The sequence below is a fragment of the Micromys minutus genome, assembly GCF_963924665.1.
Source record: "Micromys minutus genome assembly, chromosome: 33".
Taxonomy (NCBI): Eukaryota; Metazoa; Chordata; class Mammalia; order Rodentia; family Muridae; genus Micromys; species Micromys minutus.
Genome location: NC_137968.1, coordinates 4,814,343 through 4,875,290, shown reverse-complemented (window position 1 = coordinate 4,875,290; position 60,948 = coordinate 4,814,343). Strand labels below are relative to the sequence as shown.

General features: G+C 46.7%; 1 pseudogene across 1 annotated transcript; it reads right to left on the bottom strand.

The window, feature by feature from the left end:
• Positions 1 to 305: 305 nt before the first annotated feature.
• LOC308414208 (LIM domain kinase 1-like) lies at positions 306 to 7,118 on the bottom strand (annotated as a pseudogene). Its single transcript has 2 exons — positions 5,926 to 7,118; positions 306 to 413 (listed from the first exon to the last, which is right to left on the bottom strand). The product of its transcript is annotated as an LIM domain kinase 1-like (transcript).
• Positions 7,119 to 60,948: the final 53,830 nt, after the last annotated feature.

The window sequence follows — 60,948 nt, the reverse complement described above, 5'->3', positions numbered from 1 at the left end:
AGAGAAAACCTTTAACCCGAAGAGATGAAATGCAGGACTAGAGGGATGGCTCTAAGGTTAAGAGCACTGACTGTTCTTCCAGATGTCCTGGGTTCAATTCCCAGAAACCACATGGTGGCTCACAACCATTTGTAATGAGATCTGATGCCCTCTTCTGGTGTGTCTGAACACAGCTAAAGTGTATTCACATAAATAAAATTAAATAAATAAATAAATCTTTAGAGAGAGAGAGAGAGAGATGAAATGCAGATACCTGTGGATATCTCCAGTTGTTTAACTCTTCAGACTCTGAGCTTCCTAAGCCATCAGTTGTGCCCATGGCGTGACAGTCGCAGAGACACAGAAAGACAGTCTTCTTCTTGCATCATAGCATAGGCTGGGACATTGCACCGCTGTCTTTTTCTCCCTCGTTTCTGGGGAGGGTGAATAAGCAAATGGCATTCTAAAACTAAAGCTGGATAAACTATAGGAATCCATTGGATTTCCCCGGCCAGACACCTTGCCAATGGCTTTATTGGCATTTGGATCTATCCCTGCTAGAAATCACAAGCTCAACGTCTGTACCATTCATGGCAGAATCTCACTGTTTTCTAGGTTGCTACTCTACTCTCTATGACTTGGTGATGCCACACCTTGATTTATTAAGTCAAAGCATAGCTCTAGCGTGAGAGGTATCTTCTGTGTTCCATAGGTGGTGATCAAATCTTTCATTACCCAGAGGACTGGTTCATTTGGAAAAGGTACCAAAGAAAGACCATCCCTGGGCTGGACTGGAAGAACTCCATCAAGTTCTCATTCACACTTCAGCCAAGTCTCAGGTCCTTAAGTCTCAGAGCCATGTCCATCAGCTCAAGAGCCCCTCCTAGCTCTCTGAGCTGGGTACCAGTTGTGGACCTCACAGTAAAGTGGTAGATGCTACTGTGAATGTAAACAGTTTCCAGGGATCACATATCAAGAACCCTTTCTTGCTATCATGTAGCTCCTACCAATTTGTCTCTCCTGTTCGTATTCTGCCTTTGTACTGAGCTACAGCAGAGTACAGAATTCTTGCATAACTAAAGATCCTTTGGTCTGTCTTCTAACAATTTATCAGACTTTCAGATTTCAGACTGTTGTAGAATTAAACTTCCAGAGACCCATTTATCCTCCCCCACCCCACTTTGAGACAGGGTTTTCTTTTCTTTCTTTCTTTCTTTTTTTTTTAAGATTCATTTATTTCATATATATGAGTACACTGTAGCTGTCTTCAGACACACCAGAAGAGGGCATCAGATCCCATTACAGATGGTTGTGAGCCACCATGTGGTTGCTGGGAATTTAACTCAGGACCTCTGGGTGAACAGTCAGTGCTCTTGACCGCTGAGCCATCTCTCCAACCCAAGACAGGACTTCCATGTGTAGCCTTGGCTGTTCTGGAACTTGCTCTGTAGACCAGGCTGGCCTTCTGCCTCCCCAGTGCTGAGATTAAAGGCATGTGCTGTCACCGCCCTGTGAGACCCATTTATTTTTATTCTAATTTAATTTAACAGATGCCCAGGTCTGCTGACTATACTATGTAGCAGAACATGTGAAGCCAAAATAGGACCCACATTGTTGTTAAAGAGCTACATTGTTATACATTGTTATAAAGCCTTCACATTGTTGTTAAGGAGCTACATTGTTATACATTGTTATAAAGCCTTCACATTGTTGTTAAGGAGCTACATTGTTATACATTATTACTAACTCTCTATACTTATACTACAAGTCTTATGCTACACCTGTAAACCCATGTTTTTAACCTATGTTGAACTTGTAACCCCATGATGTATACTCACCTGTTTGCCTTGCTAAACTCCTGAACACCTATGGTAACTCTTTTTCTATAAGCCATATCCTTCCCCCCACCCCTGGGGTTATCTACCCTACAGGTGACCCCAAGTCCCAAGTCCCCCATTCTTCTAAGCAGGTGCTAACAACCAATTATCTCTGCTGTTTTTATCAGCCCTAACCCTTTCCCATAAAAAAAAAAGATCTCAAAAGCCAGTGAGGGGCTGCTCTCTGAAACCCCAATTTAGGCGGAGGCAATCATCTGGCCAGTCCTTTGTGAACTCTTAAATAAATTCGAGTTGCTTTAATCACAGGTATGGAAATGATTTTTGCTCAGGTCTAACAACCCAAGAGCAGTTTGCAAAAATGTCAATCTACCTGCACATTTGGCAGCCTTATGATGTGCAAAATTTGGCTTCAGTCTCCCAATTATAAAGCGCCTTATGTCCAACGAATGGCTCAGAAGTGGAGTCACCCAGCTCTGTGTGCATCCCAGAGTACATCTTTATCTTTGGAAGATTTAACCATAGGCTTTGGTTCATTCTGTTTCTTGCTGAAAAGCCAGTGAAGGACTAAGAGCATTGACAGTTCCACGGTTACCTCATATAACATGGACAAAAGTTAAACATTAACCCAGCCCTCTAATCCGTGTGATGGTTAATTTTTATCTTCAAGTTCACTAGGTTGGGAGTCGCATAGGACACATACCTCTGATCATGACTGTTGGGTATTTCCACACAGGGCTTCACTGAGGAAGGAACACCCACCCGAATGTGGGTGACATCATACAGTAAGCTGAGATGCCAGGCTGAATGAGAAAGCAGAAAAGGAGAACGCCCATCTCTCTGTATTTTCTGACTGTTGATGGAATGTGACCACCTGCCCCTTCGAGAACTGTTCTTTCAACATCGCCTTCCCTTCCAAGATGACCGTATCTTCATACTGTGAGCTGACATTAAACCCTTACTTTCTTAGGTTGCTTTTTTCTGGCATGCTGCCGAAACAAAGAGAAAAATAATATTACAACCCGTATGATAGCAGGAAATGATATCAACCCTACTAAATGGGCATCATGTATTAGATCTCTTTTCCTGGAGTTTGGGAGGAATGAATACAAACACATGATACAGTGAGACCCTGCTTCAAATAGACAGACAAGCCAGTTTGAATTCCTGGGGTGGTTTGAATGAAACTGTCTGACATTAGCTCATAGGGAGCCACCCTGCCAGGAAATGTGGCCCTATTGGAGACAATGTGTCACTGGGGGTTGGAGAGTGGGCTTTGAGGTTTCAAATATTCAAGCCACACCTGCTGAAGTCCCTGCTGCCTTGAAACCCTTCAACTCCTCCAGCACCATGTCTATCTGGATGCTGCCATGCTTCCCACCATGATGAGAGTGGACTGAACCTCTGCAACTGCAAGCCAGCCCCAATAAATGTTTTCCTTGGGCTGGAGAGATGGCTTGGTGTTTAAGAGCACTGACTGCTCTTCCAGAGGTTCTGAGTTCAAATCCTAGCAACCACATGGTGACTCACAACCATCTGTAATGAGATCCGATGCCCTCTTCTGGTGTGTCTGAAGACAGCTACAGTGTACTTACATATAATAAATAAATCTTTTTAAAACAATGTTTTCCTTTAAAAGAGGTGTCTCTTTACAACAACAGAACCCACAACTAAGACAGTTTCCTTTTGGTCCATTGGACTTTTTTTTTTTTACTACTACTATTATTAATTAGTAGTAGTAATAGTTGTTGTTTTAAAAGGTTTTTTTTTCTTCTTCTAGATTTGTATATGTATATGAGTATTTTGCCTGCATGTGTGGGGCAAGTGGAGCCATGCCCACAGACAGAAAAACTGGAAAAGTTAAGCATATTAAAAAACTCCAGCAAATCTCAATTATTGAGAATGGCAGGCTTGTGAATCTGCTCCTGATTCTCTTCCTGTTGGGATTCTGTAAACCCCACCCCACAGTTACCTGGCAACAGCCAGGAATGCCCCGCCCCAGTTACCTGGCAATCTTCCCTGAGATCTTACGTGATTGCTTTCTGTTTCTCATTCCAAAGCATGGCAAAGGCCCTCTCCCTGCATCTTCCTTTTCCTCCTGGGACCCCCGTCCCAAAGTCCCACCTGTTCCGTCTTCCCAGCAATTGGCTTCCGGCCTTCTTTATTGACAAAATCAAGAACCAATTAGGGAACCAGACCTTAGAATCAGCTCCTCCCCCTACACATCCTAAGTTGGGCTGGTCACTGGACCTCCTGTCCCTCTGTCTCTTCTCCATTTTTGTCCCTGTGGTCCTTTTACACAGGAACAATTCTGGGTCAGAAATTTCAACTGTGGATTGGCAACCCCATCCCTTTCTGCTGGAGGTGGCTTCTTTGGGTTCCCTCTCCCCGTTGTTGAGAATTTCATCTAAGGTCTCTCCCTTTGAGTCTTTTTTTTTTTAAAGACTTATTTATTTTATGCATGTGAGCACACTGTTGCTGTCATCAGACACAACAGAAGACATCAGATCCCATTACAGATGGTTGTGAGCCACCATGTGGTTGCTGGGAATTGAACTCAGGACCTCTGGAAGAGCAGTCAGTGCTCTTAACCGCTGAGCCATCTCTCCAGCCCCTCCCTTTGAGTCTTGAGAGTCTCTCACCTCCCAGGTCTTCGGATTTTCTAGAGGGTCCCCCAACCTCCCACCCTTGACAAGGCTGCAACTTTCCATTCATTCTGCTGGCCCTCTGAGCTTCTCTCCTGTCCCACCCAATACCTGCCCTTGCCACTCTTTTTCCCTCCCCAACTCTCTCCCGTCTTCCACACAGGTCTCTACCTCCCTGTGCCTCCTGTGACTATTTTCTTCCCCCTTTCAAGTGGGACTGAAGCATCCTCACTTGGGCCCTTCTGCTTGTTAAAATTCTTCAGTTTTGTGGACTGTATTCTAGGTATTCTATATTTTCTTGGCTAATATCCATGTATGTAGTGAGTACATATCATGTATGTCCTCTTGTGTCTGGGTTACCTCAGTCAAGATGATATTTTCTTTTCTTTCCTTTTTTTGGGGGGGAGGGGGGACAGAATAGATTTTATTGTTCCGGGTTTGGGTTCATTCCTATCATGGTCATTGGGCTGAGGCAAGTAGACTTTGCCTTTTCTCAGTCTTGGTTCTGTGGGGGTCTGCTCAGATTCTTTCACGTTTGAAGTTCACTGAGAAAGCTTCACCATTTTAATATGTCCCTAGATGTTCAGCTGAAGCAGAGGGAAGAGATGGCCCTCCCACCCCCACCCACCTACAACAAAACAAAACCATCCCTCCAAACCCCCAGAGCTGCTACGGCCGTTATGAAAAAATAATACAAACTCTTGTTTAAAAAAAAAAATAGATCACACAGAAAGAACTCAGAGGGCAGATGCACCCAGGGAGGGGGCGGGGCTGCTCCTGCCATGGGGAGAGGCCGGGGAAGGATGCTGAGATGAACCTGGAGGGCTGGGTGCCGGTGGATGGCTGCCTCATTCCCTCTGGCAGCCTCTGTAGTGTGGGCTGGACCCTCCTTGTCAGCTGGATCCCAGGCATCCTCTGCCCTCTCCCCTGAGGGATCCTGGCTCATCCTGAGGACTGGTACCTATTTCTCACTAAAGTGGCTTTGATCAAGAAATAAGATGGACATGAAGCAAGAGCGAGGACCACTGCCTGGACACATGGGAATGTCTCTCTCTCTCTCTCTCTCTCTGCTTTGGGATTTTGATCCCTGTCAATACCTGATACTACCTAGATTTCCCCCAAGGGGATCCTGGGCTCCCCTTGGGTTCTAGGGCATATGGCCTCTCCCTTGGAATTACAGGGGCTCAGTTCCAATGCTGCCTTCTAGCCCAGCCTTGCTGGGAAGGGCTGCCAGCAGGAGCAGACGGCTGCAGGGAAGGCACCCGGCCCAGCTTCCCCAACCAGCTCATGCAAAGACAAGTGAGGGGCGGCTCCACAGAATGAGAGGTAAGACAGGACAATGTGACCCACCATGTGTGTGTGCAGCCTTGTGACTTGGGGGCCAGAGGTAGAGAGAAGATGGGGGCACCCTGTATGAGGGGAAAAGGCAGGTCAGCGCCTGGGTCTGGGGGTATGAACAAGGGTACCACTGTCCTGGCTGATGGCTCCATGCTTAGGCCACCCCCTGCTGAGGAATCTGGCGAGGGTATGTTCTCCAGAGGCGGGGATTCAGATGGTGGGCCCCCCTGGGCCCAGTCGGGGACCTCGGGGTGGGCAGGCAATGAGCTTTCGCCCCGTCGGTAGGTCTCCCAGAAGCCCCGCTCCAGTTTTTCCAGTTGTTGGCCCCGTGGCAGGTGACCAGCATGCGAAGTGTCTCTAGCCACTCTTCCAGCTTTACGAAAGAGGGCCACTTCTCAGAATCCAGGTCACAGCAGCGCACAGTGATGGGGAAGAAACTTGGTGGACAGTCTGGTGGACAGTAGCGGTCCAGGAAACCCCTTACATTGAAGCCATAGTGCGGGGCAGATAGTCGGGGTCTGCGTTCACACGCCCAATAATCTCACATAGGACAATTCCAAAGGAAAAACACGTCCACCTTTCCACCACAACTACGACCCTTGATCATCTCTGGCGCCGTCCAGTAGGGGTTACCCATCACTGTGTATCGCTTCTTGCGGTCCGGCTTCTTAAGGCAGCACAAGTCTCCAGACCGAGTCTTCTCATCGATCCAAAGTCGGCCACCACCACGTTCCCGTTCTCATGGACCAGACAGTTGAGGTCTCGGTGGATGATGTTCATCGAATGGAGGTAGGCCATCCCTGATGCAATGTCCTTGGCAAAGCTGACCCTCTGGTTCCACAGGTACCGGCTCTCGATGATGCCCCATAGAGTGCCGCCCTTGGTGTACTCTGTGACAAAGTTCAGCCGCTTGTCCTTGTACAGCACCTCGATGAACGTGAGAGCGCGTTAGGGTGCTCCAAGCACCGCATGACTTTCACCTCCTTGAGGAACGTCCTCTGGGACCCCTCGTCAAACTGAATAAGTTACTTCATTACCATCACCTCGCCTGGTTCTGAATGTGTCACCTTGATGGTCTGACCAAACAGCCCTTGCCCAGCACCCACCATGGATGAGGTCAGACGGCCTGAAGATGCGGTGTGGTCAGCAGACCACTCGGAGGGACTCGGAACGACCCAGGTCCCTGCGCTGGGAGGCTGGTGAGACTGGTGAACCGGCATCCGGGGACTGCAGCTCCTCAAGGCAGGTTTCTGAGGGGCGGAGCTCCTGCCTGTCCGCTGGGGTGTGCACCGGGGAGCCCGGGGATCAGACTCTGTCCCATGGCCCAGTGAGTCAGCTGGAGCAGGCCGCTGGTCTCCTGGATCAGCAAGTCCAAGGATGGTATTTTCTAGTTCTGTTCATTTGTCTGCAAAATGTATGACGCTGTCCTTCTTGATAGTATTCTGTAGTGTAAATGAGCCACATTTCCTGTATCCGTTCTTCATCTGAGGAACATCTGGGTTGTTGCCAGCTTCTGACCATCACTGAAAGTCCATAATGCAGCATGTGTCCTTGTACGTTGGAGCGTCTTTTGGGTATATGCTCATTAGTGGTATAGCTGAGTCTTTAGGTAGATCTATTTACAGTTTTCCGAGGAACCTCCGGATTGATTCTCAGTGGTTGTATCAGTTTGCAATCCCACCAGCAATGTGGAGAAGTGTTCCTCTTTCTCCCGATCCTTGACAAATGTACTGTCACCTGATCTTAGCTATTAAGATTAGTGTGAGGTGAAATCTTAGGGACGTCTTGATTTGTATTTCCCTGGTGGCTAAGGACTTTGAACCTTTCTTTAAGTGTTTAACCATTTAAGATTCCTCTGTTGTGAATTCTTTGTTTAGCTCTGTACCCCATTTTTAATTGAGATATTTGGTTTTTTAATGCTTTTTTAATTTTTATTTATTTATTTTATGTATGTGAGTACACTGCAGCTCTTCAGACACACCAGAAGAGGGCATCAGATCTCACTACAGATGGTTGTGAGCCACCATGTGGTTGCTGGGATTTGAACTCAGGACCTCTGGAAGAGCAGTCAGTGCTCTCAACCACTGAGCCATCTCTCCAACCTGCCCCATCCCCTCTTATGTCGTTGTACTCACAAATTATATCTTTATGCATTACATGCTTATTAGCATAGATCTGTAATTACTGTTTATGCAGCTGCATGTTAACTCATGAGGGAGAGAAGCTACAATGTAAAAACACAACAGTGTTGGGTTTGTATTGAACTGTGTGGTTACATTTACCAGTAGATTTTATTTGTTTCTAGGGTTTTGAGCCCATGTCTAGAGTCCGCCCCTCCCCTCCCCCACCCCTCTCCTCCCCCTCCCCTCCCCCACCCCTGATCTGATGAAAGGAGCCCTGTTATGATTTTTTACAGACAGATCTACAAAATGCACATGTCAGAGCAATGGACGTGAGCCACCATGATGTGTCTGGAATGGGCTTTGAGAGCTTTGTCTTGGGAGCCCAGCTCCAAACAGACCTCAGCAGATGATCCAGGAGAGAGCCTCATTCAGGCTTTGGACAGTCAAAGCATTCTTTTCCGCTGCTGTTTTGAGACAGGGTTTCATCCAGCCTAGGCAGGCTTTCTTGCTACGTGCCAAAGAATAACTGTGACCTCTTGGTCTCCTGCCTCGACCTCACAAGTGCTGGGGTTCCACGTGTTGGGTATCTACATTTTCATCCTGATTCCTCTAACTGTTCATGTAACCATGATATAAGGTCCCTTGAGAACAGTACTGATACCTTTATAAAAGAGACCCCAGGACTGGCAAGAGAGCTCAAAGGGGGGAAAATAAAACTCTCCATTCAAGCCTGGTGACCTGAGTTCAATTCCCAAAACTCACAAAAGTGGAAGAGACCCAACTCCACTGGGCTGTCTTCTGTTATAGGCACACTGTAGCATGGACGGCTCTGTGCACAGTTTTAAAAAGTCAGTAGGAAGCAATCACAACAAGACCTCACCTTCTATAAACCAGAAAGCCCTCAGCAGACACTAAGTCGGCTGGCACCTTGATTTGAAGCTCCTAACCTCCAGTTCATCCTATACTATAGCAGCCTGAACCAACTAATGGTACTGTCATAATCCTTGTTTACACGAGGAGGAGATAAAGGCTGTGAGGTCACCCAGGACAAGAGTTAGAGAGAGCAGAAAGCTCTGGAACCTTTGCTGTATGTGTCTGTCTTCCATCTGTTGAAATAAAGGTTGTTTGTTTGTAAGACAGGGTCTCACTCTGCAACCAAATTTGCTGTACAGCCCAAGCTAGTCGGTTTTCTGCCTCAGTCCCAATGCCCAGAATTGAGGATAAAGGATTTTTCCCCCTAAAACAAGAGAGGGAAACTGAATGTAGTGATACCAGTAAAAATACCGGACCCCTAGGACAAAGGTGAACGCAAGATCAATAGCTCAAGGTCAGCCTCTGATACGCATCATTTGAAGCTAGCCTGGGCTACCTGAGATCTGGTCTCAAAAACAACCACCAACCCTGGTGCGGTGGCAGATCCCAGACCCATGGAGGCAGATGCCTTTAAGACCAAAAGTTAGACTGGTCTACGCAGTGAGTTCCAGGCCAGTCAGGACTACATAGTGAGATCCTGTCTCCCATCCAAGTACTAATCAGGCCCGACCCTGCTTAGCTTCCGAGATCAGATGAGGTGGGGCACATTCTGGGTGGTATGGCCGTAGACGAGACCCAAATGAAATACTCCACAGTAGAAAATCAGTCTTGATTAGAAAGGCTTAAGTTTACTGGATTAAATGCTACAAATTCAACACAAAGGTTACTTTTTAGTTATAATAGTGCAGGCAATCAGTAGTCATCTTAACATTCAATTTCCCAAAATTCAGTTAGCAAAAGAACACACTCACACACACACACACACACAACACACCACACATACACACACACCACACACACCACACACATCACACACACACACACACACACACACACACACACACGTCCTTGAAGAATTGTTAAGGTCCTTTTAGTGGGGTGCTAAGGGCAAATGCTCCAGGAAAGAAATCTGGTCAGCAGCAGATTCAAAAGCCTCAGTTGTAAGAATTGCTGGGGTTCCTTAATCTGCGGGAGCTTCCCGGTTTTTCTGTCTGCCCCACAGGTGTATGATCTCTCTCTCTCTCCTTCTACCCTCCTCCCTTTTCTCTGCCCTCATGGTTCTGCCTCCGTCTGTCTGTCTGTCTGTCTGTCTACATGCCCACTAGTCTGCCTCTACCCCTTCCCCAGGTCCTCACGCCTCTACTCTAATAAACCTCCTTTATAGCAGATCTGTCGCTTGGTGTAATTTTCCAGGGTCGCGCCTTGGCACGGCAGGGACCCCTCCGCTGCACTTCGTGACGTCAGTCCGTCTTCCTGGGTGCTTATCCTCCTCACGGGTCCAAGCTTTGTACCAGGACCCTGTTCCCAGCCTGCCACCACCTGCAACAGATCTTCTTTCTGGCGCCCGGATCACTCAGCACCCCATCCACAGTGAAACTTGGTAAGTTTCCCCTTTGGTCTGTGTAAGCATTTCCCCAAATCTGAGAAATCTGAATGTCTGGAACTCTTCTGATGCTCTTCGAGGTAGAGGCACACCCCCAGCCATGGCTGGCCTTTTCGCCTGATCCCATCACACCATCCAACGGAACCATAGTTCTGTGGTTTCCTTAGGTCTGACTGGGCTACTGCACCCCTTCCTGCCCTCTTCAATCTCCACTGTGGAGCCTCCTGTCAATCCCACACCTCCTCTGGGCCCTCATGATCCTCACGTTCCTCAACCCTTTCCTGTGAATGAGACCCTGCTGGAGCTCAGTTTACTTCCTTGCCTCCTGGCTTCCCGAAAGTCCTAGTACCAGTTCCTGAGTCTCTGGTTTAGCCAGGCTAAGCCTCTAATTCCTGCTGAATGTGATAATGACCCACTGAACGGCTTGGTCCTCGGTCAGGCCTCCCTCAGTCCTGCAGGGACGTTTTTCTTCTCCTCTCTGGTCTGTGTCTTCCACATCCCCTTTGGGATCCTGCTTAGAAAACGTCCCACTTCTACACCTAAAACCCAACCTGAAGGACCCTGAATTTACTCACCTTTCAAATCAAATTCAGTCTCAATATCAATCACGTAATTAACCCAAAAGGCCACCTAATAGCGTCCCCAGCCATCATATTATTAGACAACTTTACAAATGCTTCGAGCAATCAGGGAAATGGAGATTCCTTACTCCGTATTTCTCGGTTCTCCACGCCCATCTCTCTCTCTCTGCTCTCCCTCCCCACGCTGCCTGCGGGTCAGGGCTGGGTGGGACCAGGAACTGCAGTGCACACTCACCTTTTCCGTAGTAGCAGCTCTCAAAACCACTCCTGAGGGATACACGAATCACTTGTCTGTGAATTTGATTCTAAACTCGCCTCTGATTCTCTGCCTGCCCACGTGGACTTTGCCCCCCCTCCCCTCCCCCACTCCCTCCCCCACCCCCGGTTTTCTGCAGCTACCTGGTCTGCACTAAACTAAGCATACACGCTCTCTGTTCCTTCACGGACACAGGTTTCTTTACAAAGTGGTACTCCTGATCTCCAAATCTTTACTACCATGGACACGTGACTCCCAAATACCTTATATCTGAACTTGTGTTGCTCTATTCTATGCTTAAGGCTCTACTCCCCTCTCTTAAAAAAATTCATTTATCTCTGATTTATTTGTACTCTGCTCTCAAAAGAAAATCAGTAGATTGAGATCATGTAGTAAACATGTATCTAAAAATTTATAAGTTGCTCATTTGGTATGGTTTAAAAATCTATGAAACTGCAACAATATTTGGCTTTCTACCTATATAATAAAAGGCTTATAATTAAAATCTATATATAAGTATATGTCTGATTTTATACTTATATTGGTGTTAGGTTATTGTTCACCCCTTTTCAGACCCAGCCACGTTTTAAAAGTCCAGGGTCAAAAACAGGATTATTGACTTATAAATTATTGGATATGGGCTGGAGAGATGGCTCAGTGGTTAGAGCACTGACTGCTCTTCTACAGGACCTGAGTTCAAATCTCAGTAACCACATGGTGGCTCACAACCGTTTGTAATGGGATCTGATGCTTTCTTCTTCTTCCTCTTCTTCTTCTTCCTCTTCTTCTTCTCCCTCTTCTTCTTCTTCTAGTACAGAATAGAGTTTATTCAGGTCATGGGGGAGTTAAGAGGGCAGTAAAGGCAGAGAGAAAGACCGTCCATGAGCACATGAAGAGGGGGTGAGGGAAAGGAAGGGGAAGAGGAGGGGTGGGTGGAGGAGCAAGAGAGAGAGAACAAGAGAGGCTTGAAGAGTAAAAAGTTGTCAAAGGACACTGATTCCTTGCCCTAGGGCCCTCACCTCTGCAGGTAATTGCTCCTGGAACTTTCTTGAGATTTGAGTTCCCAAAATAACCGCAGAAGGTCCGGATGACCTCTGTGGAATGTTTCAATGCCCTAGGTGTGCCCCGGGTGTACTGATGAAAAATGTATGATTCTTCCCCTTTGAATTTCCTCATTGTCCCCTTTAAATTTCCTCATTCCCCCTGTCCTCCCCCTCTTTTGTGGTTTTTGCCTTTATAAGCCCATTACAAGTTCAGGCCGGGGTCGAACTCCTCTACCCCTGTGTGGTGTATGAGTCTCAACCCCAGCATGCTGGCCTGAGATCTCACTCTGTTTCACTTTCAATAAACTTCCTCGTGTGATTGCAGCAAGTCTGGTCTCGGTGCCTCGCTGGGTGCACGCCTCTCCTGAGATTTGAGTGAAGGTCTCCCTTCAGGGGTCTTTCAGGCTGATGCCTTCTACTGGTATGTCTGAAGATAGCGACCGTATACTCACATTCATGAAATAAATAAATCTTAAAAATATAAATTATTGGGTATGGTTAAAAATCTGTAAAATTTATAACAAAAATTTAACTTAAAACTCATAACGGGGTTAGTAATTGAGAGTCAGTGCTTAGATAATCTTGGAGCATATGGCATGATTCTATTTTGGGACATAAACAACACATGGCTGTCTGCCATCTTTGGTAGTGCTGGAGAAGGTGGAAGTCATGGTTTTACCACCATCTTGACTAAGGGCAACACCATCTTGACTAAGGGCAACACCATCTTGACTAAGGGCAACAGCATGTGAGGTGAGCTGACCAATGAACAGGTCCCCCGAGATACTTTTAAATTGGGGTAGGATTTTTGCATGATTTCTGTCATACAAACCTGTATTTACAAACCTGTTATAGAAGCCTGTATAAACCAGGTTGATGAAAGCTAAGATTTAAAACAGTGCTTGGTTAATGAGGTATTAAAGCTATGCCTCCGTGCAGTCATATAGGAGAATGAATTTTACTGACAGCCAAACCTTGTAACATGATAGAAATCCACTTGGTATTAATTTTAGCGACATTAATTTATTCATGCTGTTAGAACTTGGTTTTTGCCTTCTAAAAATCATGCTTTGCTCTAGGTCTTCATGCTTACAAACTTAAAATTTTGGGAGGTTTACAACATTAAAAAGGTTAAAAATCACTGGCTTAAAATAGCTTTGTTTAGCTTTGTTTTCACTGGAGGCATTAAGCTACAGACTTTTTTTATGAACTACATCATATGGGAAACTGTTATGTTCTATAATTATATGTAATATAAAGATTAGAAAAGTTCCCAGTTTCTGTATGGATTTAAAGGTTTTGCTTCAGTGCTGAGAATCAGACCATTTTTAAATTGTTGTTTGAAATCTTAACCTAATAGGGATAAAACATGAAGTTCTAGTTTTATGAAAGCTACTAAATTATTATAAATTGTTAAGGATAATTTAAAATGCAAATTGGTAATCTGTCACCTTATAAATGGCCAAATCCTTTCATGTATTAAAAACTATATTTGTCCAGTATAATCAAGTACAGGAAAAAGCCTTAATTAGCAAAGAATTCAAAGTATGGTTTAAAGCAAATAACTAGAACAAAGATTGTTTAATGCAGATATATATGTTAAGTTCTAGCCCTCAAACCTGTCAGAGATCTGCTGAATGTGGCATTTAAGATGTTTAACTTACTAAGACCGACTCTCAAATACTAAAAGTGACTCCCCCACCCCTGCCTCCTCAAGGTCTCCAAGAAGCTAATGGGCTCAACAACCTAAAAAGTCTCGACCTAAGCTATGGTATGCCAACCACTGAGAAAGATTGGCCAGCCTGACTTGTGGCCAAAAAGGACTTCAGAGAGTTGATTACACCCCCCCACACACACACACATCCCATTGCCTAAAATAAGGTAAGGTTAGTCCCTCCTATGTTCTTCCTCCACAGAAAAAGTCTCTTCATCTTCTGGGCCTGATGGCCAAAGACTGCCTCTGCCTGTGGTGCCATGAAGACACAGAAGCCTGGGACAACTGTCTAGGAGCCTGTGGACTAGTCTGTCATTTTGATGATACATCGGCCATTTAGATTACAACTTATCCTTCTCAGGTCTCTGATCACACTGACAGCTAAGCTAACTGTAGCCTGAGAGCTAAAGAGTACACTGTTGCTGTCTTCAGACACACCAGAAGAATGGTAGCTGTGAGCCACCATGTGGATGCTGGGAATTGAACTCAGGACCTCTGGAAGAGCAGTCAGTGTTTGTAACTGCTGAGCCATCTCTCCAGCCCCTTTTGACAGAGAATAGCAAGCAACTAGCTCCTTACCCCTAGGTTACCCACCACTGTGTTAGTACATTAGCCAATTCATTAGTTAGTTAAAAGCACTAGATCTCGGGGCTAGAGAGATGGCTCAGTGGTTAAGAGCACCAACTGTTCTTTCAGAGGTCCTGAGTTCAAATCCCAGAACCACATAGTGGCTCACAACCATCTGTAGTGGGATCTGATGTTCTCTTCTGGTGTGTCTGAAGACAGGTACAGTGTACTTATATATAGTAAATAAATCTTAAATTAAAAAAAAAAAAAGCACTAGGTCTCTTATTTAAAAGACTAACAGGGTTGCCACAGCTTCATATTGAAAGACAAGCAGGTTTAAGATGTAACTTTTTACAACCTTTATCTAAAGGCACTCAAGCTAATATCACCTGTATCTTATAGTAAATAGTTGAATAGGAAAAAAAAGATGTAAGGTTTATATAAGGTTCGATTATCAAAGCTTAGTTTGTGAGGATCTAGGAAAGTGTTTTAGGGTTTAATAAAGTGTTCAAAGGTTGGTAAATGTAAGTGAAAGTTAAACAGTGATAAGAAAGTGATTTAAGGTATATAAAAGGAACAAAAAATGCTTCAAATTTCTTCCCCTCAACATGCTACTATTTGCATTAAGACTTCAAAGTTCAGAGCTTTTAACTTAATCAACAGAGTTCTGGTAAGTTATTAGTCTAACTCTGGTCAAGCCTTCTACTATACAATCTACTATGACAGTCACGAGTTCAGGGGTTTAAATGTTTCTCTATGCCGAGTCTGTACACATTCAGTCTTCTGGAAGAGGGAAGAAGCCCCTCGCGCATGGTTTGTAGTCACAATGTACCCCTAGGGACCTAACAATTGCCAGGTGTGCCAGGCGTGTGTAGCCACATAACAGGACCTGCCCGCCACCCCCTGTCCTCAGCCACCCCTCTCTCGTTCTCGGCATTCACACCCTCTCCCTCTGTGCTCTCCCTTTCTCTGCCCTCGTGGTTCTGTTCTCATCTATTTCTCATGCCCACTGGTCTACCTCTACCCTTTACCCAGGTCCTTCCTCACCCCTCTCCCCTCCCCCAACAAGCCTTAAATACCAGATCTGCTGCGTGGCTTCATTTCCTAGGGGCACACCTTGGCATGGGCCTCCCAAAGGTACCCCCCCCGTTGCCACATTATATTTTATAATACACAGTTTTTACTCTGATGGATTGCAACCATTTAAATGATCTAAGATTTATACCAGCAAAGACACACACATAGGTAAAAACCTGATAACTCAGCAAGGTAACTTTGTTTTCTAAACTATATACAAAGTATCTACTTAAAAGCCTGATTCTACAACTAAGCTGCTAGCACTTTAGAAACCCTTTTCTATGTGTCCTCCTACTGCCCTAGTCTGCCTTTCTCTTGAGATCCTCCAAATCTAGAATTGCCCCTTAGCTCTCCTGTCTAGAATTCTGTTTTACCTGAACCCTGCCAGGTGCTTTTCTGTAGTTCCTACAAGTCCAAAAAGAGACTCTCCATCCCTTACCCGGAGCTCCTTCCTTAAAGGTTCTTCCAAGCCAAAAAAGAGCGTGGGCTCTATCAAAGGACAGAAACTGCCATGACAGCTCCAGGGTATGGTTAGGGTCTTTACTGTAGAAATAAGAGGGGGGCTGAGGGGACAGGCAGAGGCATCTGGAAGAGTCCAGAGCAAAGAGAAAGAAGCAGACGGAACACAGCCAGCGGATGCGTGGTCAGGGGTAGGGAGATGGCGTTAGAGAACATAGCCAGAGAAAGTAAGATGGAAGAGATGGAAAGATGGGACAAGAGAGAGCGCTGTGACTAGCCAGGTGATAAGGGAGGGAGGCCTGTGAGCTGGAGGCGTGGAGGGGAGGGGAGGAGGGGAGAAGGACTAGGATGCTGGCGTGGACTTGGAAATGTATCACAGGTACCGATGCCGAGGGAGCCTGGAGGCCAGCATGGCTGTGATTCGCTGATGGGCGCCGCGGGTAGCCATGCGTCCTTCCGCCAGAGGTAAGGGAAATGACTCCTTCTGGCAGATGGGAATCACTTTCACAAGTTCCGGAGGAACGCTAGCTTTTACCTAACTGCCAGAAATCCTCCCATAGTCCAGGCTGAGCTCATTTCTGGATGCATTAATTATCCTTTTGGACTTGGGGAATTAAGGTCTCCTTTGGAATCTGACAGCATGGAATCTACGATTTAGAAGCTGAAGTTGATCAATGTTTATGTGTAGTTTAATTCTGCATTTATACAGTCCTGGATCCCCTCTAGGGAACGTGGGGCCACCCACTGTGAGCAAGTCACCTTAATAAAATCAAGATAATCCTATACTAGCATACTGAGAGACTCACCCCCAAGTTAGTTGTCAGGCTGACAGTAATGGCGGCCACCTCACCAGGTGTCCTGGTGACACATACAGACCATCCCACCTTACCCTGTAGAAAGGCTTAGTCAGCACTTCCCAGATGATTTAGGGCAAAAATATGTCTCAGGAATGGATGCTCTCAGAACCAGGCATGTTTGGAATCCCAGTGCTCAAGAGACAAAGGCAGAGTGGTCAGGAGTTCAAGGCCAGTTTGAACCACGTACTGAGCTAGAGGTCAGTCTCGCTTCAAGACAACCTGTTTTAGAAACAAACAAAAATATTTTTAATTCCAGTAGCCACAAGGCACAGGCAAGTGGATCCCTGACAAAGACCAGCCTGGTCTACATAGTGAATTCCCTGCCAGAAGAGTTAGATAGTGGAGTCCAAAAACAAAAAAACAAAAACAAACAAATCCTAAAAGCAAACAAAAACAAGGGGGAAGGAAAAGGAGGAACAAAATGATGTAACATATTTTTTTTAATTTTCCTTTATCCCAGATGAATGTTTGGTAGCACAAACCACTGTGTGTATGTATACATATACATATATGTATTTGTGTATATACATTGATATACACACACATATATAATATATATATATAATATATATATATCACATTTCTATTTCGTAACAATGTTTGTATACATCAGTGCAGTGTCTGAAGAAGCCACAGGAGGGCACCAGATCCCCTGAAGCTGGTGTTACAGGGGAAGTGTTACACTTCCTGGAAGAAGGAAGTGCTCCTAACCACTGAGCCATCTCTCCACCCCACCTCAAGAGTGCATCTTGCAACCATATCCGATTAGAAACACTGTTTACGCTTGTTTTTGTTTCCTTCTGACAACAATAAGCCCATGAAGTGATTACTGTTTGACGCAAAGGCTGAGTCGATTATCTTGAAATTCCCTCACAGCTTCCGTTAGCCGTCCTGACTTTTCTAAAGCTAACTTCTAGGCACGTGAGTAAATGTTTATCATAAATTGTGCTCTGAGGCGAAAGCTTTGTGGCTTATGCTGAAAGCCGGGCTACCCCTGAATGAGCATACTGTGAACTCTAAGACACTGGGGCTGTACTTGGTAAGAGTCTTATGTAGATAGCACTGCGCTGTGTGTATGTATACATATACATATATGTATGTATGTATATACATTGATTCATTCAACTTTATCACACCAGAGAGCACCAGAGTCTCCTGACCAATGACACAAATGCAGACATTTCTCCACTGAGACAAAGACGATGTTCCAGCTAGGTCTAGTAGCACAGGCCTGTGTTCCCAAGTGGATCAAAAGTTCCAGACCCTCCTGGGCTACAGTGAGCTCAAAGCCAGCCTGGACAGCTGGGTGAGATCCTGCCTCAAAAGAAGCATATTTTTAGACTTAAGGTTTGCTCGGGGGCTGAGCTCAGGTCGTTCATGGCTCTGCATTCAAGCCTCAGTAAGGAAAAACAAAAATGTTTTTCCAGAAGAGACTACATTTTCCTGTGATTAAACAGTCACTTATCCAGACTCAACGGCACATGACCACTTGGGAGAATTTTGACCGTGAGCCAGTCTACTGGACTGCATAGTAAGGAATGTCTGTCTACATGCACACACTGTTTGATGTTTGCTCACACTTTGAACCTTTGGATTGTGCTGTTTACTAGGAAACACTGTTTCTAGCTGTGCCCTGCCTCTGCCCCAGGCAACAGCTTTCATCTAAGAGTTTTCTGTTTATTGTAAACAGGATTAAATAAAGTCAACCTCAGGTCAAGAGGCAGAGTAAGAAACCAGTTGATAAGGAGTGAACATAGGGAAAAAATGATAGTAAAAGAAAGTCAGTAGGATGGATAGAGACACATGGGAGGGGGAGGGGGCGCTGAGATCGGTGGAGAAGGAGAGCTTCCTTTTCTTTTTGGGAAGTTGACTGAGGAGGAAGGTCAGCTGGGTGCTCTCTCTGTGAGCTAGCAGGCCTTTACCCCAGCATCTGACTTTATAATTTGGCAATGGTCTTTATTGGTAAAATCAAATAATTGAGATTTTGTTGAAAATAACTCTGTTAGGTACCAACAGCTGGATAAATGACTGAGTGCCCATTTAGCATATCAAAGTGTCCTCTGGCCACCATCATCTGCCCTCAGTCCTCCCTTCCAGACCTTTATAACCTTTACAGACTCATGCTGGCTGGCATACCCAACCCCCTACCCTAAATTCTCCAGCCCAGGAACTAGGTCAGACTTCCCTGCCCCCAGCTTCTGATCCCTCTGCACTCAGCCATTTTGACTACCTGCTCTCTTTATCTCTCTGTCTCCTCTCTTAGCCTCCCTCTCTCCTCTCTCGATCTCGCCTGCCTCTCCTCTCATGACCTGGTTCAGTGAAGTTCAGTCCAGATGTCTCTAGCCGATTCCTCCCTTTTATCTATAAGAAACCTCCTCAACGCATCTCTAGAAGGATTGTGTCTTCCTTCCTTCCTTCTTTTCTTTCTTTCTCTTTCTCCCTTTCTCTTTCTTTCTTTCTCATCCACATACCATCTTAGGTTGGTCAGTCTAACAAGTCTGAGATACTGAGTTAAATCTGAAAATAAAAAGAAAGACCATCTATGAATCTACTCTATTAAACAAACATTAATACTGTGCCCACCTAGGATAATCCAACATGCATTAGACCCCACTAAAATAGAAAGCGAATTTAAAGTAATATTTAAAAATTTTATGTATACAAGGGCACCATCCCTATCTTCAGTCACAGTAGACTTCTAGAGTTTGTGCTGTCTGTGATTTTCTACCCCAGTTGCAGAATTTTCTTGGTCTTTCTATAAAGATAAGTATAGAGTTCAGCTGCCTGTTAACAGGTTCCAGTGGGAAGCCACAGAAAGCCTGCATTAGCTTTCCTTCTTTATCAGTAAATGTTAACGAAGCCTGGTACTAAGGATTAATCCCAACACTTCGGAGGTGAAGAGAGGCTTCCAAGGCCATCCTCAGCTACGCAGTGACTTTGAAATCAGCCTGGGCTCTGAGACCGTCTCAAAAAACAAAGAAGACAGAGAGATGGGGCAGCAGCTATGCGGTGGCACTGGCTACTCCTAGGAGGACCAGAATTCAGATCCCTGAGGCCATGTTAGAAGACCCGAAGCTACCTGACCTCCGGCTCCAGGAGATCTGACGCCCTCTTCTGGCCTCCCTGGGTACCGGTATACACCTGATACACACACACACACACACACACACACACACACAAAACAAACTAAATCTTGTTTAAAAATAACATCTTTCAGAATTCTGATTAAAACTAGGTGTTCTGATGCCCCTTTTTCTTTTTTTCCCCAGAGCTGAGGATCGAACCCAGGGCTTAGCCCTCTACTACTGAGCTAAATCCCCAACCGGTCTGATGCCTCTTTTGTTTGCAAAGCTGACTTGCTGTTCAAACTAGTGTATGAAGAAGGGTTGGAAAAGCGCGCTTTCTCTGAAGGACACACCAGCTCCCAGGTGGAGAACTGTTCCGGGTACTGCACCCGGGAAAATCTCCTTTTTTTGCTCAGAAGCTCTTCAGCTCTACGACCCTTGCTGTCAGCCCGGTAACCACTTCCTGGCCACTCCTCTGAACCGCCTTGATTGTCCTCCACAGTTCAGTCCGTCTGTCCTCAAACCGGAGGCCCCGCCTACTGAAAAAACTGCTGAGCCGACTAAATGGTGGGTGGGTTCAAAAGGAAGGTCAGCAGGTCACACTGTGAGTTTCCCACGTCACAATACGAGCCCCACCCCTCCATGCACCCTCCTACTTCACTAACCCCACCCTCCCACACCTCGCCCCTCCACAAACCCCACCCCTCCGCGTGCACTTGCTGTGAGTGTGTGTGTGGGGGGGTGCGTCCCCTAAGTCTCAGCGTTGCTTTGCTTGCTGTGGGTCTGTGGTCGTTGCTTTTTCTTTTCGGAGGGCTGAGGACGGGACCCAGTCTGGAACGTTTGCTGATCATACTAAGGCCCAGCGTTGGATCTCGGATACTGGGAGGAAAAATTCAGGTTCAGTTTCGAGTACCCACATCACTGTAACCCAGCTATAGGAGGTCTGAGAGCTTCCTCTCGACTCTGAGGGTACCCGCACTGAAATGTAACTTTCAAATGCACCCACATAAGTTAAAAAAAAAAAAAAAACCTCTTTATTCATAAAAAATATTATAAATGTTCAGGGGGACAGATGTGCTTGAACTGATTTAAATATTATATAATGTATAGTCTAAATATTATATGCTTGATTTTTTTAAGATGTATTTATTTATTTATTTATTTATTTATTTAATGATATGAGCACACTTTAGCTTCTGATGTAGTCTTCAGAGACACCAGAAGAGGGCGTCAGATCCCATTACAGATGGTTGTGAGCCGCCATGTGGATGCTGGGATTTGAACTCAAGACCTTTGGAGGAGCAGTCAATGCTCTTAACCACTGAACCATCTCTCCAGCCCTATAATTAATTTTTTATTTTAAAGCCTTTTTCTTCTGCATCTCTCTCCAAAGGAGCTGAGGTTACAGACATACCTCACTGAGTTCAATTAATATACATCATTTTATGGCTTTTTATGCTTGTTTTGTTTTTCTTGGTTTGTTTGTCGTTTAAGACGGGGCCTCACTGTATTGTTCTGGCTGGTCCCAAACTCACAGAGATCTGTTTGCCTCTCCCTCCCAAGGCCAGGGACTAAGGGTGTATACCACCGTGTCTGACTGGGTTTTTGTTTTGGAGGCAGGGGATTGAACCCAGAACCCTCCCTAGCACCTTCCTTCACTTCTGTGTTATTTTTGTTTGAGATGGAGTCTCATCATGTGTCTCTGCCTAGCCTCAAACTCACAGTATTCCTCCTGCCTCAGCTTCCAGAGTTTGTGGGTCTGTGACACACACTGTCTGGCTTGTCTGGACTCAAACAATTTGGCTCAGCCTCTGAGGTAGGTGTGGTTATAGATATATACTACCAGCCCAGCTTAAAAAGCGACTTAAAAAACTACTTTTCTAGACAAGGTTTCTCACATGGTAGCCTATGCTAGAACTGAGTTCTGGATAATCCTCAGCAGTGTGCTGGGATTGCCAGTGTGAACCTCCACAGTCCATGGCTCTAAACTGAATTTTTAAAATTCCCAGGCTGTAAGCACACACCTGTAATCTCAGCTCTTGCTGGCATTCTGTCTAAGCTCCGCCCCACAATTGCCTGGCAATAGCCAGATGTGCCTGACTCACTATAAAAGGAGCCGCTTGTCCCCTCTCTCTTAATCTTGCCTTCCTACTCCCACTGTCTCCTTATCCCCCCCCCACCAAGTGCTCATGACTGGCCTCTACTTCTCTCTTCTCTTCTCTCCTCTCTCTTCTCTCCTCTCTCTCTCTCTCTCTCTCTCTCTCTCTCTCTCTCTCTCTCTCTCTCTCTCTCTTTCTCTGCCTCTACCACCCTCTCAACTCCCCTCCCTGTGCCCTGAATAAACCCATACTACACCATTGTGTGTGGCTGGTCCCTCAGGAGGGAGGGATACCTCGGCATGGGCCCACTGAGGCACGCCCTTCCCCCATACCTCACCACACCTGCACCAAAACATATTCTCTCCTCTCTGTATCTTTTTATAAACACATCAGCTCTTGGAAGTCTGAGGCAGGAGGATCAGGAGTTCAAGACCAACCTTGGCTACATGAAGTTCCTTAAAACAAGAACAAGTCATGTTACTGGTAGGGTTTCCACAGAAGCCGGAACCCGGTCATTCTGAAAGATGTAGGTAAGTGTCCTAAGGGAAAGCCACCAAAGTCAGCTGAGTGGTTTCTGTTAGGCTGGAAGCCCTGTTCATCCCCTGCACAAGCTGGGAAACCCCGTGTGCCCTCCTTCCCCCAAGCCTGCCCACACAGAGAAAAATGCTCCCCATACCCACCGCAGATCTGCTTGTCGAAAACTCTGGGCTAACAGGTCATCATTACTCTGCATCTCCGCGGTTCCAGCAGCCCGCCCAAGAGTGCTCCCCAGCTGAGTTCTTGACCATGTATGGTCACAATCCCAGCTCCTGGCTGGCACGTCACCATTCCTCACCTAAGCTCTATAAAACCCCTGTGTGACTTCACCGACCTCTGTGAGATCCGCAGACCCACCGGACAGCTGACTCCTGATAAACCTGCCTTTCTCTACTTTTAATCTGGTCTACTCTGGCCTGTATCTGCAACACTCAGGGGAGAAATGCCTAGGGGTTTTGTCCTCTCTGGTCCCTTCAGAGCCTACTATAGTCTAATCCCACATCTCCAGACTTCCATTGGCAAGTCCTGTCCACACAGGGTGGGCAGTGGTGCCTTCAACAGTGAGTGACCTGGGTTTCCTCCTTCCCATAGGACAGCTGCCACACCCACTCCCTGCTTCTGGGCTGGGTCTCATGGCCTCCAAAAAGACCTCTCCGCAAGCCGCAGTGTTCTCTTCTCTGGCACTACTGCCTGAACATTCTGCCCCTGAGGAAAGCTGATGCGGAATGACCATAGCTGGAGGCCTGGAGAGTTGGCTTAGCCGTTAAGAGCCATTGCTGCTCTTGCAGAGAGCCTAGGGTTCAGTTCCCAGCGCCCATGTGGTTCACAACAGTCTGATGCCTTCTGACTCGGGGAAACTCTCGTACACACGTGGTACACACACATAAAATAAGATTTTTATTTATTTTATTTAAAACAAATTTATTTAGATTAAAAAAAAAAAAAACCTATTGCTTCAGCAAAATGGCTTTGTAGCAAGAATCTCAGAGGACAACAGACTTCTTGGTTGATAAATTCCACGAAAAAGAAACGATTCGGTCGTTTGTTTCCTAGTATTCGTTTAAGTTGGGCTAAATCGATGTTTACTGGGTGCGCCTCCCACTGAGATAAGAAAGTGGATGAGTCACAACACAGCCCAGGGGGCGGGAGAGGAGGACTGTCTTCACGTTTTGGTGCTTTGATCGATCTACAGAGAAATGTGAGCACAAAACTGAGGAACCCTGGCTTGAAACAAGCCCTTGGCAGCAGGCTGAGCTTCCCAGTGCACACAGTTGAGGGGTAGATACTGCTAAACACCTGAAAAGTTTTAGATATTCAGAATCTTGGGACGGGGCGGGGGGAGCTTAAAAAGAAAAAAGCAGGGTATGGAAATACAGGCCTTTTTTTTTTTTTAATTACTTTTTTTTTAATGCATGTGGGTGTTTTGTCTGCATATGTGTCTGTGTGAGGGTGTCAGATCCCCTTGAACTGGAGTTACAGAAGGTTGTTGAGTTTCCATGTGGGTGCTGGGAATTGAACCCAGGTCCTTAGTGCTCTTAACCACTGACACATCTCTCCAGCCCAAGGTTGAAGGTTTTAATCCCAGCACTCAGAAGAGAGACCTGCAGATCTCTGTGATCTACTTCTAAAGTACCAGGCCAGCCACAGATTCAAAGTGAGACTCTATTTCAAAACAAACAAACAGCCCAGAAAAACAAGTACAAATGACAAAGGAGAAAGAGGAGGAAGAGAAAGAGGAGGAAGAGGAAGAGGAGGAGGAGGAAAGAGACAATTCAGGGGAGGTAGTCTACAGCGGTAATCCTGCCCTCGGGTCTCAGTTCTCAGAACAGTAAGTTTGAAATCAGGTTGTACTGCGGCTGGACCAGAGTGGGTGGGGCTCATGCCGACAACAGGAAGATTAGGAGCTTAAAGTAATGAGGCCAGTTGGAGCTCCATAAAATCCCATCTCGAAACAAGAGTGGAGAAAAACCTGATGTGGTGGTGCACACCTCTGACCTAGCACTCAGGAGGCAGAAGCAGTGGGAGTTCTGTGAGTTTGAGGCCAGCCTGATCTACAGAGTAACTTCCTGATCCGGTAGAGATAGTGAGATTCTTCCTCTTTAACATTTGTTTTCTTTATTAATTCCCATGTGGTTGCTGGGATTTGAACTCAGGACCTCTGGAAGAGCAGTCGGTGCTCTTAACCGCTGAGCCGTCTCTCCAGCCTGAGATACTGAGAGTCTGTCTCAAAACAAACAAACAAAGTGGAGGAGAGGAGCAGAGAACCCCAAATCCACATTTGTCATTCCCTCCTACATAGTGAGTTGGAGGTCAGCCCAGACCCCTGGAGGCCTGTCCCAAAAAAAGCCAAACAAACAAGAGAGTATGGGCCTTGTGACTAGACTAGCTGTTTAACCCTCACTTGGATGGCCTCCTGTATAAGTACCTCGAGCTAACCAATCCTGTCTCTGGAGTCTCACAGAATGTCCACTTGTATCGTTGCCGAAGTCAGCAAAGCCAAACAAAATGAACGGCATGTCTTCACAACAATTCTCAGCTCAATCCCAGCATCAGTGAAAATACCTGATCAAAAATGCTTCTTGGGGGCTGGAGAGATGGCTCAGCGGTTAAGAGCACTGACAGCTCTTCCAGTGGTCCTGAGTTCAAATCCCAGCAACCACATGGTGGCTCACAACCATCTGTAATGGGGTCAGATGCCCTCTTCTGGTGTGTCTGAGGACAGCTACAGTGTACTCACATAAAAAGTAAAAATGCTTCTCTTAGCACTGCGTGGTGGTACACAACTTTAATTCCAGCACTTAGAAGGCAGAGAGAGAGGCAGAGATCTCCATGAGTTGGAGGCCAGTCTGGTAGACTATGTAGACTTTGTCTCAAAAATAAATAAAATAAAATAAAATAAATGCTTCCAAGTCTGATGATCTGATGTTGATCCTTAGAATTCATGTGGTAGAAGGAGAGAATGGATTCACACTCACACACACATACAAATGTACAGGGACGTCGATTGCTTCTCCATATCCCCCTGTGGGAAACCAAGAAACCCTCACAGAACACTCAGTCTTGCAGGATAAATCAAAATAAATATTCCAGACAACAGGTAGAGGACAAGGGGGTGCAACAGGGGTAGACTTGCTTAGCATCATGTACAAGGTCTTGGGCCCAATGCCCAAAGACACAAATGAACAGTAGTAAGATTGTCCACATTTGCCAGTATCCACGGCAGAAACACTTCTCTTGTGGCAGATTTCAGGCAGCCAACATGAACAGCGTCCTTGAACACTGGGAACTGCTGAGCATGGGCTAGTTAAAGCACCATCACCCACCGCATCACCAGAGGGGAGGCAGGTGACAGACAAGGCGCAGCCAAAGGTGCAGATGGCTGGCGGTGGGTGTCTGCAGACGGGTTAACTGCTGCCCTGCAGAGTGCGAGCTGGTGACTGGAAGATGTGGGACCCGGAGCAATGGGGACAGTGGGAGAGAGACGAAGCTTGTGACAGGAGACATGCACTGTGGTCATATCTGGAAAACAGGCAGGGAAAAGATTGCAGAACATGGGTTTGGGCAATTCTCTCTCTTGTGCAGTGGATAATGTTCTAAACCATTCACGCTTTAGAGGAATAACTCTAAACAGTGTAGGGAAGTAGCTAGTGTTCAGGGAGACGGGGGTCTCCCCTGTGGACCAGTGGGGTGACTGATTATAACAGTTGTGCAATAAGGTCTCAGCGAATATTTGGTCTCTGTGAGCCATAACTAAGACATTTCAGTAGGACTTGTATATTTCCCACCTCAGGGGGGTCCTTTAACTCGGGGCTTTGGAAACAAACGAAAGGAAATGATGAAATAATATCGCTTTTTAGTGCGGCTAAACAGAAACCATACAGCATCCTGCACAGCTTTATCTGACGTGAACGTGGGTATGTACGTTTTAATGTGGAGAGCTTTTCTACAAGTCCCTGTTCATCCACAAGGAAGACTACTTCCTCTGCCTGTCTGATTGCTAATTCTCATTGCCTCCTCCTGAGTCACACTGGCCCCATTAAGCACTCAGATCTGTTGGCTGTTTGCTGTTCCACTATGGAAGTGCTGAGCCCTCTCCCCAAGGGACATCAGTTTCAACAGCTGCAGGTGCCCGCCTCCTGCTCACGGCTGTTCCCCTTGCTAAGGAGATCACCAAGGAGGAAAGCACTAGAGCTCAAAGCAGCATCTCTCTCAGAAGTGTTCTGTTTCCTTGGGCGTCTTACTTCCCGGGATGATGCTCTGGCCACCGGGCCACCTGGATGAGCCCATAAGATGGTCGCAGGACAGCAGTTTTCTCAGATGGTCCTCGGATGGCTTTGTGGGTGGCTGCCTGGCCTGGTTCTCTTTCTATAGCTGGGATAACATATCCTGATGAAAGCAACTTGGGGGAAAAAGGTGTTTTAGCAGGGCATGGGGGGAACACATCTTTAATTCCAGCACCAAGGAGGTAGAAGCAGGTGAATTTCTGAGTTCTGGGACAACCCCGGCTACACAGAGAAACCCTGTCTGGAACTCCTCCTGTTGTTCCAAAAAAGAGAAATGGTTTATTTAGCTGACAGTTCTAGATTGTAGGCCACCATTGTGGGGAAGTCAAGGCAGGAACTTGAAATACGTAGTTGTTCCCACAGTCAAGAGCAAAGAGAGAGCATTGTCTCTCTGCACGTATGCCAACTTAGGCTCAGCTCACCCCCTTTTCTTTACAGCCCAGGACCCGAACCCAGGGAATAGTACTACCCAAGTTTAGTTGGGTTTTTTCTTTACCAATTCACATGATCAAGACAACCTCCCACAGGCTAAGTTGAACCAGACAACCCTCCACTGAAACTCTCTTCTGAGGTGATTACAGGTTGTGCCCACACCGGAGAGAGAGCTCTGCTCGCTCCCTTTGTCTCCTTTTCTTTCTGTTCTGAGCATCAGAACCAAGGGTTTGTGACACAAGTCTAGGTAGCCCAGTACATTAACAGCTTTACCACCAGCAGATGGGGCAGCAGGAGGAAGAAGGCCTGCGCTTATCCAACTTCAGCATGGGTAGAAAACTAGGAAGTCTACTTTCCTCTCACACTGTTGCTGCTACCTGCCCAGCATCTGTCAAAATGGAACGCCTGACAGGCGGACAGGACATCATAAGTCCCTACATTACAACAGCAACTGTTACTGCCTTTCCACCCACAGACTCCAGCAGCAAGATCTGGAAGTTGGGTCTGACCCAGTGTTTGTAATTTTAGGCTGGCAGGAAAACAAGAGGATTTCAAGTTCAAGGCTTCCTTGGGTTACAGAACAAATTAAAGGACAACTCAAAAAGATGTCTTGCGTGTGTCCTGTGGTCCAACGACCTGGTTAAACCTCAGTGATACTTACGCCAACAAAAATGCCAAACTGAGCAGATTCAAATGCAAATAAGGAATCGTTTAAATGTGAATGTCAGATAAGCTATGGATATTTTTGTGGCTTCCACGTTTGTCATAAAGCCCAGCTATAGTTTTAAACAATCATAATAGTTAACAATTGGCGAACCAAGGAATTCCAGCCTCAAGGTGAGAAGCGTTACAGAGTAACAGCTTGGGTGAGCAGAGTTTGGACCGCACATTTTTACCCTTTGCTACTGTTTATAGTACCGGAAAAATCCCACCAAGGGGAAATATTTCCTTCTGAACAGGAGAATGAAATAAATCTCTGGTCTAGATGGAGGCCTAACCTAGTTTGGCAGGGCAGTGGCCTGGTTAAGGGAGCAATGCTTCAGGAAGGCGGGGCTGCCTCCCCCCCCCCTTCTCTTCTGTCTCTTTCTTTTGGGTGCTGTCCAGAGCCCAGATAGACTTCTACCAGGGCCTTCCGTGTTCTGCTTTCTCTGAAGCCCCCTTTCTGTCATATGGCTCACCCCCATGCTGGCTCAACTCCAATGACACGGGTCTCTCTCTCCCTGTTTGTTAAATTCCCATCTATGAATCTCTAAGAAATGTTCATCTAGAACTTACTCACTCAAATACACCCCAATATTCCCGTACCGTTGTCTCCTTGAGTTTATATCAGACAAAATGTTGCTGATGTGTATGATCTTGTCTAAATTATGTTAACCATAGGTCCAACTTACCATCATTTATCATTTATGGAGCAAAGGGGCTATAGGCAAAAAAACCCAGCAAGACAGAGCAGAAACTCTTAGAACGGCCATGCCCTGAGTTCAGGATGAGATGGTGGACTAGAAGCTGCCTCTGTGCCGTCTCCACAAGGAGGAAATTGGACAAGAAAAAAGACTGCTCCAAACAGAGGAAGGGAAGAGCTTACAAATTTCAGAGGCAGTGGTGGATGAACAGTTGAAAAGTCCTGAGAAAACCACCAGAGAAAACACTTCCCGAGGAAAAGACCTCACCTGCCAACCGGCTGTAACTCATGAAGATGCAAAATTGTATCAAAGAGCCTGAACCAAGAGTGCAGCCAGAGGGTGGGGGGGAGGGGATGGGTGTGTGGGGTCCTTAACATGCCTAAGCAAGTATTATCCCAGGGTGAGCATTCAGAAACGGATACAGCTGTGGTCCGAGGCGCTGAGGCCCCACCTTGAGCTGGCAACAGAACTTGGCAGTTCTGTTCATGTAATACCCTTCAGAAGGCATGAAAGATTCAAGATTAAGGAGCTTGTATAGCATGAGTCCAGGCTCAGAGTCCCTGTGAAAATGCCCTAAGAGGCTGGTATATAAAGAAGAGAAGCTAAAGCCCACACTGTAGTAGGAGCCCCAGGATACCGGAGCTGCCAGGATCATGGGACATCTGCCAAGTGTGCTGCAGGTGCTGAGAGAGTCCAGAAACAGAAATGGGGAGCAGGTTCTACTTAAGGTCTTTGAAACCCACCTGCTACAGGATGAGACCCAGATGAGGACCTTGGAGCCATTCGCCCTGCTGAATGTTGATCTTGCTTTGCCCCAGTCATTCCTCGGTCTTTGAAGTTGTTCTTTTCTGGAGTAGGAACATTTGCCCCGTGCTATTATACGTTAGAAGAATAATTTGCTTATTTTATAGGTATGCCCACAGTTAAGAAACTTTGGGCTTTTTAATGTATTTGGAGTCACGAAGATATTTGAAGTTGGACCATTAGCATGGTCGTGAGCCTTATGGTTTAAAATGATGTGAAAATGGATTGTTTATTTTAGCTGGCTTGTATCAATGACATAAAATTATGGTGTTGGGTAGGTTGTGAACTATTCTAACTTACATCCCATATGTCCCTTGTTACTTGCTATATGGTCATGCCCGGGGTTATTTCTGCTCCCTCAGCCTGTCCTCAGGGTTCACTTCTCCTGGTCACGTGCTCATGATCCACCTGGTCTCATGGCAACCTCCTCCTCCTCTTTCCATCTTCTTTCTCCTCCATTTCCTTCACCTGGCGGTCCTTACCCGAGACCCTCGGCCTAGCAACTGAAACTCCACCTGCCTCTATTTTCTCCAAAGGAGAGAAACTATTCCCTAAAGTTGCCTTCTAACCTCTATACATGCCGTGATATACATGCACATGTCTACATGTTACGTACACAGGAAAAACTCATCCACAGTGACTATAATACACCTGGTGTCCATCTGTGTTAAGACGATATGTGATTGGACAGGAGAGAGGTAGGCGGGGAAAAAGGTCGAGGAGGCGGGGAAAGGTCGAGGAGGCGGGGAATATGAATATTTTTTAAGGAATTCTCTAGGTCTTTTATCTCATATAGAAGGGCAGTTTGTATCTTTGTTCATTGGATGTAATCTTATTGTGTAGAGGGTTTGTGGATTGAGAATTTAATATATAAACCTGCTTGAAAAGCTTCCGGGCTTTGGAGTCCTGTTTGTGTCGGGCAATGGAGAAATGGAACACGCTGGGGCCGTTGTATCCACCCAGGACAGAAGCAACAGGGCAGACAGCGAACCCCCTGGGAAGGGAACCCCCTGGGAAGGGAACCCCCTGGGAAGAGAAACCCCTGGGAAGAGAACCCCCTGGGAAGGGAACCGTGTGGAGTGCAGCTTGCAGACCGTGTGACAGAGTCCGTGAGCTCAGCTCCACACTAGAGCGGTGTCTGCAGAGTGAGACCGTGGGGGCCAATAAAGGGATAAGCCATCCTTTTAATATTTACCGCAACATCCTGGCGGCTCACAGCCATCCGTAACTCCAGTTCCAGAGAGCCCAATGTCTTCTTCAGGTCTCAGAAGTACCAGGTATGCACAGGCACACATGCAGGCAAAACATCTATGCACATAAAAGAATACTTAGTCTTATTTTTAAAAACAGGTATAAGGGAGGGGCTGGAAAGGTGGCTCAGTGGTTGAGAGTAAACACACCCCTGAAGAGACTTGAGTTCAGTTCCCAGCACCCACATCTGGGTGCTGGAAGCTCACAGCTGCCTGTGGCTCTTAAGTCCAGGGGATTCTCTTTTCCATCCTCCTCGGGCAACTGCACCCACTTGTATACTTTCTCTGTCTCTGTCTGTCTGTCTGTCTGTCTGTCTGTCTGTCTCTCTCTCTCTCTCTCTCTCTCTCTCTCTCTCACACACACACACACACACACACACACACACACACACACATCTTAAAAGGCCACGAGGGAAAACTGGGCACCTGTAACCTCTGCCCCTGAGGGATGGAGCTCAAGGTCTGCCAGGGCCAAATGAGACTCTATCAAAACAAAAAGGGGAAACAAAAAATGTAGCTGTAACTTAGTACTGTCATACTTGCCTAGCAGGGAGGCCCTAGGTTCAATCCCAATACTGAAAGGAAAAGATTAAAAGACACATTACAGGACCAAAAAAAGATGGCTCAGCAGGTAAAGACGTTTACTGCCAAGCTACGCGATATGAGTTTGACCCTGTGCTGATAGTTTTGTGTCAACTGGATAACACGAGCTGGAATCATCTAAAAGGAGGGAACCTCAGTGGACAAACTGCCTTCAGACAATAGGGCTACTCAGCCCAGACTCTCCAAACAAACAAAGAGGACACAACCACCAGACAAGAGCTCATATTATGAGCTTTTTAAGTGACTCTGAATGCTCCTGAAAGGGATTTTGATCTGAATGCCTGTCCTAGCATCAATGTGAAGACACCCCTGTTCCCGAGTGATGAAAGGGTAATTACGGCTCTCTTCGTTCCCTGTCTCATTCCCTGGAGAAAGTTCTGGAGGAGAGAGAACAAAGCAACCCTCTGTTGGTTAACAGCCTTGAATCTGTGCACGGATTAACAATTAGTCTGAATCCACTGTCTGAGGAGATGGTCCTCTCACGGGCTACGGCTGCATTTGAGGAATTAACTGGGAAGAATAAAATGTTCTTCCGGGAGGGAATGTTCTGGAACCCAAGTCACCCAGCCTCGTTTGAAATCCCTTTTGAAATTTAAAAGGAGATAGAAATCAAGTCTGATGAGGAGATTTCAGCTTTAAAGTTTCCATCTCTGCTCTGAAGAGAATTAAGTCTGTGGATTTCAAAATTCCTTTTCCTTTTTCACATTATTAGTTTGGTAGCTTAGAAATAGACTAGGCATGGGTAATTCAGGGTTTGGGAGGTGGAAGGGACAGTAACCAGGACTCAAGGACACAAGAAACTGTCTCAGAAACAAACAAATAGGAAAAGAGAAGTGAAAACAAAACAAAGAGCAAGCTGGATGGCTCAGTGGTTACTCTCACCCAGCAAACCCCGCAGCCTGAGTTCTAGCCCTGGGATTTCTATCGGTGGGAAGAGAGAACTGGTTCCTATATGCTGTTTTCTGACCTCCACAGACATGCCGTGGTACATCACCATTGCCCAACACCACCATCAAAATGAAAAGGAACAAAAAAGATAAAAAACTGAAACAAAACTATCATCCAAAATAATGGCTTAAAAATACATTGTCTTTTAAATTTTAAATACTTTTGCCTCCTGGTGGCATATAGATTGTTAGCGTTGAACCTATTACTGTTAGATTAGGATCTGCTTGTGCATGTGTGTATGTACTAAGGGTCTCGTTTGCTCTCTCACCTTCAGCTCTCGAGACCTCTAAAAGCGGTGCATCTGCTTTGGAGATTCACCAAATGGCAAGAGACTAAAATTTTAATGGTTCGGTCCCAAGCTTCTGGGGCACATGGAAGACCAGGCAGGAGGAATATGGGAGACCGTGCCGCTGTGCGGGGTCTGTAGTGTACTGACATCCAGCTTGACGCCAGCTTCTGTGCGTACACCCCTCTACACGCCGTTTGCCTGTGCTCACTGGCTCTGACGTGTGCGCGCGCACACACAGCGGCACCATGTAGCCCAACCTTCAAACTCATAACCATACTTCAGTTTCCTGCGTGTTGTGATCATCGAGCCCCCCAAAGACTTTTTTATAAAGATTTATTTTATATATACGAGTACACTGACACCGTCTTCAGACACACCAGAAGAGTGCATCGGATCCCATTACAGATGGTTGTGAGCCACCATGTGGTTGCTGGGAATTGAACTCAGGATCTGAAAGAACAGGCAGTGCTCTAACCACTGAGCCACCTCTCCAGCCCCCACCCCCAATATATATATATATATATTTTTTTTAATGCGTGTGTCTCATTGGTAGAGCATTTGCTTGCCATGTGCAGGGCCGGGGTTGGATCTCCATTATGGCAACAAAAAGAAAACAAAACGGAACCACAGGAACACACAACAACAAAACCGCTGGGCTTGTTAACTCCTTGTAATCTCAGCATCTCAGCACCGAAGAGTTCGAGACTAGCCTGAGTTGCATAGTCAAACTCTGTCTCTGAACGCCAAAACCAAAGAAAAACGCTAAACTGCATTTAGTACATTCACGGGGTGTGAATCACCACCACCCTCTAAGTTTAGAGGGCTCTCGTCACCCCCGCAAAGGAGCCCCGTGTCTGTGCGCCGCTCGGTTTTTGCCTTTCCCTGGTGCCTGGCAACCGGGGAATCTGCTTCCTGAGTGGTGAAGTCAGAAGGGTTTTTGTGGGTGCTGGTTTCACAATGCGGGGTGCTCGGCGGCGCTTTCACTCCCTCGTCTATCTGGCGCTCAGTTTCTTCATTTGGCAGATAGTCTCAGCTGCGCACCCTGTAGGAACGAGGTGTAACTCAGAGGCAGGGGGATTGCGTGAGGTGTTCGTTCCACCGGAGAGAAAGACGAGAAGCCGGGCAGTGATGGCGCACGCCTTTAATCCCTGAGTTCAAGGCCAGCCTGCTCTGTAGAGCGAGTTCCAGGATAGCCAGGGCTACACCGAGAAACCTTACCTCAACACCTTCCCCCCAAAAGTACGCAAATGAGGTCTGAGATTTAGAAAAAATTCTGATGTTTAAGCCCCAGTCTCAGAAATCTTAATTCACTTGATCTGGGGTAGGGTTTTGGAATTTTTAATTAAATTTTTTTACATTAAAAATGTACATTTATCCTCTTGCTCTCTTACGTTCCTGCTCTTTGCTCTTCCCCTTGCTCCTCCTCTCCCCACCCCCACCCCCCACGTGCCCATAGGCGGCTTCTGCTTCTCTCTCCTCTCTTCTCTTCCCCCCCCTCTCTGCCTCTACTGCCCTCTTAACTACCCTCATGACCTGAATAAATTATTCTGTACTATAAAATATCTACATTTATCTATCTATCTATCTATCTATCTATCTATCTATCTGGTCTGTGTATAGGTTCTCACGGGTTCTGTCCTGTGGATCCTAGGGACTGAGCATCGGGCTTAGACGCAGGAGCTTTACCTGCTGAGCCGTCCTACAAGCCCCTCCTTCTTTTACATTTACTTCTGTATTGTGTAACTTCGTGTGGAGGTCAAGTGACAATATCCGAGCGTTTTTGTCCTGTGTCTACCTGTTGAAGCAAGTTGGTGGCCTTTTTCTCTTTAAGTAAATTGAAATGTCGGGCTGGAGAGCTGTCTTACTCCTGCAGAGGACCTGAGTTCAGTTCCCAGAAGCCACATGTGGCAGCTCACAACCACCCGTAGCTTAGGCTCTCCACTGGCATCTGTACTTACATACACAACTGACACACAGACAAATAATCAAAAATGATAAAAACAAGAATGTAAAGAATGGGATATGTGTTCATTAAGCCAGATGTTTTCCACACACGCTCTATGATGCAAATGTAACCCCTAGACCAACAGAGCTAACTCCCACTCTGAGTCCGAGTCTTGCTTTTTTCCCCAGGTATGCACAGTAAGTTCTAGAAAGTGTTGCTCTCTGGTCCCCGACAGTTCTAATAGTTCACAGTCTCGTCATCTCTGCTCTTGCCTTCGTGAGCCACCAGGTGACATTAATAATCAGTTCCCACAGGCCAAGGTTTACCCACACTGGAAAGTTGGCTCGGTCTACTTGCTCTACAGGATATGGAATACGCTATTGGCAGAGTCTTACAGAAGTTTGTTCAGTGATAGCTCGTTACCTAGCGATTTGGAAGAACATCAAGTCATTTAAGGCTGTTTTATCTACTATTTGAAAGGGAGAAATCCTGTGTGTGTGTGTGTGTGTGTGTGTGTGTGTGATTTATCTCTCAACCTATAGGCAATTGTGGAACATTCTATATACCTTACAAAAATTATGTATCAAGCAAGCTTATGTTTAAAATATGAGCAGGGCATGGTTGTGATTGATATGCAGGCGAGGGCAGGCACAAGATAAGGCAAGGCCTGTGATTGGACAGTGAAACTGTAAGGTGGGCAGAGAGTTTTGAAAAGACAGGAGAGACAGGGGTGGAGAAGGATGACCCACGCCTGTGTGACTTTAAATAGCCACAGGTAGCTATGAATATCTTATAAGGGGTGGATTATTACAGGACAATTTGTCTTACGTAGGTAGGCAGTTTATACCAATATCAATTGGCTCTGAGTTTATTGTGTGGATGTTTTATGGAGTGAGAATTTACTGATATAAATCTGACTGATGAATTACAAGCGTCTAGAGTTCTGATTTTACCAGGTTGCTGGGAATGTGAGCAGAGTCCACAGCAGGGAGCCGTAGGAGGACCAGAGAGTAGAGGGCAGCCAACTGGAATGGAAACTGGGAACCTAGAGAGTTCAGTGAAGAGGTTTCAAGAGTTCTGGACCAGAGAGTCAGGCTAACAAATGAAAATACCCCATAGATTCCATGCGGCCTTATGACGCCAGTAATAGCGAGGGCTGGTGCTTCCTCTTTTTTATATTTACTGATACACATGGTGATGCTAATTCTTGCATTCAGAAGACAGAGGAAGGCATATCTTTGTGAATTCAAGGCCAGCAAGGGTTACATACTGGGACCTTGTCTCCAAAAACCAAAAAAGTATAACCAGAAATGTTCAACTTCGATTGCCAATTAGAATCATCTTATCTGACTTGTGTTTTCATTAATCATTTATTCACTTTACATCCTGGTTACAGTCTCCCTCCCTCCTTTCCTTTCAGTTCTGCCCTCACAAGGCCCTACCCCATTACCTTTCCCTTCTCCTTAGAGAAAGGAAGCCCCTCTGTACTGGCTGGTTTTGTGTCAACTTGACACAAGCTGGAGTTATCACAGAGAAAGTAGCCTTCCTTGAGGAAATGCCTCCATGAGATCCAGCTGTAAGGCATTTTCTCAACTAGTGATCAAGGGGGGAGGGCCCAGCCCGTTGTGGGTGGAGCCATCCCTGGCCCAGCCCATTGTGGGTGGAGCCATCCCTGGGCTGGTAGATCTGGGTTCTATAAGAAAGCAGGCTGAGCAAGCCAGGGGAAGCAAGCCAGTAAGTGACATTCCTCTATGGCCTCTGCATCAGCTCCTGCTTCCTGACCTGCCTGAGTTCCAGTCCTGACTTCCTTTGGTGATGAACAGCAATGTGGAAGTGTAAGCTGGATAAACCCTTTCCTCCCCAACTTGCTTCTTGGTCATGATGTTTGTGCAGGAATAGAAACCCTGACTAAGACACTCCCTTTGGTACCACCCTTTGTGGGACTTCAAGAAGCAACAGAATCAAATACATCCTCTCCCACTGAGGCGTGACCGGGCAGTCCAGCTAGGGGAGAGGATCCAATGTCAGGCAACAGTCTGAGACAGCTCCAGTTCCAATTGTTAGGGGACCCACAGGGAGACCAAACTGCACATCTGCTCCAAATGTGAGGATACCTGGGTCCAACCCCTCCATGCTTTTTAGTTGGTGGTTTAGCCTCTATGAGCCCCTAGGGGTCCAGGTTAGCTGACTCTGTAGGTCTCTTGCAGTGTTTTTAACCCCTTCCCCACTCTTCTACAAGGCTCCCCAAGCCCTGCCTGATGTTTGGCTGTGTGTCTCTGTATCTCTATCCATCAGCTGCTGGATGAAGCCTCTCAGGAGACAACCATACTGGACTCTGTGGTGGTTTGAACATGCTTGGCCCAGTGACACTATTAGGAGGTGTGGCCTTTTTGGAATAGGTGTGGCCTCTTTGGAGGAAGTGTGTCATTGTAGAGGTGGGATTTGAGACCCTCGAAGCTGCTTACAAAACAGTCTGCTCTTGACTTCCTTTGGATGAAGATGTAGAACTCTCAGCTACTCCAGCATCATGTCTGCGTGGATGCTGCCATGTTCCCGCCATGATGGTAACGGACTGAACCTCTGAAACTGTAAGCCAGCCCCAATTAAATGTTTGCCTTTATAAGAGTTGTCATGGTCATGGTATCTCTTCACAACAATAGAAACCCTAAGACAACTCCTGTCTGCAAGCATAGCAGAGTAACAATAGTGTCATGAGTTGGTCTCTCCCATGGATGGATCTCAAGTGGGGCCAGTCATTTTGTAGGCAGGACAAATTTTGGATCTAAGGTTTTTTGGGGTTTATTTACTTCTAAACTATTTTAGCTATGCTGTGCATATGTGTATATGCATGTGTTCATGCTACCACATTCATATGGGAATCAGAGGAAAACTATTAAGAGTTACTTCTTGTCTTGTATAGTTTGGGTCCTGGGTATTGAACTCAAGTCCACAGACTTGGCAGCAGGCACCTTTACCTGCTCAGCTGTCATGACAGCTTTTTAATCTTTTTTTAAAAAATTATTTATTTCGTGTACGAGTACACTGTCACTGTCTACACACAGACCAGAAGAGGACATCAGATCCCATTACAGATGACTGTGAGCCATCATGTGGTTGCTGGGAATTGAACTCATGACTTCTTGAAGAGCAGTCAGTGCTCTAACCACTGAGCCATCTCTTTAGCCCCCGACGGCTTATTTTTTCAAGATAGTGTTTCATGTAGCCCAAGCTAGCCCCAAAGTCGTTATGTAGCCAAATACTACTTTGGACTTGTAATTCTCCTCCTCTACCTGCCAAGCTCTGGGATTACAGGTATGTGCAACCATGCTCAGAAAGGGTCATGGTAGACATGGAACTCAGGGTCCTGAGCACCTGGTCCTCTAGCTTTTACAAATTGAGTAGTTCATTTATATTTTTCTCAGCAGTGCTAAGACTCAAACCTGAAACTTCTCACATGCTTGTAAATACTTTTACCTTTCAGCTCTGTCTCTCTCAAGAGTATGTGTTTGGTTGTTTTGTGACAGGGTCTCATGTATCTCTATATAACCGGTGGTTTGAATATCCTTGGCCCATAAGGAGTGCTCTGGTTAAGAGCTATGGCTTTGATGGAGGAAGTGTGTCACTGTGGAGGTGGGCTTTTGAAGCTGTACCCAGTGCAGAAGAGTCAGCTTCTCCAGGCTGCAGTCAGATCAAGATGCAGAACTCTCAGCTCCTCCTGTGCTGTGCCTAAACCTGTAAGTCAGCCCCATTTAAATGTTGTCCTTTATAAAACTTGCTTTAGTCATAGTGTCTCTTCACGGCAATGGAAACCTTAACTAAGACAGACATTGGTACCAGGGACTGGGGTATTGCTGTAATGGGCCTGACCATGTATGTGTTTGTTCAGAGGAATGTGGACTTTGGATTTGGAAAGTGGTAGAAGGGTTTAAGTGGTGCTTAATGGGCCTTTCTAGTAGGAATATGGAAGACATTGGTGTTGAGGGCGATTTGAACTGTGGGGGCCTGGCTCAAAAGTTTTCAAAGAAGAAGAATGTTAGTGTGTGGCCTAAACACTGTTCTTATGATATTTTGGTGGAGAATACAGCTGCTTTTTGCCTTTGTCTGAAGAGTGTTGTGTGAAGCTAAAGTGGGAAGATTCAGATTAATTGCACTGACAAAGGACTTCTCAAAAAAGCCTAGTTTAGACTCTGTCCTGTGGTTCAGTCTTATGAGGAGTGTTTTGATCAAGCACAGCATGCTGAGAAAGGAAAAACACAAAATGTGTATTTCAAGTAGTAAAAGGGCACCAGAAAGTGGAATGGGACCACATGCTATATTTGAGGAGATAAACAGACTAAGAAAGTGGTGACCTTGGGGCAAGATCCTACCCAGCTAAGCTTATTGTTTACATTTGGATTATTAATCTGGAACGAACTACAATCCAGAAACAGAAGGCACAGGCTTTTGGTCAGGATCTTGAGAAATTGTGGCTATGAAAAGCTTAGGCCCAGGTGTGGTGGTACACACCTTCAACCCCAGGAGACCAAAGCAAGCTTATCTCTGAGTTCATGGACGGCCTGGTATAGAGCAAGTTCCAAGTAGAAAAAGCTTAGGTCTAGGTGTGGTAGTTCAAGCCTTGAATCCTAGAAGTCAGGATTCAGGTCTGAATTCAAGGTCAGAGAAAGTTTACAGAGCAACTTCCAGGGCAGCCAAGCTTAGGTAATGGAGGATGTAATAGAACAAGGGGACAGTGTTCCAGCTCCAGCAAGCAGCAGCAGAACTCAGCAGCTTCGGCCATGTGGCTCTGGTTTTAGAGTCAAAAATAGAAGGGACTACTGGGACACTTGATGCTGGCCAGCTGGAGCTAAGAAATTAGTGGTGATTAAGAAGAGACCAGCATCACTATAGTGAAATCTGTGAAGTGTTTTCTGAGAGCACAAAGAAGCTGTGTTCTAGGGAGAGCCAAGGTTGTACCTCGGGCTGTGACTGGACTTGGTAATGTGTAAGAGTCACCCAGGCGGAACTGGTTTTGAAGGCATGTAAGCCGGCTCCAATTAAATGTTGTCCTTTATAAGAGTTGCCTTGGTCATGGTGTCTGTTCGCAGCAATGGAAACACTAACTAAGACAATAACTTTCTACATAACTGAGGATTATTGTACACACCTGATTATTGTGCCTCTATGTCCCAAGTGCTAAGATTACAAGTATACACCACCACACCCGACTCTCTGGACAACTTCAAAACTCCTGATACCCAGATCCCAATCTACAGCAAATAGATCAGAATCTTGGTTTTGTTTGCTTTTAATCCCTTAGGTAGCCCAGTTTGAAAATTGCTACTGTATCTTACGATTGTTACCCTATCTTTGATACAAAATAAATCCTTTCAAACACTAAGGCTATATTCCCCTTTTTGTTGATTTCCTTCAGAAGCCCCATGCTGAGCATCTTGATGTCTTTATCAGCAGCAAGATTCCAGAGAAGGGGTGTTACCTGTGAGGAGGCTTCTTAACTGTTTGACAAACTCACACACTGGGCACCCTGGTGTTCGTGATCCCGTCATGAGATGCAGATTTCTCCATCAGAGGCAGGTCACCTGACAAGGACTCCCATTTCCTGAACCAACCCTCATCCCCCGCATCAGTTAGCCAATCCCATCAGACTAAAGTCAGTCGAGTTCCCACCAATAGACTGAGCTAGAGTCTGCTACCTCCTACTTCAGGGATAAAAGATGGAAGCCATCCTGGCCAACTGTACTTGCTAGGCCAGTCTGTGTGCAAAAAGAATCACCTTGCTGTGTTGTGAATTGTCCTGCAGCCGTTTGTTTGTATTTTGATGTTAATTCCACTTCCCCAAGAAGGGCTGCCTAATCTCCTACTCTGATGACTGCAACAGAACCTTCTTCCCATTTTAATTAGTAAAATAAAGGCTAGAGCCAGTGATTGGGCAGGGGAAGGGAAAGTGGAGAAAGAGGGTCAGAGGAGGAGAGGGAAGAGAGGAGAGACCACGGTGGAGCTCTAGAGAATGCGCTGGATCCAGGTGGACTTATTGGCGTTAGGTAGCTATGAACATGTGAAGGATTTTATAGGTCTTTTATCTCATATGGAAGGGCAGTCTGTATCTTTGAATACTGGACGTAATCTTATTGTATAGAGGGTTTGTGGATTGAGGGTTGAATATACAAACCTGTATGAAAATCTATAGGGCATTAGAATCATGTTTGTGCCAGGCGGTGGGAGAAAGAAGACGCCTAATTCCACGGGGGAATAAGGGTGCAGAGGCCTCCTGGGAAGGGGGCGGTGCAGAGAGTTCAGCTTAATGATCGAGTGACAAAGTTCATGGGCCCAGCCCTCCACTAAAAGCACCCTCGGAGTGAGACCGCAGGGGCTGAAAAAGAGATACTAATCATTTTTAATGTTTACTGCAACATTGCATGGACAACATTGCTTTCTTTGTGCATTCTTTTGTACAACCCTGAGGTCGTTCTGCCCAGTTTGGCGCACACTGGAAATCTACACAAACACCGCAGAGACGGCCTTCCCTCTCTGCCTGTAGGTTTTAGGAATTACATCATTGGCTGTGTAGCTGTGACTCACCTCTGACGGACACGTGCACGAGCAAGGTTGTTCTCAGCAGGGCTATAGAAAATGGTCAGATGTAGCCGTGGAAGTTTGTCTGCCACCTATGGTGCTACTAGGACCTGGTGTAACTTTTACAGAGTGGGACTTAGTGGACGGAAGTAGGTCACAGAACATGGTCCTGAGGGGATACTGTGACCCTGGCCTTCCTCCCTCTGCTTTCTTTACTTTATAGTTCCGTTCAATACACCCTGGTCCTACACATCACACACTCACACAACAGGGACAAAGGGAATCTGTCTGCCTTTTATGTCCCAGACAGCAGATACAGTGATATTAGCCGGTTACTAAACATGCCTGCTAAAAATGGTTTCTGGCACTTGAGAAAGGCTGGAGAGGAGCACAGAGATAAGATGTCCATAAATAGGAGCTAGCGAGCCGAGCAGAATACAAGAGAACTGGAGGGCGTGTGGTGGTAAAACCAGAAGGACCTGGGCAGCTCAGAGGAAGAGAAACCAGCACCCACCAAGACAGAGAAGTGTCACCAGAGGTCTTTTTTTTTTTTAAGACTGTCTTCTTTTATGTTTCTAGATGGTCCGAGCTGGCTCTGTAGACCAGGCTGGCCTCCAACTCACCGAACTCTCCCTGCCTCTACCTCCCCGGTGCCGGGATCAAAGGTGTGCGCCACCACAGCCAGCCAAAGCTATATGCTTTTAAATGAGCAATGGGTCACGAAAGGGATCAGAGAGGAAATTAAAAAAAAAAAAGTTATTTTCAAAGGTGTGCTGACGTTGTGTGAAGTCCTGTTCCTAGCAGAGCAAAACTCAACAGAACAAATCTAGCTCAGTACGTTCCACAGGGGCGTGTCTCGGCACACAGTGAGAATGAAGAACCCGCCATCTATGAAGCAAATACAGATCTCCATCTTCAGGCGAGAGCAGGCATGCGGAGGCTCGACGGAAAAGAGGCATAATGTTTAAGAGCCATGCACAAAAGAAGCATTAGGGCACACACTTTAATCCCAGCACTGGGGAGGCAGAGGCAGGTGGATCCCTGCAAATTCAAGGCCAGCCTGGTCTACAAAGAGAGTTTCAGGACAACCAGGGTCACATAGTGAAACCCTGTCTCAAAAAAACAAACAAAGAAAGGAAGAGCAACAAAAAAGCCGTACACAGATATGGTGTCGCAGGATTTCATGAGTTTGAGATCAGCCTGGGCAATGGCAGTGTAGAAAGACCCCACCCCCACCCCCTGAACCCCCACATATAATAAACAGCAATCTTGTCTGACTCTGCCCCTCAACTGATGAGGGCAAAGCTAGCTAGGATTTGAACTCGGATCCATCTGGCTTGAGTCTTGCTTTCCACGGTCCTCTGCCTCTCAGAACCACGCATTTCTGCAGGGTAGGGGATGCTGTGCTTTGATAACACATTTACTCGTCTTTATTACGTATTTCATTCTGTCTTTGAAAACTATTACATGTAGAGGATGGATATTCTACAGTAAATAAAACAAAACGGCTTTGTATTTCTGCCGGCATGTGTTCTCAGATAAAGAGAACGAACGAGACAAGGTTCACAAAACAGCAGCAATGCAGCCTGCGCTGCTGATCTCTTTTCCTAAAGAACTAATCAAGAACATGTTGGGATTAGTTTTACAGCCACAGGCAGACTGGGATCCAAAGTTTAAAGATCTGTTCTTTAGTAATACCTGAGTTATAGTCTATTTTAAGGAAGTGAATCCAAGTGCCGCTGTTTATTAATTCAGGAAGGAGACAGCTTCATCAGGAGACTCTAATCCATGCTGGGTGTCATGACTCAGAGCTGTAATCCTAGCTCTAAAGTGTCTGACACAGGGGCATGGCAAGGTCAAGGGAAGCTTGGACTCCTTAGGCTGTGTCTCAAAAAACAGCAAATAAACTGTCTAGTAGGACCGGAGAGGTGGCTCAGTGGTTAGAGCACCGACTGCTCTTCCAGAGGTCCTGAGTTCAATTCCCACAACCACATGGTGGCTCCCAACCGTCTGTAATGGGATCCGATGCCCTCTTCTGGTGTGTCTGAAGACAGCTACGGTGTACTTAAATATAATAAATAAATAAATCTTTTTTTTTTAAAAAAGAAACGGTCTAGTCCTTGGTCTAAGGGTATAGTTTATGAGTAGGATGTTTTTCTAGCATGTGCAGAGGTGAGGAGAAATCATAAATCTAAGACTAAAAATCAAACTGCCTTTAGCAGACAAATGTAACATGAATATTTTAGATCTTTGAGATTCTCTGGCTCTTAACAGCTGAGCCATCTCTCCAGTCCTATTAGACAGTTTATTTGCTGTTTTTTTGAGACACAGCCTAAGGAGTCCAAGCTTCCCTAAGGAAGCTGAGGCAGGAAAACTGACTAAATCCAGCCTAGGCAACACAGAAGATTCTATTTCAAAATATAATCAAAACCCAAAGGGTCAATAGTATGGAACAAACATTAAAAGGATACAGTAACATCTTGTCTTTTCTCAAGACAGGATTTTACATAGCCCAAGTTAGCCTCAAAGGTCCTTCCTTGATCCTTTTATGTAGCCCAGGATAGCCCAGAACTTTTTGTGCTTTTTGTGCACAGGATGACCTTGAATTCCCACCTCCCTCCTGTTAGGATTTCAGGCAGGTGCCATCATGCTAGATTTTTAATGTGGCGCTGAGGAATCAAGCCCAGGGTTTCATTCAGGCTGGACAAACAGTCGGCTAGGTGAGCTACAATGCCAGCACAGCTGTTGATTAGATTATCTTGGAGTTTGTCAAAGATATGATACTGGGATGTGATTCAGACATGTTCTCAGAGACATCACCAGCTCCTGATGTCATCTCTCACACTGGGCCCCTAAGGTGGACTTTTAATCCTTTCACGGGGGAAAAATGTATGAGAGACTAGGCAAGAAGTAAGACATCTCTTGCCACCACAGAGCTAGAAGGTGCATAGTGGCCCAAACCATCGTGATCACACTGGGACTTGGTAACAGTGGAGGTGTGTTATTCAATATGGTGGTTGCAAGTTGAGGGTATACTGGCCCGTGAACTGGTTTGGTACCTACAGCAGTACCTCCACCAGATTGCTACTGCGCAGTGGTAACCTTGGCCTATTTCCGCAGCTCCTTAGCTCTCCTTGTAAGCTTGGTGCGGATGCTCTAACACAGTCTTCAAGTTCACAGCAGCAAGCACGCTATCAGGAGCCAGTTTCTGCGGCAGATACCCCACAGATGTTCTTTGTTCCCCGTCAAAACCCAAAGGACCTGTTTCATCAGTGGCTGAGTGGGCTGCTGGCAGGCTGTCAGACCGCATGAGAATTACCTCTGCCGAAAAGAATGTGCTCCCCTAAGGCCAAGCCCAGCTACTGGAGAAGTCTGAATTCAGACACTGGCCAACATGGCCCCCAACATGCTGTTGCGAGACGTCTCACATGGTGCTTGGTTCGTTGGAGTTTTAGATAAAGGATAATATATAAGTTGCTGTAAAGCATAGGTCACACGCTAAAAGTAACTCATTGTTTATATAAAGTTCAAGTCTGACTGCTTTTATTTGCTAAGCCTGGAAATACCATACTCAAGGCAACCCCAGAGCATCCCACGGTTTAGCTGAGGCTCAGGCCCGGACATCCATCACATGGTAGCTCCTCCCCTACCACGCCCACTCCACCTTTCCTCCCTCTCTGCCTCTTGTTTCTCTCTTTTTGGTTTGAGCTTTGAGATAAATTCTCACTGTGTAGCCTGGGCAGGGCTGGAACCTGCTGTGTAATCCAGGCTGCTGTTAGACTTGTGGCTTTGTTGCAGTAAATATTAAAAAATAAAAGCGGTTTATCTCTTTACAGACCCCAAGGTCTCACTCCTCAGACCCGACCCTGATACGGAGCCCCACACACCTCTGGAGCCCGGTCTGAGCTGCCAGTACAGCCAAACTCCTGGTGCAACTCCCTTCCCTTGGCGGTTTACTACCGCCTGTTCTCCACCTCTGTCCCGGGGTATTTCTGTACCCCCAAATACCACATAAATATAACTCTACAGCCTGATAGCTTTTCATACAGGTTTATATATTCAACTCTCAATCCACAAATCCTCTACCCAACAAGATTGCACCAAATAGACGAAGATACAAACTGCCCTTCTAGATGAGATATTAGACCTGTAAAATCCTTAATGTTCATAGCTGTTTAACACAAATAAATCCCACCTGGGTTCAGCTGGTCCTTGGGAAGCTCCACGTTGCCACAATCTCTAACCTCTGACCTCCTCCGACCTCTCAGCCCCCTCTACCTCCCTCGCCCCTGCCCAGTCTCTGGCTTTTCTTTATTTTACTAATTAAAATGGGAAGGTTCAGTTGGAGTCATGTGACTAGCCAGCCCTTCTTGGGGAAGTGGAGTTAACAATAAAATACAAACAGTTTCTGGACACTCTATATGGCTTTATTTTCCTCAGAGCCCCTGGCCCTTGGGATGATTGGCAAGCACCAGCCTGAACAGTTTCTTTTTCTTGTCATCTTCATCCTCACTCTTCTTTTGAGATAAAGTCTCACTAAGTCCCTCTGTCTGGACTGAAACTGTCACGCGCCCACGCTTCCCGCCGCTAGGAACAGGCGTGCAACAAACAAACAGATTCTTCTGCGGATAACCTTTATTGTACAGCACTTTGAGCAGTGGGCTTCTTGAGCAGGAAACTTCTCTCTGAGCCGGGGACTCCCTACCGGGTTCTACTGTCTAGACGGCCTCTCACGCGCAGTCCCCCACGTGCGATCTCTCTGTCCAGTCTCTGTCCACGAGGGATCTCCCGCAATCTCTCCTATCGGGTCTTTCTCCACATGGTGCCTCTCCGCCATCCCTCCACGTGGTCTCCCGCAATCTCTCCACTATCTTCCTCTTCTCCTCACGTGGGGGAGAAATGCACTGCTATATATGCCTAAGAGACTTGTGTCGCTACCTGATTGGTGCATCCTCCTGTAGCTCAATCACGTGCCCCAAGAGCGGGCTATGACGAATATGGCGCATGCGCATTAAGTCTCTTGGCTGGGCAACAGCTCTGTTTGCTGAGTTCTCGGCGGGAAGCCGGCGCCATGTTTGGGTGTGGCACAAACGGCTCCCTACATGAAACTCTGTGTGTAGATGAGGATGAAGGAAGAACTTTGCCTCCCAAGTGTGGGATGGAAGGTGTGCCCCACCGTGCCTGGCTTACTTGTCTTATCTTCTAGGGCAACCTCAAAAGCACTTCTTTTTATTATTTGAGTTTAATTTTATTTTCTATGGATGGATGTTTTGTCTGCATGTGTGTCTGTAACACAAGCATACCGTGCCCCTGGAGGCCGGGAAAGTGTGTTGGATCTCCTGGAATGGAGTTACAGATGGTTGTGAGGCACTATGTGGGGGCTGGGAACCATACCTGGGTCCTGTGGAAGAGCAGTCAGTGCTCTTAGCCACTGAGCAATCTCTCCAGCCCCTAGGCTCATTTGAACACCTACTATGAGCTAACCTTCATCTCAGAACTGCTTCCTATACAATCCAATTTTGACTGCTTCTCTTCCTTGCAATAAATACGATGACAAATGTATCAGGCGCAGTTTGCCTGTGTCTGAGGAGATTCCTGAGTTGCCTGCACTTTGTATTTTTTTGAGGTAAGAGCTAGAACTTGCTATGTAGACAAGGTGATCTTGAACTTCTCATGCCCCTGATGTGCTGGGATTCTAGGGATGTACACCAGTGTCCAGTTTTACAATCAATGATTCTAACAGATAAAGCTTGCATTAACCTAGGTGACTGTCTCAGTCAGGGTTTCTATTCCTGCACAAAAATCATGACCAAGAAGCAAGTTGGGGAGGAAAGGGTTTATTCAGCATGAGAAGTTCAAGGTTTCTTTGGTTCATATATTTGAATGGTCCGTGGGAACTGTAACCCCCTAATAAACTCCTTCTTCTATACGTTGCCTTGGTCATGGTAACTTAGAAATGGAAATGTAACCAAGACAGAAGTTGGTACCCAGAGTCAGGGATTGCTGTGACAAGCCTGACCATAATGTTTTTGGAAGGTCGTGGAAGACTTTAGGACTTTGGGCTAAGAAAGCAGCTGAATGTCATGAGCGGGGCTTCACGGGCCATGCTTGTAGGAGCTTGGAAGATAATATCCATGAGAAAACTATAGAAGATATCTCAAGAGATCTCAGCGGGGAACCATGTTAGCAACTGGGTTACACAACATCCTGTTTAGCAAAGAAAGTGTCTGGTTTCTTCCCTTTTCTTAAAACATTGTCTGAGATAAAATCTTTGGACTAATTTTGTTAGCAGAGGAGATTTCAAGACAGTCAAATATTGATCGTGTCAAGTGGTTATTAGAGTTCTCACTTATGCAACTCCATCATGAAAATGGACACACGGGGCAAAAAGAAAGAGGAAACGTACAATTTAAGGATAAAAAGAACAAGAAATGTGATGTTTGAGCCTAGGTTTGTGCTAAAGAAGAGAAAGTGACATGGAGCATTGAAATTGTAACCTTAGGGAAACCAATGGAGCACAGGGAAAAAGCCCACCCACCTAGCTTGTAAAAATGGCCAGAGCTTTTTCTGGTTTTAAAAATCATCAACAAATCAAATCTTAGGTAAACTAATTCCAGAAGCGAGCCAGGGCCCATCCCATGCAACAACCTAACATGCGGCCTCAGCTACTTCTGGCTTTAAGGGGCCGCGAACAGCTGCTGAGGTTAGGCGTATGGGGCGTGTCCTAGTGTGGAGACCCAGAGGGGCCATTGCATGAAGTCGAGAAAGTGAAGCCTGGATTGGGCTGGAGACCCCAGGATGCTGGAGGTGCCAGAATGTGACAAGGAGAGCTCCACACAGGGAGTGGAACCAGCCCAAGAAAGAAAAGCATGTCGTAGTCAGCAAAGCTGGAAGAGCAGGGCATGACAGCATCTGAGACTTGTCCTGCTGGATTCCAGTCTTGCTTTGCTCCAGTATGTCCTCTCTGTGCCCCCTTTCCTCCCTTTTGTAAGGGTAATGTTTATTCCGTGTCATTTTATGCAATTTGCTTTTTCATTTTACAAGGGGATTATAGTTATGAGATTCCCCCCTGCATCTCAGAAGGGACTTCAGACTTCGAAACAGTCTTGAGACTGTAAGACTATGGGGGCTTTTGAAGTTAGACTAAATGTGTATTTGCACAAGCCTATGGTGGCCAGAGAGTGGAATGTGGTGCTTTGAATGAGAATGGGCCCATAGGCTCATATAGGTGAATACTTTTGGTCTCATTTTGGTGAAAATATTTGGAAAGTACTAAGAGGCGTGGCCTTATTGGAGGGGGTGTGTCCCTGGGGGCAGGCTTTGAGTTTTCAGAAACGCCTGCCTTCCCACCACCACCTTCTTGAGCTTGAAGATCAGGATGTAAGCCCTCAGCTGCAGCTCCAGCACCATGCTGACTGATGCCACACTTTCTGCCATGATGCTCATGGTCTCAGCCTCTGCCACTGGAAGGCCCAATAAACTCTTTCTTACGTAAGCCATCTTGGTCCTGACAATTTAACACTGCAATAAAAAAGTAAGGAAGACAAATGGTATTACAGTCTGGAAGTTTATCTCTGGGGGGGCGGGAACCAGTCTCGGGCTAACGATAGACTCACTTCAGTGACCAAAGGCTGGAGATATAAGAGCTTTGCTCCTGTATTGGCTTTTCAACTCCAAAATGGATTGTGATGGCAGCGTGGTGGTGGTTATTAGATGCAACACAGGAATGATAAGCTATGGGGACGGACACAGTAACCAGGAGGAACGAATGTTCTTGTCTTTTCTGAGACTATGTGGAGATCTTCCAGAGTGAGGTGTTCTTTCACTCCTGGGTCAGAAGTCACCATGCACCTTGGCTGGTGATGTCTCTTTTAAAAAGTTTTTTTTCTCATATGTACGAGTGTTTCCTCTGCATGGTTGTCTGTGTACCATGTGTGTCCTTAGTGGGACATCAGGTTTCCCGAGACTGTAGTTACAGATGATTGTGAGCCACCATGCGGTTGCTGAGACTCGAACCCCAGACCTCTGCAGGAGCAGACAGTGAACTTCACCGCTGAGCCGTCTCTCCAGCCCCAGCTGATGTTATCTTTAGCCTTGGTGGGAAGGGGAGTGAGTCCAGGCAAGTTTTGGTCAAACGAACCTGTGTTGTAGTTCCGACAGAACACTTTTTGACGTGTCCAACATGTCTACCTGCAAAGCTAAGTAGGAGCTGCCCCACGAGTTAAGGTAACAAAGGAGAGGGTCATGAGAAGAACCAGAGATGCCAAACAAGTTCATTCCTTCCTACTAGCCCACTGGAAGTCTGTAAACCAGCCAGAGAAGTCTCTAAGTGTACGCCAAGCAAGGAGAGCCGCTGTTGGCATAACTCACAGGGCAGAGGTGCTGCGAAGTCGGTGGGAAAGTGAATATGTTGCTCAGCTGTGTCAGCAATATGTAGTCAGCCAGGAGCTGGAAGCCAGAGGAATTAGGGTTGTGCTTAATAACAGCAGCAGAGAGAGCTAGGCGTGGTGGCCCATGCCTTTAATCTCAGTAGATCTCCAAATTTGAGGCTATCCTGGGCTACAGAGCAATTTGCAGAGTTCCAGAATGGGGATATTGAAGGAACATCCTGTCTCACTCTTCACCCCCCACCCCAGAAAGGAAGAGATCTTTTCCTCATAAAGTTTGGGAGGACATTCCTTTGCGGTAAAGGATGTAGCTCAAGAACTATCCCCTAGAAGAGATGCACAGGTCAAGTACAGGACAAAGAGGGGTGTGCAGAACTGCTGGTGCTCTGAAAGTTCACATCTGCTGACCACGGGGTTTCTTTTATAGTTTGATGCTGGAGGCTGACAGGGGACCTTGTCCACCCTAAGCCTGCACTGTATTGTTGGGTGACACACTAGCATCCCCAAAGGGTTATCTTGCTGATGTTTCTAGGCAGCGTATCACCATATCACTAAGGAGAATTGTGGGACTAGAGAGATGGCTCAGCAGTTAAGAGCGCTTGCTGCCAAATCGTGAGGACTGGAGTTTAGGTTCTGTCCCCCACATAACAAGGCTGGCATCCCTTGGATGCCTGTAGCCCCAGCTCCAAGGGTGGGGGATGGGAAGACGGCTAGGTTTCTAGCCTAGCCAGCAAACAGGAGCTGGAGGTTCCGGGAGAGACCTCCAAGCAAGAATGAGAAAGTGAAAAAGGAAGACATCTAACACCAATAAGGCATTTTCTCTCCCTCCCGCTATGCAGATAATAGGTCAGGTTAGACCAGATTAAAAGGAGATAAAGGCAGATTTTTCTCCAATCTCACAGGTGTGGGTACGTGAGGTCACACATCCAGACTGAACCAAGGGGGTTTTGTGGAGTTTAGGGAGGCGAGATGGTGTACCAGCTAGGAGCTGGGATGATGTCCACACATGGTCAAAAACTGGGCCCCAGGGCGGGTACTCTTGGAGGGTTATCAGAAACCGGGAGATGAGCAGTAATGGCTTTCTTAGCTTGTGCAGGGGTGAGCAGGGGGTTCCAGCAGAACAAACATGCTTGACAGGGCTCTAGCCACCCAAGTATGGCAGACATGACTCTGGCAGGCCTTTCTGCCCCATTCCCTTTGCCTCGCTAAAAACTGCTAGACTGTATTCCTAAAGCTAGCCACCAAGGTCTTTTCCCTTATTTGCCCAATGTCTCTTCCTGAGGTTGACGACCAAGGTCCAGCTATCAAAGTATTGAAGTCCAGCAATCAAAAGCCCCCTTTGGGTCACCTGATTAACACGCCCGATTAAAATGAAATACCTCATCCTAACACAGGGTTCCCCTGGCGTCTTTATAAACTGCCATTTTCCTATGAGACAGCTGTCTCCTCTCTGTCTAGAGGCCTTTCTTCATTCCCCTCCATGACAAATGCCCCTCCCCACTCCCTTATTCCCTTCCCTTCCCCTCATCCTTTATCTCCTGTCTTTGTCTCGTATTCCAAGCCCTCTGGAGCAAATATTTGTTCCTCTGGGGCAAATATACTACTGCATTTTAGCCCATTCTAACACAGATTCCCCTTTTCCTCCTCCTTTTCCTCTTCTTTTTCCTCCTCCTTTTCCTCCTCCCCCTCTCCTCCTCTTCTTCCTCCTGTATCTGAAGACAGAATTTCTGTTTTAGCTCTGGCTGTCCTAGAACTCACTTTGTAGACCAGGCTGGCCTTGAACTCACAGAGCTCTGCCTCTTTCTCCCGGTTCTGAGTGGTAGGATTAAAGTCGAGCACCACCACTGCCTGCCTCCTTTTTCCCTTCTTAAAAATTACAACCTGCGAGGTCATTTGCTGATGTTTTTCTGCCTGAGTCAGAAAGCACCTATTTTGACGTTCCTTCCCTGCTAAATAAAGGGTCTCTCTGAGAAAACAGGTGTTTGGGTGTGGTTATGACTAACCCCAGATCTGAAAGGGAACCCGTCTCCTTCAGTGTTAACTTGGAAGGGGACAATTTCATGGGACCTCAACCCCTAAACAAAGAAAAACAGGCAACTAGGAATTCTGGGAGAAGGAGAGAGATGGAGCCCTAACTGGCTATCCAATACCCATTGCTCCACCCTGAAATTATACACATACAAGCAAAACTAAGTGGACGGAGCATTTAATTTCAAAACTTGGGGTAAAAATAAAGAACGTGCGACTGGAACTGTCTTAGCGTTCTTAGTTGTGGTCATTGTGCTGTTGGGCTGCATTTCCTCACATGGAACTTTCCAGAAGCCTGCTCTTGAACAGCTGGAGGAAACAGGGAATGCTTGGGAGTTGTTCCGACCCTAAGTGGTTTGGAATAAACCCAGAGGCAGAGTTTAGACAGCAGGGCTTCCCCGTGGGCAGCAGTAAAGGCTGGGTTGTGCTTGAAACCCACCCCACGCTTCCACATTCTGCGCCTGCGAGTTGCCCTTAGGGAACACTGCCTCGGTGTGGTGTACCTGTCACCTGTCTCAAGATCGGTCCCTAGGAGAGCCAGCCCTGCGCTCAGTCCTATAGAAGGGAGCGTTGTGATAGAGAGTAGTGTCCTAGGAAGCTACTCCAGCCGGGGAGGGCAGGCAAGGTCGTCTCAGGACGGGGGTGGGGGTGGGGGGGTCAGTGAAGAAGGTCCCAGGCAGATGAAAAGGCGGGGGGGGGGGTGGGAATCGAAGGCAGGGGAATGCAAAGGGCACAGCAGAGCTCAGAGCTCAGCATCATGTTCTAGGATTGGGACACAGGACACCTGAGGGTGGGTGGCCGATGCTGATGGGGCACGGAAGTTAAGAGATTTGCAGGCTGTGAGGATGATTTTGGAGCTCGCCGCAAGTGACTAGAATACCGCGGGGCTTCAGCGGGGGCGTGACGTGAGATTTAATAAGCAGTTGTTCTGCCCAGTTCAGGCAGGTTTTGAGTGACAGGAGCCACAGGGAGAGTCACCCGGGCAGCACAGTCGGCAAGGGAGGGGCAGAGGAGGTGACGCCCACGGAAGTGGAAGTGAGGGAGGATCCACAGGGTTCCGGTGCATATTAGCCTGGGGCAGCTGAGAATGGCGCGTGGGTGTCCAGTTTGGCCGCTGAGATAGGTTTCCCGGGAAGGAGCCTTGATTTGGAGACCGTGGAAACTGAGGCCCAGGGAAACTGAGTAGCTGGCTCCAGTTTATCCCTGGTACACGCAGTACTAGAAAACTGAAAACCAGCTGTAAATACCGATGTGAACCAGCACGTAACGCTGGGCTGTTAATACTGGGGGACAGCAGAAGCCTCTCAACCCTGTCAGTCTCAGTGAGCTCGGACTCCCCGGCCATCTTCCTGCCTCAGCCTCCCAAGCGCTGGCCGTCCGGGTACCAGCCACCGTGTCCGGCTTTAAGAAGTGTGACGTGGAAGTTGCCAACAAGGGCAGCAGGGCATCTGATAATCTCATCCCGCACTGACAGCAGCAGCTCCTCAGAGCTCTGGAGAGCCATGGGGAGAACCAGGGCCTTGCAGATGGAACCCCAGCCTCCTCTTTCCCTCCGTTCCCCTTGAGCGCTAGCCTGCCAGGCCCCGCCTACCCACGGGGCCCCTCGTTCCAGCCAGGATGTCTTTGTGCCTTTTGCTGAACACAGCAAGCTCATTCTTGTCTTTGTCAAAAGGCACAGGGTGTTCCCGGTCTGGTGGACAGGGAGCGGGGTTCCTCAGCACCCATTGCCAGAAGGCAACATCTGCTCTAAAATTAGCTCCCTCGCGACCTCCCCCCTCCCCAGGAAGCGTTGCTCACCTCTCTGTATTCCTCACGCTCAGTTGAGACATGTGCTGCGTGGACTTAGGTTAGCCCCGTTCCGCAGTCAAGGAAGATATGACTCTATAGCAAGGGAAGTGCAGGAAGGGGTGCGGGGGCTGGCCGGCCAGGCTCCACGCCCCTACTAAAGCTACTGGGTGACAGCAGCGACCCAGCGATGCTAATGCAGGTAGAGTCAAGGTCGAGGCCACCTGGGTCGTTTTAATTCCGAAATGTCCCCTTAGGGAGCGTCTCGCCTGTGTCTTTTCTTTGGAACTTGAAAGAAGGACCACGGCCAGGACTCAGTGGCTTTGCTTGTCTGCCCCACCCCCATCCCGATTCTTAATTTTTTTTTTTTTTCAGAACAGCGTTTCTCTGTGTAATCGTGGCTGTCCTGGAACTCACTACGTAGACCAGGCTGGCGCTGAACTCTCAGAGATACGATTGCCTCTGCCTCCCAAGTGCTGACTGAGATCAAAGGCCTGCACCTCTGCCACCCGGCTTCACACCCTCCCCCCTTTCTGTCTTTTTAAAGATAAGGCCTCAGTATGTAGCCCTGGCTGGCCTGGAACTCATCATATTAGACCAGGCTGGTCTCAGTCTCAGAGGTCTATCTGAGCAGCTCCCGTTTACACACACTTACCTGCAGCTCCCGTTTACACACGCTCACCTGCAGCTCCCGTTTACACACGCGTACCAACCCACAGGCTGCCGAGTTGTCTCTTGTTGGTTTTGTGGTTTGTTTTGACACAGGTTTTCATGCAGTACAGGCTACAAATTTCATATGTAGCCAAGGCTAGCTTTAGCTCCTTGTCCTGTCCCTAGCTCCTTGTGCTGCAGTCAGAAGCATGTGCCACTTTGCAAACTTTTTTTTTCTTTTTATTTCCGATGTTTATTTTTATTTGATGCGCACTGTTTCGCCTGCGTGTGTGTCTCTGTGAGGGTATTGCACCCCCTAGAATTGGAGTTCAGGTAGGTATGAGCTGCCATGTGGGTGCTAGGAATTAAACCCTGGTCCTTTGGAAGAGCAGCCAGTACTCTTAACCACCAAGCTACCCCTTCAGACCCAAAATTGTTGAATTTTTAATTCCTCACACAATGGAGGAACATTTCAAACAGTGGATGGAATCGTGCATTGGCTGAAGGTGCTTTTGCCAAACCTGACAAACTGTGGTCCATTCCTGGACAGACAAAGGACTGACTCTTCCAAGTTAACCTGTGACACACACACACACAGAGACACATGGGCACACACACACACATACATACATACACACAGACACACACACAGGCACACACACAGACACATAGGCACACACACAGACACACACGCATACATACACACAGACACACACACACACACAGGCACACACACACATACACACAGACACACACACATACACACAGACACACACAGGCACACACACATAGACACACACACATACATACATACACACAGACACACACAGGCACACACACATAGACACACACACATACATACACACAGACACACACACAGGCACACACACATAGACACACACACATACATACACACAGATACACACACAGGCACACACACACATAAATACACACAGACACACACACACAGACACACAGACACATAGGCTCACACACACAGACACACACACAATCACGAGTTAATACATGTTAAAACAAAAATTTCCAACAAAATGAAGGCATGATTTTGTGCCTACTCTCCAGAAGAAGAGATTGAGGCTGACGGACTCAAGGTGACTTCCAGCAAGAAGACTCAAGACTAGCAGCCGGGTACCAGGAATGCCCACCTACTGCTGACAGTCGCTCCTGGACAAGCAGCTTTGTCTTCAGAATTGCACGCCTCTAAAAGCTTGAGAAAGTTCCATTTGCCTGACCTTCAGCACCCAGGAAGACCTTCCTGAGTGTGGTTTGTGTCCTGGCCAAAAAAAGCATTATTACAGAGACTTGCAATTACAGGGCAGTTTGCAGCACGCCCTGACCCAACCAGGAAGGGTTTTGTCCTCAGCTGATATAACCTTCATCTATAAAGGAGAGAAGATTCCAAGGAAAATAAATACGCACAGCCTATTGCTTCGTGTAGAAGGAAGGTTCCCGTGTGGGAGCAGAATGAGGAGGGTTTCATGAGGGAGAAAGGCAAGCATGTGGGGGGTGTGAAGAGAAACTGTTGTAAGAGAGAAACCCACAAAGAGCAACAATCAGGATAGAACCGCAGGCGAGAAGAAAACAAAATACACATCAGCCCAAGCTAGAGGAGGCGAGCTGTCAAAACTAAACATTTCCTGAGCAATCTAACAAAACGGGAAGAAAAGAAGTTGTAAGGTTTGGGGCGAATGAACCAGCACTGAGTCCCACAGGTGAGGATGTCTTGGGGAACATTCGTGTGACAGGAGAAGAGGAAGGTCAGGACATATCTGTTCCGTCGGTGTTGTGTGTCATACCGTCCTGTGACTTTAAACACAGGATTTCATCCCGCTGGGGAGACTGCTCAGCAAACATGAAGGCCCGAGTTTAGATCCCCAGAATCCCACACTGGTGCAAGAAGGCCCTCCCACAATTCCAGCCTCAGAAAGTGAGGACAGAGCACTCCCCGGGGTGAGCTGGCTAGCAAGATGAGCCATATTGGCTAACTGTAGATTTGATGGAGGAGCTAGGCCTCAGTGAGTAAGGAAGGAGAAAAACCCAAAATGCTCTTCTGCACCAACTTAAGATCTCCACTTGCAAGTGTGTGTACACATCTACACTCACACACTCACATGCATGCACACGTACACGCAAAAACGTGTATACACACGTGCATGAAAAACAGCAAACATACAGCCCCATTTAATGTATGTAGAACTTGTAATAATATTTACAAGTGGTTTAGATGAGGAGTTTAGACATGAGCAGTTTAAATCTTCCCCAAGACCTCTTAGCCAGTCGATGCTAGAGGCAGGAGTGAACCCCGTTTTTGAATTTGTCACCTTCAGCCTTGGGCAGCACTGCCTTGTGGCCTACCTCCAAACCTCACACACGCAAGGTTAGAGGTCAGATCAGCCTTTGCACACAATGAGTCCCACAGGGACCTTGACAAGTGAACTGTCTGTTCCCTTGATTAGGAAGGGACAGAAACACAACTTAAACTAGTTTAAAGGCAAAGGGGGGAGATTTGACTGTGGTCTAAGAGCAGTCTCCCGGAGTCAAGAGTGGATCTGTCAGCTGAGCCTTCGGGGGTCAGAAGAAGAGAATCCTCTTTAGTTCCTAGCCATAGGCCCAGCAACCCCCCAGGACCTTCCACCTCTATGCCACCTTCCTGCTGACATCCTTTTTTCCTTTCTCCCTTTCTCTCTTTCTTTCTTTCTTCTTTCTTTCTTTCTTTCCTCCTTCCTTCCTTCTTTCCTTTCTTTCCTCCTTCCTTCCTTCTTTTCTTTCTTTCTTTCTTTCTTTCTTTCTTCTTTCCTTCCTTCTTTCCTTTCTTTCCTCCTTCCTTCCTTCTTTTCTTTCTTCCTCTCTCCCTTTCTTTCTTTCTTTCTTTCTTTCTTTCTTCTTTCCTTCCTTCCTTTCTCTTTCTCTCCTTCTTTCTTTCTCTTTATTTTTAGCATATAACTTTTATATGAGAGTTCCTTCTTTGGTGCTGTGAGAGACAACTGTTGACCTTCCTGTGCTCTTCATGCAAACTGTAAAGCCCCTTTCCCTAATGGCTGATTTCCCTCCCCTCCCCTCATTTGGTTCTCAGGGGAAAACTGCTTGGTCCAGCCTGGGTTACGTACCAAAGGATCACACTAGGCTTGTGTTTGTGTGTTAAGGATGAGCCCAGGACCCTGCATATGAAGGACCCAGTCTCCTACAGCTATGCCTCCAGACTTCATGCTGGGCTGTCAGAGAGCTTTTTCCAGAAGGAAGCTGCTGCGTGTTTTTGTTTGTTTCTTTGTTTATTATTATTTTTTTGTTGTTTGTTTTAGTATTGATTGAGAAAAGGTCTCATATCAGGCAGGCTGGTCTCAAACCCACTATGTAGCTGAATTTGAACTTCTGATCCTACCGATTCTGTCTCCTGGTGCTGAGAAGACAGATGAGGTGGCTCAGCCAGTCAAGGACTTGGAAGGAAATCTGTCGCCTGTGTAAAAGGTGCATGACACACCTACAGTCCCAGAGCTGCACAGACAGGGGACAGGAAGACTATTCCTAGGACGCTCTGGGCAGCCAGTATGGCTGAGTTGGTGAAGTGTAGAATCACTGTGATACCTTGTCTCAAGGATGGAAGGCCAGGTGGGATGGTGAACACCCTTACTGCTCATACTGCAGGGGCAGAGGCAGGCAGATTTCTGAGTTCAAGGCCACCCTTAGCTACATAGCAAGTTCAAGTCCAGCCTGAGCTACAGGAGATGATGTCTCAAACAGCCGAAGATAAAACAAGGGAAAAATTACATCCAGCACATATCCATACTAATGTCAGCAAATACTTTGCATATATATAGTTCTGAATGAATACAGCTGTAACAATGCTGCGCATAGTCATGGGCTTGTAACTACTCCTGAGGTGTGCGCACGTGTCTCCACCTGTTAGACAGTACTCGAGTGTGCGAGCTATTCCAGGAGCTCTGCTGAGCATGTCGGTGTCTCTGTTTCACGTCGCGCCTTAGTTCAGTTTGTTGAGGTTGCTGTTAGTAGAGATGCCTTTCTTCTTCTTCTCCCCCCCTCCATCTCTCCCCCTCCACTCTCCCCCTCCATCTCTCCTTGTCTGTGTGCATGCAATGTGGATCAAATCCTCGGTCTTATATCTGCTAAGCACACACTTGAAAACCCCTCCTTAGTTCAAGACATTCCTTCCTTCCTTCCTTCCTTCCTTTTCTTCTTTCCTTTCTTTCCTCCTTCCTTTCTTTCCTCCTTCCTTCCTTCTTTTCTTTCTTTCTCTTTCTTCCTTTCTCCCTTTGTTTCTTTCTTCTTTCCTTCCTTCTTTCCTTTCTTTCCTCCTTCCTTTCTTTCCTCCTTCCTTCCTTCCTTCTTTTCTTTCTTTCTCTTTCTTCCTTTCTCCCTTCCTTCCTTACTTCTTTCTATCCTTCCTTCTTTCCTTCCTTCCTTCTTTCCTTTCTTTCCTCCTTCCTTCTTTTCTTTCTTTCTTTCTTTCTTCTTTCCTTCCTTCCTTTCTCTTTCTCTCCTTCTTTCTTTCTCTTTATTTTTAGCATATAACTTTTATTTTAGCTTTAATTTTTAAATCATGTACACATGTGTCTGTCACTTTGTCCCTGTGTGTTCGTTCACATGACAACTGGTACCCATGGAGCTTAGAGGTGCCACAAACCCAAGAGCTAGATTTATAGGCAGTTTTGAGCAGCCAAATGTGGGTTTGGGGGACCAACCAGGAAGAGCAGCAAGTGCTTTCAACTGCTGAGTCATTTTTTTTCCAGCCCAAGACATAAGTTTCTCAACAGTCCAGAGTCTAGGTGAGCAAGTTCCCGTTGCCTGTATGGTCTGTCAGCTCAGACCCCTTTTCTGTTTTCCAGACGGCGGCTTTTCTTTCATTTATTGCTTCTTAGTCAGGGTCTCATGTAGCAGAGGCTAGCCTTCTGTCCTCCTGTCTTAGCCTTGTATGTGCTAGGATTACAGACATGTACCAGTTCACAAATTCTGCGTTCATGTGTGTGTTCATATGTGTACGTGTGTGCGTGCATGCATGTGTGTGCATGTGCATGCATATGTGTGTGTGTGTGTGTGCTCGTGCACACGCACTGGGTACTCAGGATCATAACTGTTCGTCAAGCATTCTATCGCTGAGCTACACGTGTAAGCCCTGATAATGCTTTCTTGATGTGTCCTCCCATGGCCGGAGAAAAGGAAGCCTGGAAGCATATGAGGGCTCTAATCTCATTGTGGGGGTTGCACACTCGCTGTGATCCTATTAGCACCGGAGTCTCCAATTCTAGATCACTGGGATTAGCGTTTCAGCAGAGGACCCTGGGGAACAACACATTCACCCCACAGCAAAGCACTCAGCAAACTGTAGAGGAGAGAGAGTCGAAACCAAGTTGAGCCTGGGCTAGGTCCGACAGTAGCACCCAAGAGTCCTGGCTTGGGTTTCTCTGAACGATCCCCGATCAGCTCTAGCTCCACCCCCAACTCCCAACACCCCACCCTCCATCCCCGAGTGCTGGTAGAAATCACTGGCCACACCCTTGGGGGCTCGGAGCACCTGCACCCCTCCTTTTAAAACCCATCCTTAGAGGTCTGAGCTGGACAGAGCTTCCATCAGAAAGCTGAACCCCATCTCATGGAGTCCTCCGGTCCTAGTAACACCTCCTGGCCCTGGGTTGGAGGCGAAATGTGCTTCTCAAGGCTGTTAACCCCGCCTCCTTTTGCTCCTCCTGCCTTCTAACACGACATCCGCGAGGCCCGCTCTTTATTTTAGCGGCACTCTTATTTTGACATACCTAATTCTCGTTTTTGCTTCTGACCGGCTCTTGGCTGATACGCAGCCCCCTTCCCCTTCAGAGAAGACCTCACTCTGGAGTCCCAAGGCTGAAATGAGAGGAATAGGCTAGCACGCCTAAGCCTTCCGGTTTCCATATAGGAGCAATGTCTGTTCTGTTTGGTTTGACTTGACTTTTAGACATTTCTTGTACGGAAAATTTTTTTTTCATACAATATCTTTCAATCCTCTTTTCTCCTCTTCCAATTCCTTCCAGATCCTCTCCCCCTCCTTACCCTCTCTCCCTCCCTCCCTCCCTCCCTCCCTCCTCCCCCCCCCTCACACACACACACACACACACACACACACACACTCACACACAGAGAAAGAGAGAGAGAGAGAGAAAGAGAGAGAGAGAGAGAGAGAGAGAGAGAGAAAACACATATTAAAAAAATCTCACCAAGTGGAAAATAAACAATTAATAGACCAACAAGACAAAAAATACCCCAAATAAACCAAAGTGAGACAAAAGTGTACAAAAGTGTTATAGACTTGTTCTTTGTTGGCCAATTCCTCCTGGGCATGGGGCCTGCGCTAACATATGTGATATATCCAGTCAGACTCCGTAGGAGGAAATTACTTTTTCTTTGATAGCAGGAAACCACTGTAAATAGCTTCTTGGTTAGGCGTGAAAGCTCATGTCTACCTCTCCTCTCAGTCTGGCCTGAACCTGTGAAGGTCCTGTTCGGGACATGTCCTGTGCAAACCGTCACAGTGTCTGCGAGTTCACATGTGGGTCAGCCCTGCTGGCACTGTTTCCTTGAAGTCCCCGGTCACCTCTGGCTCCAACAATCTTTCTGCCTTCTCTTCCATAGGTCCCTGACCCTTGAGTGGGTAGAAGTGGGGGGTTGATGAAGACACCCCATTTGGGACTGGGTGGTCCAGAGTCTCTCACTTTCTGCACATGGGGGGGTCTCTGTGTTAGGAATTGTAGGAGAGAGTTTCTCTGAGGGCTGAAGAGGAACTGATTTGAGCCCCAGCCCAGGGTCACTGTGGGTCTCTGACAGAAAGGTGGCCGGCACACGAAGGCCTGGAGATGGGCAAGAAGTTGACGCTGAGAGGGTCCTTGTTTTCATTTTGAGGTAAACATTCAGTACTTAGCCCAGGCTGGCCTCCAGTGCTCTAGCGTTTACCCTCTATTGCTCAGACTGCATG